General features: G+C 42.8%; 1 protein-coding gene and 1 long non-coding RNA gene across 14 annotated transcripts; one reads left to right on the plus strand and one right to left on the minus strand.

Moving 5' to 3' along the window:
- Positions 1–9850: 9850 nt before the first annotated feature.
- On the minus strand, positions 9851–46729 carry Gata6 (GATA binding protein 6). 9 transcript variants are annotated; one of them, XR_013429652.1, is made up of 11 exons: positions 46589–46729; positions 44053–45218; positions 39292–39458; positions 35768–35893; positions 34864–34951; positions 34665–34768; positions 17399–18184; positions 12346–12458; positions 12191–12235; positions 11796–11846; positions 9851–10013 (listed from the first exon to the last, which is right to left on the minus strand). XR_013429652.1 is itself a non-coding variant. In XM_005329034.4 (7 exons), exons 2-7 carry the CDS (start codon positions 45179–45181, stop codon positions 18017–18019), a joined length of 1782 nt encoding a protein of 593 aa, XP_005329091.1. In that variant the 5' UTR covers positions 45182–45218; positions 46589–46729; the 3' UTR covers positions 16826–18016. The 9 variants fall into 9 exon arrangements, 2 of the variants coding, with proteins under 2 accessions (XP_005329091.1, XP_077886408.1); XR_013429650.1 differs by having other exon boundaries at positions 12128–12235; XR_013429653.1 differs by lacking the exon at positions 12191–12235.
- LOC120886246 (uncharacterized) lies at positions 46721–57935 on the plus strand. 5 transcript variants are annotated; one of them, XR_005729070.2, is made up of 6 exons: positions 46721–46861; positions 48003–48091; positions 49100–49155; positions 51030–51303; positions 52752–52875; positions 57328–57935. It is a non-coding gene; the product is annotated as an uncharacterized LOC120886246 (long non-coding RNA). The 5 variants fall into 5 exon arrangements; XR_013429655.1 differs by lacking the exon at positions 46721–46861 and adding an exon at positions 47009–47331; XR_013429656.1 differs by lacking the exon at positions 46721–46861 and adding an exon at positions 47393–47686.
- Positions 57936–72089: the final 14154 nt, after the last annotated feature.

Raw genomic sequence — 72089 nt, forward strand, 5'->3', positions numbered from 1 at the left:
CCTGGCTCAAATCCCTCATTTTAATAAGAAAATTAAGGCCCAAGAAGATTCGATGATTTGCCCATTGTGATGGTGTGTCCTTGAGTTTACATCACTTTTGTTTTGCACATAATAAATTCATGTCCAAGAGAGAGTGGGAAAAATAATTCACAATAGCACATTGCTAAATAATGTGCAAATATAAAGGTAACCTTCTGAATTAGCGGTTCTCAGAGTCTGGGGTTTCACAGTTCAGGAAAAGAAAAAAGGGGGACAAGAAATATAATTCATAACATCATAGACTTAAAGATAAGAACCAAATGATTATAACAATTGATGCAGAAAAAGCATTTGACAAAATACAGCACCCCTTCATGTTCAAAAACACTAGGAAAACTAGGGATAAACAGGAAAATATCTCAACGTCATAAATGCTAAGCCCCAGGTCAATATCATTCTAAACAGAGAAGAATTGAAGGCATTCCCTCTAAAAACTGGAACAAGACAGGGATGCCCTCTTTCACCACTTCTATTTAACATAGTTCTTGAAACACTGGCCAGAGCAATTAGACAGACAAAAGAAATTAAAGGGAAACAGATAGGAAAAGAAGAACTCAAATTAGCAGTATTTGCTGACAATATGATTCTACACCTAGAAGTCCCAAAAAATTCCACCAGAAAGCTTCTAGAACTAGTAAATGAATTCATCAAAGTAGCAGGATACAAAATCAACACCCATAAATCAAAGGCATTTCTGTATATCAGTGACAAACCCTCTGAGAAGGAAATAAAGAAAACTACCCCATTTACAATAGCCTCAAAAAATAAAATAAAATACTTGGGAATCAACTTAATGAAAGAGGTGAAATATCTACACAATGAAAACTACAGAACCCTAAAGAAAGAAATCAAAGAAGACCTTAGAAGATGGAAAGATCTACTTTGCTCTTGGATAGGCAGAATTAATATTATCAAAATGGCCATATTACCCAAAGCACTATACAGATTTAATGCAATTCTAATCAAAATCCCAATGACATTCTTCATAGAAATAGAAAAGGCAGTCACAAAATTTATCTGGAAAAATAAGAAACCCCAGAATAGCTAAAGAAACCTTAGCAAGAAGAGTGAAACATCACTATACCAGACCTTAAACTACACTGGAGAAAAGATAGCCTCTTCAACAAATGGTGCTAGGAAAACTGGAAATCCACATGTAACAAAATGAAAATAAACCCCTATCTCTCACCATGCACAAAATTCAACTCAAAGTGGATCAAGGACCTAGGAATTAAACCAGAGACACTGCACCTATTAGAAGAAAAAGTAGGCCCAAATCTTCATCATGTCAAATTAGGCCCCAAATTCCTTAATAAGATTCCTATAGCACAAGAAGTAAAATCAAGAATCAATAAATGGATGGATTCAAACTAAAAAGCTTCTTCTCAGCAAAAGAAACAATCAGTGAGGTGAATAGAGAGCCTACATATTGGGAGCAAATTTTTACCACTCACACATCAGATAGAGCACTAATCTCTAGGGTATATAAAGAATTCAAAAAGCTATACACCAAAAAAAAAATAGCCTAATCAATAAATGGGCCAAGGAACTGAACAGACACCTCTCAGAAGATGATATACAATCAATCAACAAATATATGAGAAAATATTCAACATGTCTGGCAATTAGAGAAATACAAATCAGAGTTATGAAAATTGTGCTATATATGTGTAATATGAATTGTAATATATTCTGGTATCATATATAACAAACTAGAATAAAAAAAAGAAGAAATTGTAATTAAAGATGGAACCATCTTTTTCTAAATGTTATTTTTTAGATGTAGTTGGACACAATACCTTTATTTTATTTATTTATTTTTATGTGGTGCTGAGGATCCAACCCAGGGCCTCACTTGTGCTAGGCAAGCGCTCTATCCTTAAGCCACAACCCCAGCCCCTGGAACTGTCTTCTGACTTGGTCAAGAGAAAGCCTTAGCCAGGGGCAGTGGCACCCATCTGTCACTGCAGCTACTCAGGAGGCTGAGGCAGGAGGATCACAAGTTCACGGCTACCCATGTCAACTTAGGGAGACCCTGTCTCAAGAATAAATAAATAAAATGAAATAAAAAAGGGCTGAGAATGTAGCTCAGTAGTAGGTAGAGAACCCTGTGTTCAACCCCCAGTATGGACAGAGAGAGAGAGAGAGAGAGAGAGAGAGAACCTTTCTTAAAATTACCGTTCATTAGCTCCATTATCCCATAAAAGGAAAGAATATTTTAATACCAAAATAAGAGACAATCCCAAAATTAAGGGCATTCTTATAATTTTAGGCTTATTTAAAAAAAAAAAACAGCATATCCTTATTTTCTCATTTTATTACAAACTAGCAATCAGAAGTGATTTACTGGTTCTTACCTACTTTGGGTTACAAGTGGCTTTGAGAATCTAATGAAATCAATGGAGTTTTCCCCAGAAAAATGCATAGACCTGTACACAGACAAAATTCCACCAATAAGTCCAAACAAGTGCAGGCCCCAGGTCAAGGTCACCTGCTGCTACCTGATGATTTCACTTCCACCAGACTGATCAGTGACTTCATCCTCTGGGCCTTGTTAATAGCTCTGAGATCCTCTACCAGCTCTAGGGGACTCAGGACCAGGTCCTCTGCTCGGGCCCTAGACTAGTTGGCAGGACCCATAGCCCTAAAGCAACTGGCATTTCCATAAAGAGAAACAGAAGCAGCTTCTCTTCTTCCCAGATACTGTCTATCAATAATAACGAAATACAAAAAGGTTATATAGAAGAAGGAGGAAGAGGAGGAGGAGAAGGAGAAGGGAAAGAAAAATCATTTTTGGCAACCTACCCATCCCCTCCCACCCCAACCCCTAAACTAGATTCATCTTATCTGCACTGTTGGGGGTTGAGGGTAGGGGGAGTTGCTCAGCCTTAAGCCCATAAAGATTCCTGGCCCTAGTCTCCACAGAAATTAAGAATGGGGGAGCTAAACATGTTATTAACAGGAAGAGGTCTCCCTGTGTGCACTTTCGATCCTTTTTTGTAGTCAAAACTGGGGAAAGTCCTCAGCGGTGGCCAGGATTGTGGGGAAGCTACTGGGAAGGTTTTGGGGAGGGAAGAAAATCCTTCAAATCACCAAGACCCATTGTTATCTGGAGGATGCCAAAGAGGTGATAGTTGGACATGTTTAAATGTAAAGGTGTGGTGGATTCAGACATTTGGCAATACATTAAATAGACATGGGCACCTGAAAACTGACCCCAGCCCCACGAAGAGTTCAAGGACTCTGATGCTACTCTACTCTGAAGCTGCATGGTGGGACCTGGGTATTTGTATTGTTATTATCTTTAAGCTGTGCCTACGGACGATGTGTATCGTTTTGTTTGTGTATCTCATTAAAATGAAAACATTCAATTAAGAAAACTCCTCCATTCCCACGGCCTCCTCTACACGGAGTCAGCAGGATGAGCCTGTTGGATCTGATTTGAAAGTACCTCGCTCTTTCCTTGTCCCGCTCTCTCTTGGTCTCTTCCTCTGTGCTTCTGTCCTTTGTTTGGCTTCCTGTTTCCTGACCCTGCTGGAATGTGAGCACAAACCTCCAAGAACAGAATCTGTGAACAGCTCATGTCTGCTAAAGGACTCCACCTTGGTGTGTTCAGGAGTGACGCCGGCCCAGAGACCCTTTCCCTGAACTGCCCCAAGGAGAGAGAGATCCCTCTCTGGGTCCACCTTAGAGGCCAGAGACAAGAAGTGGCTTTGCTCAGCGTAAAGAACCCATGGACAGGCAGCAAGTGACAGTCCCTTTTAGTCCCATCCCTCACTAAAGAGTCACCCAGGGAACAGATTGAGTTCTCTTTTGTGTTTTTTTTTCTCTCCCTCTCTCATCTCCTTCCCTCGTCACATAAATGTCTGTCTTAAAGAAGTTGCTTAGGCCTCAAGAGTGGGAAAGCATTCAGTACAGGGAGAGAACCAGAGGGAAGAGGAAGCTGGCCTTCCCACTCTGGAAAACAAAGAGTACGGAGCCCAAGTCCACAGGCCCTTGGATGAAATCAGCCCTATTGAAACAGCTTTGCTTACTCCGCACAAAAGGGGAGTTGAACCCAGTGGCCATGTTAGCTTGGCTGATTTGCAGCAGTAACCAACTCAGAAAAGAGGAACCAAGGGCATCTTGACTCCCAACTTCAGGCATTTGGAGAGTGCCAGTTAAACAACATGCAGAGACTGAGTGGGGTGGAACACAGGTATAATCCCAATGGCTCTGGAGGCTGAGACAAGAGGATAGCAATTTCAAAGACAGCCTCAGCAACTTAGCAAGAACTTGTCTCAAAAATAAAAAAATTAAAAAACAGGCTAGGAATGTGGCTCAGTGGGTAAGTGTCTCTGGGTTCAATCCCTGGTACCCCCAAAATAAAAAATAACAGAGAGCTAGAGGTGTGGCCCAGAGGTACAGTGCTAGTGTAGCATGCATGAGGCTCTGAGTTTGAACCCCAACACTGCAATAAATAAATAAACAGCATGAAGACTATACTGAAGTGTCCTCCAACAGTTTCAAAGGAAGGAAAAAGAGAGAGCCTAGCTCTTTAAAGAATAAAATAATTGAAAGAAACTAATGAATGGTAATTTACAGCCACTTGGGAAAATTGGTTAATGGTTACTAACAGCCATTTGGGGTCTGAAAGAAACCAATGAAGAGAAGGGATTAATACATTCTGGCCCAACCCAAATGATTCTCTAGAAAAAGGAGGAAAAAATTCTCAGGCTCAGTCCTACAGAGAGCAGTATGGACCAGCCTCAGCCTCCCAAGCAGCCCAGCCAATTCTTATACTTTTTTTCAATATGCAATTGACAAAGATTGAACATATTCAAGGTGTATAACATGATGATTTGATATATCTATACACCATGTAATGATTACTACAAGTAAATCAACACGTCCATTATCACCTGTACCAGTCTGTCTTTGGAAATTGAAAGGATTTTTCTTTTATGTTTTTAGTTAGTTTTGGAGAGAAAATTATTCACTGTGATCCGAATACATTATTGATAGTATTTCAAGTCTAAAAGTATTATGCAGGGGAGGGGCAGATATTTTGTTTTGTTTGGATTAATATTTTGTTTTTGTAGTGTTGGAATTAAACCCAGGGCCTGGTACATGCTATAAACTTGCATTTTAATTAATGTTTTTCAATATACTATGCAAGTCTTTTGAGGTCTTGGAGAGACTCTGACAGGGATTAAAGCCTGGAATTGACACTTTCAAAACTGGTGACTTCAACCCTAGTAAACCCACCTCTACTCTGGCTCCTCCCAAAATTGTTCTCAACGGAAGGTTCTATTTTTAATGACTTGCATTGGTAACATACTTGAGGGAAAAAAACAATATTTCCTGTAATGATTCATCATTTCTTCCTAGAAAGGAAGAACGGCTGATTTCCTAGAGTACAGACTGTCTGTTTTAAAAGTTAAGTAAAGCACTTTAGGGCTTGACCCTCCCTTTCAGATGTGACATGCTCCACTGGTGACCACACCCTGGTGTGGTTTAAAAAAAAAAGAGTCAGATAAGTTCCTTGACACTTGGGCACCTGGGAAAGTGAGTCTCTTTTATTTACTTTTTTTTCTTTTTAGTTGTAGACAGACACAATATCTTTATTTAGTTAGTTAGTTAATGAAATGGCATAGCTTATTCTCTCGCTTATTTATTTTATTTTATTGTGGTGCTGGGAATTGAAAATATAGCATTTATTTTTATGTGATGCTGAGGATCAAACCCAGTGCCTCTCACATGCTAGGCAAGTGCTCCACCACTGAGCCATGACCCCAACACAAGCCCCTTTTCTTGAACTTCCTACTGGCACCACAGTGCTCTAGGACTCCAGAAACTACCCAAGAGGAGAGAAAGGAACTCATTTTTATTTTGAGTTAACTCTGTGTCAAGGATTATGCTTGGCAGTTGACAGATAGCATTTCATTTAACTTCACAGCCACTCTGTGAGACATCCTATTACTTCCATTTGCAGATGAGTAAATTGAAACTCAGAGGAATTAAAAATTCTGGCCAAGTTCACAGAGCTGATAAGTAGAAGAGCCACAATGGAAGTCCAGATCTATCTCATTGAAGAGCTTTGGTTCTTTCCAAATGCTATAGTTTGGATCTTCAATGTTGCCCAAAGGTTGCTGTGTTGAAGGCTTAGTCTCCAGCCTGGGGCACTACTGAGAGGTGGTGGACTCTTTAGGAGGTAACAGCCAGTGGGAGGAAATTATGTCATTTGGAGCATGACCTGGAAGTACATTGGCACAAACCCCTTCCTGTCCCTGGATTTGTTTCCTGGCCACTGTGAGGTGAACAGGCCTCCTCTGTCACATGCTCCTACCATAATGTACTGGGCTGCCACAGGCCCAAACCAACAGGAACAAATGACCAGGAATTGAAATCTCTGAACCATGAGCCAAAATAAGCCTTTTCTACTATTAATTTGATTATCTCAAGCATTTCATAATAAGGACTCAAAGTTAACACACCAATATACTCAGGGGTTCCCTAAACCACAAGACAGCTGATGCAGAGAAAGGGTCAATCTACCATTGTCCAGGAGCTTCTGCTATGAATATAAATAATGAGATACACATTAAAAAAAATTTTAATCCAAAAAAACATGTATCAAGCACTACTAGATGAATGATAGCATCACATCACTGATAAAAAAAGGTATCACTTTTCCTCTCAATAAACATGTGATGTCAATTCTTAATGTTGCTTAAAAATATGGAGCTATTTCCAAAAAAGTGAAGCAATCACAAGCCAGAAATTCCTAACAAGTCTCTGCAAACCTGGTATTAAAAGAGGATCAGAGAAAAGAAGTGTTAAAAGGGGAAAAGAGAAAATGCACCGAGTCTTAAATGTTCCCCTTTATAGATGGATTAGTTGAGGTCCAGAAGAACCTAGTAACTTGCCCAGGGTCACACAAGGCAGAACTAAACCCAGACCTAAGCCAAAGGAAGCTCCTGGGCCTCAGGATGGCACCCCTCTACCTAACTTCCCCTAAGTAAGCACCCCAAGGGAGGCTTCAAGAAATATCACAGAACTCTGATCCCGAGAGAATTCTAACAGAGATTCCTAAGCCCCCCCCATGTTGTATCACCTCAGCGTCCTTTAACTTTGAACTGGAGCCCAGTTGCTAAGGATCAGTGACCCAGCTTATGGAGTGTGATAGTTAATTTTAGGTAGCAATTTGGCGAGACTACGGTGCCAGTTGTTTAGTCCAACACCACCAATCTAAAAGCTTCAGTGAAGGTATTTTTTAGAAGAGATTAATATTTCTATTATAGACTTAGAGCAAAGAAGATTACCCTCCATAGTGATGGTGAGCCCCATCAGTCAGTGGAAGGTCATCAGAGCAAAGACCGGTTTCCCAAAGAAGAAATTCTCCAGACCGCAAGATGGAAATTCTCCCTGATCCCCCAAACTATTGCCCTGAAGAATTTGGACTTAAGACTCCAACATCAGCTCTTAGCTGAGTCACCAGATTCGTGCTGGCCTGAATGACAGATTTCAGACTTACCAACCTCCACAATTACATAAGCCAATTCCTCAAAATATATGTGTCTATCTACATATTTGTAAACATATATGCGTGCGTGCGTGCGTGCGTGCGTGTGTGTGTGTGTGTGTGTGTGTTTCCCCTTGGTTTTGTCTCCCTAGAGAACACTCATACTTTGTACATGAATAAATGATGTCATGGCAGGTGCACATGACGTCATTTATTCAGTGAATGTCTATCCTAGCATCATGCCCAGGATTTCAACCCCTGCTCCAACATTCACAAAGCTGAAGCTGGATAGAGCATCAAGGCTGATGACCAGGATGTGAGATGGGCAATGTTGCCCTCTTTTTGAGGCGAGAACCCTGTGAGCTGGGTGCAGTGGTGCACACCCGCAATCCCAGAGACTGGGAAGGCTGAGGCAGGAGGATTGCATAAAGGAAAGGAGGGATGAAAAAAGGGAAGGAGGGAACCCTGTACCCTGGGGAGATTGAGTAACTTGTTCAAGCCTCAGGATTGGTGTATAGAATCAAGATCCCAACCCACATTTTCATGACCGCAAATTCATGGTCTTCCCACCTCCCCATACTCCTGATATATCTATAGCATCCTGAAAGTCAAATGGAGAAAGGGTTTAAGGAAAGACAGAGTGGGCCACAGTGTCAAACGTCCCACAAAGCGATCAAGGAAAAACAAATTTGAACTGGGGGGCAGCAGATCCATCAGATGACCTCATTCAAGATATAAACACTGGCCAAAGACTTCTCATGGTCACTTCTAAAATAAAAGTATCTTTAACCCATTTATAAAGGAAAGGAGGTATTTCCTGGAAGGACCCAAATAGAAATTATACCACTGAATTGAGTAGTATCAAAAAGTAAGAAATTTTTGTTGGAGATTCAAACTACCAACAAAACTTAAATGGAAGAATAAAGCAAACAAAGCCACAAAAAGGAAGTCCTGGTATAAAAACAAAGAGTACAAGAAAGAACTGCAGATGAGATCCTAGGTTCAATCTTAGCACCACCAAATTAAAAAAGAAAAAAAAAAGAGTACCAAAAAAAGCATATATAAATAATGAATGAGAAATGTTAAATACATAGCAATCTATACCAATATACCACAGGTAACATGAAGGTGCTTCCAACATGGTTTTCCATGAATAACATGCCTTGTGTTTTCAACATCTAGGGTCCTCTGAATAAAGTATAGTGGACTGACCAAGCTTATTCAAATGAAGTCACCACTCTCTCCCAGGTGGCCCAGCTACTGGTCATCCCCGCTGATTGGAGCCAGAGGTCCTCCCTCTGCCAGCTTCAAACAAAAGGGGAGCATGAGGAATGCACCCTCTTATTTATAAGCTGTGAAGCCTGTAAGAACTTTGCAGAGCAGATCTGTCCATTTGGTGACAAATGATCTCCAGGGACTCAGAAAGGGAAGCTGTTTGATTTAGCAAGTGTAGGTGTTTGTCCTGATTTCCTGCTCTCAAAGTGGGTTCATTCATTCCAGCAAATGCAGCCTGATGATTCATTGGAGACCAATGGTCATTTGCGCTACTCCCTTGAGGAAACTTGGAGCTAGTGTTTGGAGACATTGCAATCTCTGAAAATCGACTCTGGCCCAAGTTTCAGGATTGTGTTAATTCCTAAACCGATTAATAAAGAAGCATAGCTCAAGTAGTGAGAAGCTACCAGTCTTTGTCAAAGTCGAAGCTTTTGCTCATGGTGTTTGGTTCTTGAGTTTTATACACTGACCTCTTAGCCTAGCCCAGAGCCCAAGCTATTGAGCCACAAAGTCTAGAAACCCAGGTTCTACACTGATCATCTGGGACTTAACTCTCTGAGGTTCAATTTTCTCATCTGGACCTCAGAAAGTATGAAAGGGTCAATCTCTAAAGTTATATAAGTCCATAATTTAATTGAGTAATTACAGTATACGGTGTGAATTTATTTCCTTAATCAAACATCAAGAGCACAGTTTCCACCAACATCTGAACCACCAGCCATACAAATAAACTGCCAATTCCCTCAGAAAACACAAGAGAATTGGCTGAAGAAAGATATGGGAATTCAGAATGTTTCTGAGGAAGAAGCTTAATAATAGTCTTAATGGACACAACAATGAGTTAGAAGTTATACTGACATCAAACACCTAGAAAAAAACTTTATAAAAACTTTATAAAACCAGAAACATGCAGAAGACATGTATGAAAAAAATATTTAAAATATTAGTGGACACAGGAAAAGATTTAAACAAATGAAAAGACATACTTTATCTTGGACAGGAAGAATTAACAAAATAAAGATACTAATCCTCCATGAGCTAATCTAAAACTTTAATATTATTCCAATGAAAATACCAACAGGACTTTTTAAAAATTAACAAGATGATTCTGAAGTTCATGCGGAGGGCTGGGGGCGTAGCTCAGTGGTAGAGCCCTTGTCTGTCATGAATAAGGTCCCTGGTTCAATCCCCAGCACTGTGAAAAGAAAAGAAAATTTGTATTAAAAAATAAATAAGAATAATGACCAAAAATTTGTAAGTAAGATTAATGAGAAATGACAAACCCTCTAAATATTAAGATTCATTATAAAATATAATAAAGAAACATGGTACTGAAGCATTAAATAAATGGATCATTGGTACAGAATAGACTATCCAAAAATAGTGAATATAGTTGTAGTAAATATATATTCACATGGGCTGGGAATGTGGCTTAAGCGGTAGCGTGCTCGCGTGGCATGCGTGCGGCCCAGATTCGATCCTCATACAAACAAAGATGTTGTGTCTGCCGAAAACTAAAAAATAAATATTAAAAAAAAATTTTCTCTCTCTCTCTCTTAAAAAAAAAAAATATATATATATATATATATTCACATAAGAAGTTACATAAGAATACATATTCATGAGATTTTTCATATTTTTATTCCCTTTTTTTAATTAATAGAAGGGAAATGCATTATTCAGGAAATAATGCTGAGATAATTAGGTGGCCATTTGCAAAAATGTAAGATTGAATATATAGTTTACACATCATAACAACCAACAACAAAAATTCCATATGGAAAAAAAAACACCTCCAAAATAAAACCATAAAAATACTAAAAGAAAACAGATCTTTAAAAGTAATCTGAAGAGTGGGAAAGGCCTTCATAAATATTTCACAGAAGTTTGAAGCCATAAAGACTGACAAATTGAATTTCCTTAAAAAAAAAAAAGAACATATTTTTTAAGTATAAAGTCAAATGGAAAACCATGAAAAAACATATTTTTAAAATACATTTGAAACAAAAGTCTACTTTCCTTAACATGCAAAAAACTTCACAAGTCAATAAGGCCAATAACCCAATCAAAAAAAAAAAAGAGGCAGAAGATATAAACAGAGATGGGCAAAGAGTTCACCAAAAGGAACAGGAACTACCCCTGGCTCTTAGTCACAGGAAAAGTTGTTCACTCTCACTCACAATAAGATAAATGCAAAACAAAAATCAGAGATACAAGATTGACAAAGATCTGTTTGATAACAAATTCATTTGACTAAGAGAAAACAGACAGTGTCACATTGCCAGGGGGAGTCCAAAGGAGACAATCTCTGAAGAGCTATTTAACAATAACTATCTAAATGGAAAGGAGATCCCCTTGACCCAGTAATGAATGCCACTTCTAAAAATTCACCTTTTAGATATGTTACATATGTGCAAAATGACACAGACACCGCATATTAATTGCAGCATCACTTGAACAGATTAGCACAGGCTCTGATCTAAATAAGGAACACAGGTGTACTGAGAGAAAGAAAAGCAAACTGCAAAGCAATGTTTATAACATGCTACCACACATGTACAAATAGAGTGAAATATTGATAAGTGTATACACTTATGTGTGCACTGCCAGTTAACAACTATAACCTATGCAAGAAGTCGAAGTTCCATCTGAGAGAGGAACTGAATGGCTGGAGAACCGGGGTGGAAAAGACAATTATTTTCCACTGCATTCCAATTTTTGACTTTTGAATTTTGTACTAGCCAAGAAATTTGATGAATGCGAAAGCCAAAATGTGCAATTTCATCACCATGACACAGAGCCTATAAAACCAGATTCTCTGGGGAAGGACTGAAGGACCGTGCAATTTTAAATAAGCACTGTGTGTGATTCTCGTGCACACAGGAGTTGGTGAACCCCTGGCGCAGAGCATCACTGGTAATGCACACTTATCAAAGTAATAATAGCAACAATGATGTAAGCAGTAATGAACACTCACCAAAGAAGATAAAGCCAAAGACACCACTGCCAAAATCTTACGCAAGTTTTCCTGAAAAAAAAAAAAAAATTCTTTGGCACAGCTGAGCACAGAAAGATTTTACACCAGCATGAGGTATTCCTCGTGCTCTCTGATGCTCTGTTTTAGCCACTATTAATAATTCCTCCATTTTTCTATATTTTGCAAAATGCTCTCCCCTAATTTTTTAAGCTAGATAAGATTACAAGCCTTACTTGAAGTTACATGAAAAAGAGAAGGGAATTGCTCCAGAGATAGAGAAAACCTCCAGACTCATTATCCAGTTAACAACCAGGCACTCAGAAAGCAAATACCTAGGCCAGAGATGGAAACACACATCTGTAGTCCCAGCTACTCAGGAGAGGCAGGAAGATTACCTGGGCCCAGGAATTTGAGGCCAGCTTGGACAATATAGCAACACCCTGTCTCGAATACAAACAAACAAACAAATAAAAATAAAACAGCGGTTAAACATTATAGCTAACTGGAGGAAATAATACATGTGTCCTAATTTTCTTCAATCTGGGCATACCTGTGTCAGTAAATCACCACTGTGCATTTCTGAGATGTTAGAAGAGAGAACCGTAGCCTCAAATCCCAAGCAGGGCTAGCTTTCTCTCTGTGTTCTTTCTTCCATTTCATCATCTTTCAATAAAAATGAAAAGACAATATTCTGTAGTGATTAAGAGTAGCTCAGGAGCCAGACTTCAAGGTTCCAATTGCAGCTCTGCCACTGTAGAACCTTGGACAAGTTACTTTACTTCTCTGTGCTCAGTAGATACATCTGTAAAATGGGGAGAGTGCTGCCTTGTTTACTCAGTGTAAAAATTAGATCAGTTGGTATATGTGAAACATTTTGTATGGAAACCAGCCCATGGGAAGTACTATGTCAATATTTGCTACTATTATCTCAGACCAGTCTTTGGAGCATTAAAGGAATAGAATTCACCAAAAAAATATTGGTTAAAACCAATGGAAGCAGGTGGAGTACCCTGTATAGAAACTGGCTCATCGGAAGTGCTATCTAAATATTTACCATTATTGTCTCAGTCTTGGAGTGTTAAACGACAAGAATTCACAAAAATATATGAGTAAAGTCTGCGGAAGTGGGAGGAAATAGAGAGGAAAATTTTGGAATAGCTAAAGAGAAGGCAAAGAAAGCAAACAACAAAAAGTTGGTGTTTCCAAGAAATAAAAAAAACCCACCACAAGATATTGAAGCAATGGGCCAAGCAAAGCAAAACTGTTTTTTCCTTGTTCTACGGACTGTGGTGCTACTAGACTTTTCCATTTTCCGGTCTGGGTTAGTATCGCTGTATGTTTTATATCAGGAGCCTCAGACCCAACAGGCTGGGTGTTGGGGCAATGGCACTTCTTACCGCCCCCTGCGTTCATGAATATGACCAGGACTCTCATCCTCTGTGGCCTTGGTCTCCACAGACCATCCCTTGAGGAGGTGAGGCAGCAAGAAGAGAGATAGGAGACTCCAGTTACCCCCTACTCATGAGGCACCTCAAACTCAGACCACATCACAGACGCACCATCCCTAAACACAGAACCATGGGATGCAAAGGAAGGTAGAGGGAACTTCTGAGACAACACTGCTGGATGTCTGGAGGTCCAGAGAGAGGAAACACTTTGTCCAAAAGTCACTAGATAGCTAGATAATTATCTTAACAGAGGGGACCACTGATAACTGAAATGCAAACACTCCTACTAAGCACACATTATTTCATTTGTAATTGTTATAATTTAACCATTTTTAAAATGTTCATTCTTTAAAAAGAAAAAAAAAAAAAAAAGTACTAGGCATGGAGGTACACACCTGTAATCCTAGCAACCTGCGAGAATGAGGCAGGAGGACCGAAAGTTTGAGGCCAGTCTGGGCAACTTAGCAAAACCCTGTCTCAAAATAAAAAGGACTATGGATGTGGCAGCTCAGTGGTAAAGGGACCCTGGTTTCATTCTCCAGTACCAAAAAAAAAAAAAAAAAACAAAGCAAGCCACCAAGCCAAATACATCTCTCTTTAACTAAAATAGCAATATCACCTATGTAACTTCCCTATGACAGCTGCTGAGAAAAGTATAGTACCAGCTGTCATCTGGCTCCTGCAGATGTGGGAGATGCTGTAGGATACTTGGGGGAACATGGATGCTCACTCAGATGTGAGTTTCAGAGGTTCAACATGCATCTGCAACATGCTAACAACTGTCCTTTAGGATCTGTTTGAGAAGACTAGAAATGATATATACCAGGTCCCTATGCACTTACGTAGGCCTTCAGCCTACCTATATCTTGTAGCTGAACCAACGAAAACATCCCATTTCCTCTCTTCCGTGTCTTACAATGTCTATCATCTTCTTGCAGGTCACAGTCAAAGGCGGCCTGCTCAGAGCCCAGCTGCTGAATGCTCAGCCACACAGGATCCAGGGCAAGGCCTCAGGTAGCCACAGCCAGAGGTACCAGATGTTGACCCACAGATCCTATTTCAAAAAAATTTTGTCTAACCAATTATTCTATATTTGTTTCCCACTTAAATAATCAAACTCTGCTGGGCATAGTGGTGCACTCCTGTGATCTTAGCGATTCAGGAAGCTGAGACAGCAGGATCAAAAGTTTGAGGACAGCCTCAACAACTTATTGAGACTCTGTCTCAAAATAAAAAATTTTAAAAAAAAGGGACCTGGGATTAGCTCAGGGGTAAAGGGCCCCTGGTTTCAATCATCGGTATCAAAAAAATAAAATAATCAAATTCCTGACTGCTAATTAGGGCCTCCAAGCAACAAGAGATAACTAATATTGCCAGACTGATTTATTATTTCAATCCAGAAACAAATATTAGCCAGAGCTGCCTGATTGTGAATGATAGTCTGCTCTCTGCCTCCTCTTTCCCTCACACTCAGCCCCTCATATTTTCTTCTGAGTCACTGGGATGCAAGAACCCGTACACAATGTGGGCCCGTAAAACTTAATACTCCAAAGCCACCATAAGGCCCCAAACTGGAATCTAGCAGAGCCACCACTGAGTTGCCCTCCCAGCAGCTAATTTATCTATGATCTGAAATTACATCAAATTTCCAAGGCCTCGGAAAACATTTCCCATGAGCAAGAAGTTAATTTATTTGCAGGGGGAAATGAATGGCTCCCTTTGCTTTCCTGACCCTCCCATAGGAACCAGGAAGCAACAGTAAGTGGCCCTGAAGAGAGAGACTCCAGACAGAGCCTTCACTTATGTAAGATGGCCTAACATCAGCCCAAGGGTGACAGAGGACATAAATTCTATAACCCATGCTAATGGGTCTAAGGATCTCTTAAGCTAAGGAGCACCCATGAGAGATCATTGGTTTTTATTTCTGTGTGACATACTTTAAGGGAGACGTGTGGAGATTGTGTATTTGGAATCAATTATGGAACTTTTGCTTTATGCAACCACAGGTAAGAAAATCGTCATTTAAAACGCCCAGATTAGGAGAGTTTGTTGTATTAGGACAGACAACAAAAAGAGCCCCTTCCCTTTCTTCTGCCTCATGTAATTTATTTCATGACAACTAGAATTTTCCTCGCTTTGTATTCTAAAAGAAAGGGGACTTAGCAATTGAATGACATCTTAGGATTGGAAAAGAGCAATGTTTAAGACCACCCCCCAGCCCCCCCCCAAAAAAAAAGGATTATTTGGAAGCCACAATCAGAAAAATTCATTTTTCAGTCAAAGCATATTCATTTTATCAAAGCACATTAACTTTAACAACTCCCAACCCACCCGAAAGCACTCAAAGTAATAAGAACCGTAAGAGAAAAGAAAAAAAAAATCAGTTCATGAGGGTAATAATTTTCTCTTGCTGTCAGAGCAGCCCTGTTCTATAAAACTATCAGCCCCAGGCAGACTGGAGTCTCTCAGGCATCCTCCCTCCAACTCTGCCAACGCCCTGGGTTGAGAGAATCCTTCATTTCTCTCTCTTCAGCCTTATTCAAGAAGTGCGGGTGACCTAAGGGACACTAGACCATAAACTTCTGAGACTAAGATATTATTCAAAGCACCCTCATTGTGAGAGCTCTTGCCACTGCCTTCCAAAGTCAAGTTAACACTTCATGCTTACTATGTACCAGGCACTGTGTACTTTATATGGATTATCTCAGGTTAGCCCGTGAGTTATACTCCATTGGCCTTATTCTACATTAGAAAAATGAAAGTTGGACAACTGGCCCAAGTTCACAGAGCTGGTTCATTGCCCTGAAGAGATTTGAAGGTCTAATTCCATTCTCAGCACTATGAACCACTGTTCTAGTCCTTGGGGTTAGAGCAGGGTGTCTGTGGATTTCCGTGAAATCCCCAGATCCACACACAAGCACATACACTAGCCCAAGTCTGGCCACCAGCATCACCTACCATTTCCTAACAGTGAGGCATCTCCCACTAAGGAAGATTCCCTTAAAGATTCAGACTGAACCCCACAGAATGAAATACATGGAAAAAAAAGTTCAAAATGCCTCACATTCAAAAGAGCCCAAGTTAAATACCACCATTTCATATTATGGAACTGACTTCTGATTTCCTGAAATCCACCCAACAATAAAAAAAAAACAGGCCGTTCAGACCCTTTGTGAGCTTAGATGAGCTTTGAGACTTCATGGCTCTCTACAAAACAGCGGAACCATAAAGGAACCCATTCTGTTCTTGGGCCATGGAAGCCTATTTCATTCACAAGGAAAAAACACCCCGGACTTGGGAAAATGTTTTTCAAGCATTGATCCTGAACAAAACGCTGATATCTCAGACAATGTCATTCAACAGTGGGTCCTCTTTCACCTGTAAAATTGTCTCCAGTACAACTGGAAAGTGACAACTAACTCCATGCACCAACTTCAAGTAAGCCAAAGTACACAATAGTTTCCAAAGGACAATTTTTGAAAAAAAAAAAGACAGCTTGCAGACACCATGTGCCTTTGTTTTATATGAAGCTCTATAACCACATGCAGCATCCAAATGAAGTAAAAGGGAAAGTACTCGCTGTACAGGACAAAAACAATACCCTTTTATTTTTTTAAAACTCTGGTGAAATAGTTTTCAATATGACATCCCATTTTTTTAAAAAAATTAATGTAAACCAACCTGTGGGTTAGTCACACTATACAGACTTCATCAGAGTGTTTACAGATGCCTAGAATATTTACAAATGCTATTTGTTAGGTAGTAAAGTTTTGTTGCAATTTTTTCCAGCATGTATTCCACAGTAAAAGAAAGGGTGTATGTGGGTGTTCTTGTATAAAAATTCTTAACAAATGGAGAAAGGCAAATTTTCCTGAGAGAAGATTTGTTCTTGAAATAGTTTTTCTATTGGGAATATAGAAATGGGATGTGGATGTACAAGAAGCATAAGAATGTCTAAGTTAACATTTTTTCTTTTAAATTATTTTAAGTACCATTAAGTTAAAATGTTTACATTCATTATAAAAATGCTGTTAAATCTTATGCAAATGATTTAACACTGATTGCTGCAACGCAAATTGCACTTTTTTAAAAAATTATTGTATACATGGAAGAAAAATATCTTGTTTGCTACCCTGTTTACAAATTTCGACTGACCTCAGATCAGTCACACAAGATGAACTTCGAGAAATGTCAGTCACAGTGTACATTTAGAGTTTACTATGCAGTCTTGCAAATTGAGGAATTTTGACAAAAGAGTTCCAGGAACCCACTCAGCCTCCAGGATGTGTACCAAATGGCCTCCAATGATCTTCTCCATGAACATTTGTGAAATCTGCATGTGGAACGGGTATGAATAAATTCTGGAATAACCAAAATCGATTAGAAGAAACACATGGGGGACAATGCACGTAAAACCTTGTTTTCAAGATTCTTTGTCCATCTTCCTTAGCAGGCAAGGCCCTGGCCCAAGTCCCAGTTTTTGCAAGCCATGCAGGAGCTGACCCAAAGAAAGGCTGGCTGGAGGTGGCCCTGGCTAGATGAAGCAGGCCACATTCCTGCTTCACCAGCCCTTCCCCGGAAGAGTCGCATCTTCTATTCTTTTAACAAGCTTCATGGGGAAATATATCTCTTTCAAAACAAAGGCACAGAAATCACACATTGGAGGAATGTTCTGTCTGCATCGTTGCCACCATCTGGGCTGCTGGACAAAAATCAGACATAAGAGATGCAAGGACTTGGGTGGAGCCCTCCCTGCCTCTTGGCAGGAGGGGCTCAGGCCAGGGCCAGAGCACACCAGGAATCCTGTCGCACTGAGGATGTGACTTCGGCCGGCGAGGCCAGACTGACGCCTATGTAGAGCCCATCTTGACCTGAATACTTGAGCTCGCTGTTCTCAGGGTTGGTGCCCTCTCCTGCACCAGACATCACTGGGGCACCCGCCTGGCAAAACAGGAGGACAGAGAGAAGGAGAAATGGTTATTATTGCATCACTTTGTCGGCTGGCCCAATCCTGCTAGTTCAACACGAGAAATCCAATGAGCAGGGTAATTCCAGGGAGGCTGAGGCAGGAGGATCCAGGCCAGCCTCAGCAACTTGGTGAGGCCCTGTCTCAAAAATAAAAAATTAAAAGGGGTAGGGATGTGGCTCAGTGGTTAAGCACGCTGGGTTCAATTTATACCCCCACCCCCACCCCAAAAAAAAATGAGAGGTCATTGCAGCCAGGATGAGGGCTACTCCCAGGAGCATCCCAGGACAAAGAAAGAAAGTCTGCCTCGCTCATCCCTACACGGTACAAGCAGGAGCTTGCCACCATGTCACAAGATGCTTCACAGTGCCATTGACCTGACCCTGGCAACTTAAGCTCTGATCCTGTTCACTTCAGAGCGCTCAGTAACTAACCACTCAGCAAGGAAAAGGGGGACTGAAGGAATCCTATTTATAAATGTGCCAAACTCAAAGATCTCTGACAGTGAAACAAACCAAACCACACAGGTAAACACTGCATGGCCTAAATGATGCTCACACAATCTAATCACTTTGAAAGACAAAATGCAGAGCACTGCAGATACACACACATACACACACACAGATTATGTCAAAGTCTAAAAAGGAAAGCTACACAGCTCAACATTCCCTGATACATGAAATTTTTGTGCACTGACTTCATGGAAATAAACCCATGCATAGACAGATTTTTAATATCGACCTCATTTACCTTAAGTCTTTACAAGAACAGGCCATGTTTGCAGCAGACCATGTCGTAAAAGAAAATGCTAACATCCTCTATCTGTCATGAGTATGGCCATTATTTCTTGAGGCAAAAGTTCACCTTTCTCTTTTCATTCGTTCCTCCCATCCAATCGAGAAGAGCCAAATATTAAACATTCCATAATTGAGTAGAATCAAACCAAAATAACTAGAATCGGTTTAGACTGTTTGAGGAACAGTTGCATTTGAAAGTGTTTCTCAAAAATCTAGCTATAACTATGTACTTTTTAATCACATATTTTTCCTTCTAAGTGCTCAGAAGCTCCTAATTGCTTCCAAGTTTTTAGGGTTCCATTTCATACCTTATTGAATGTTTCATTCACTTTTCAAACTTTTTTTACATTTTTGCATACATAATCCAATTAAATCCTGCAAACACATTTCTCTGCTACCTGATTGTTACCACTTCAGAGAAACCCAGACCATCAGACACGAGAGCTGAATAATGCACTTTGGATGAGCCTTCGTGCCTAAGAAGCAAATGTAGTCCTACTGGACTCCTTTTTCCAAGCAAGATCTGGTTGGCTTTATGCTTCTCACAACACCTTCATGAAGCAGAGGCACAGCGTAGGAGAGAAGCCTGGCAGTTCTAGTCCCCCAACTCGCTCTATGCCCACCCAAATGTCCTCCACAGGTACCAATTGATCCTCCCCTTTCCTAGCAAAACTAGGGTTTATGAAAATTAAGAACAATGGTACCCCATATCCAAACTTTTGTTTAAATAACACAAATGTAGAAACAAAAACTGAGCAAGGACTTTGGATTCATGAAAAAAGGGGATTTTCACCAAGTTATTGAGATGTCTGAAATTTAAAATAGATTCTTGCAAAAACTTTGAAATAACTGCAAAATCCTATCAAATAAACAGAACACACAGGATTTGGTTATACTTATAAACATGATTAATGTTAGCTCTTAATTCCAGAATCTCCCACTATAAGCAAATCCAATGCAGGACCAGATTTAACCCCCAAATAAATAAACCAAAGGATGATATTCAATTACAAAAGAATGCTTTGTTTTAAAAAGGAACTATCAAGCCGGGCACCGTGGTGCATGCCTGTAATCCCAGCAACATGGGAGAGTGATGCAGGAGAATAGCAAATTTGAGGTCATCCTGGGCAATTTAGAGAGACTCTGTCTCAAAATAGAAAAAAAAAATGAAAAGAAAAACAAAAGAAAGGAGCTGAGGATGTAGTTTGTCTGGAGAGCACTTTTCCTGGGTTGGTACTAGTACTATTTAAAAAAAAAAAAAAAAAAGGAACTATGGATTAAAAGAAAGCAAATTCCCTTATTGTGATTGATGTCAGACCCAGCTTTGCATAGATCTACCTCTTCTATAAAAGCACATCTGCAAGTCTCTGACTAAATGACTGCAAGTGCTATTTTAGAAGTAGCCCACCTGAAACAGCCAGAAGTACTAAGACAGTAGAGGGCTGACTTCACCACACAGCCAGCAACCGGGAACACTGTTAGCAAAGCCCTCACTGAGAGCCCTGCACTTGAACTAGGAGCTCCTGGCTTCGTGGAGAGCCAGGACACTTCCACACTAGACAGAGCAAGACCACTCAGTGGCCTATCGTGGCCAGTGAGTCACCAAGACAAGAAAGTAGTAGCACAAGAGTCTGCAGGAACTGCAGAGGCTTCCTCCGTGATGGGTGGAAGCAATGAACTTGAGGTCCAAAGTCATGCCCTGGATAGGTCACCTGCTGAGTGCAGTCACCTCCTGCAGCAGCCTCCTCTACATGTGGGTCCTCGCGTTACCTGCCACAGGTATGACTGCAGCAATTAACTGAGCTCATGTTTGTGACATCCTCAGCAGGATGCCCTATTGTGCTGAACAAGCCAAAGAGGAGGTTAATGTGACTGGTGAGAAGTAAGATTATGGTCCTGCCATAGAGCTTAACTTTTAATCTGAAGAAAGAAAACAGTAGTTTTCTAATAAGAGGACATGCAGGATGTGGGGCAGCGGGCACCTGGCCTGTTCAGCAGAGAAGCCCGCTGGAACAGAAGGGTTCAAGGGCATGGAAAGTGATCAGGTGGGAGAGGTAACTGAGCAGGACTGGCATCAAGCACTCTGTGCCTCAGTGCCCTCACAAAATGGAAATAAGAGGCCCTACATTATAAGAATGAGCTAAATACCTGACGTAAAGCCCTTATTAACATGGGACATTATTCTTTCACCTAAGCAACTATCCCAAAAGCTACCTGTTGAAATAACTACTGTTTTCTTTCTTCAGATTAAAAGTTAAGCTCTATGGCAGGACCAAAATCAGACATATGGTCAATGGGCCAACAAACCACAAATTATGTGAGTGATCTCTGGGGCTATAGCTCAGTGGTAGAGAGTTTTTCTAGCATGCTCAAGGCCCTGGGTTGGATGCCCAGAATTGGGGAGGAAAAAAATGGAACTTGTGTCCATAGCTTGATAACCTTAAAATGATGATATAATAATATTATTTGTAATATTTCACATTTAAATATTTAAATATAAATATAATATTTAAATATAATAATATTTAAATGTGAAATATTACTATAAGGCGAGTACCCCAGTCCCCTTGTCCATAGCTAGTGGTGCTATAGAGTCTGGTACAAACCTTACAGAGTGTGGCAGTTAGCAGTAGTGCCCAGGGCCATCAAGAAGTTAAACACGGCTTAACCCTGTAACTTCACTTATGGAAATCCTTTATAAAGAAATCATTTAAGAGAAAGGAAAATCTCCACAAAGGAAGCCAGCCACTGCCAGGCTTCTCCCGGTAGTGGAAACCATGGACACAAGCTAATGGCTAATAACATGGAAATGATTTGGAAAAGCAGGGTACACTCTCAATGAACGATTATGCAATTATTAAAAATAATAAGATCATGTAATAAGATGGAAAAATCCAATCATAGAATGTTAAATGAAAAACAGCAGGATATGAATTTTTTGTCCCATGCACAAGCTGTTAAGTACAAGGGAATCCATGAGCAGCAGTGCTATGAGCCTGTAATCCCAGGGGCTCCAGAGGCTGAGCAGCGGGAGGCACAACAACTAGGGGGCCAAATCTACAGCTTACCTTATCTTGGAGGTTTTTTTGTTGTTGTTTTTGTTTTTGTTTTGCTTGTTTGTTTGTTTGAGTTTTTTTTTTTTTGTACCAAGGCACTGAGCTACATCCCTAGTACTTTTTATTTTCTTTATTCTAAGACAGGAGTCTCACTAAATTGCTTCAGGCTTTGCTAAATTGCTGAGGCTGGCCTCAAACTTGCAATCCTCCTGCCTCAGCCTTCTGACTTGCTGGGATTTAGGCATGTACCACCACATGCAGCTAAGACAATCTAACTTCAGGGAAGATTAAATGATATTCATACCAGAAATATGCATAAACACTTAAGGGTCAACCCAGCCAGGGCAGGGTCATAAACTAATTTGAAAAACTAGAGAGGAATCAGAGTGAGGGGACTCACAGAGGGAATGGAGTGCCAGAAGCTGCCCCAGGAACCCCTGAAATCTCTCCATGTGGGAACTGGCTAAGTATGCACATGTGAAACACACTGCAGCCAAGTCAAAACATGGAAAACACTACATCCATGCATCAGAGGAAAATGGGATCAGAACTGGTCTATGTTACTGCAGCAACTCTCCTGAAGAAACCTGGCTCCTAATGCTCTGCAGCCAGTACGCGTACACACAAATGCACGCCCGCACGCACGCGTGCGCGCGCACACACACACACACATACACACACAGTAAAAAAAAACAAAGTAAGAATTTCAGTTGGTCAGTGTTTTCCCACATCTAATTAAACCCTTCAAAGGACTTCAGATGGCGGACATCTCAACATAGCAAAAGCAGACATGCCACAAACCTAATCAAACCTAAACAAATGTTCCTGAACAAAAGTAGAGAAGAGCTCTTCGGAATGCCCAGCAGCTGACCCATCCTTCCTCCCGAGGCTGGGCAGGCAGCTCGGGCCAGGCAGAGGTCCTTGCTCCCTCCTGATCAAAGTGCAATATGAGGGTGGAGCAGAAATCTGTTCTGTGTTTCCATTCACAGCTTATCTGCCCTCCACCCTCCCACAGACAACTGAAAATGGAGGCACTTCCTGTTGAAAGAATGTGTTATCAGCACCAGACCCAGCCTGGGCTTAGCACTGCATGCAGGCCAGGGTAGGTGGGAGACAGGCAGCGCCACTGGGCTGGAAAAGCAGCTGGAAAACTCCCTCCCAAAGGAAGGAGTGACTCCAGGGAGAAGCTGAGCTGCTATAGATTGGGAAAATATGCCCCAGCCTGTGAAGCAGGCACAGTTATCTGTAGATCACCCAGATTGTCTCCTATGAGAATAAGCCTTCACTGACTTTGGATACTTCTCTAAAAAGCAGACTTCTGATTTGATACACATGCAGTTAAAAGTCCAACAGAAGTTTCTGGCTGGGCTGGGGATGTGGCTCAGAGGTAGAGTGCTTGCCTAGCATGCGTGAGGCCCTGGGTTCAATCCTCAGCACCACATAAATATAAAATAAAGATATTGTGTCCACCTATAAATATTAAAAAAGTTTCTAGCTCCTGCCTGTAATCCAAGCGGCTCCAGAGGCTGAGGCAAGGAGGATTGTGAGTTCAAAGCCAGCCTCAGTCTCTAAATACAAAATAGAGCTGGGGATGTGGCTCAGTGGTTGAGTACCCCCGAGTTCAATCCCTGGTACCCCCAAAAAATGTTTCTAACAGGCTACTCAACAATATTATTCCTCTTTTCCTTGACTTCACATCTCCCTGAAAGATGGACTAAAGTTCGGCCTCTGTGGGGATTCATAGAGACAGCAATGGAAGGGAAATACATCCAAGAAAAGGGAAACTGTAGGCCTTCTTTTCTTTTTTTACAGGCATATCCTTTCCAGGAGGATAAAGTGGGTTCTCCGACTTGTGTGCAGGTAAGTGTGTGGTCATTCTCAGGGCTAAGACCCTGATGGAGATCACACTGCCCCCAGAGCTCCCAGCAGGCTATGGCCACTAAATGGCTCTTCTTACACGGATCTAAGTGAGTTGGAGGTTCTAGCTCTTTCTTTGTGCTGGGAATCAAGCCCTGGGCCTTGTGCGTGCTGGGCGAAGCACCCGTCCACTAAGCTACACCCCCAGCCCACAGGTTTTTTTGGGGGGAGGGGAAGCTAGTCATCCCTGCCTGCCAGACAAATCTCCTCTGCTTTTGTAACCTCTAGGTTAGACTCCTGCGGCGCTTCATAGCTGCCTTCCTCAAAATAAAAGCTGCGTATGCATTCCAGCAGAGGGGAACACTTCCGTGGAAATCTTCACTTCCACTACAAAAATGAGGCTCACTTCAGTTTGGATGGATGGGGGGAAAACAGGTCCAGACGCAGACGTGACAGGAAAGATACAGGAACAAGGACTTGTAAAAATCGTCAATCACAACAAAATCCTCGGATTCTCCCATTACCGTTGAATAAAGGAAGAGAACTCGAGCACCTTCTCTCGCCACAGAATCTGTCACCTTGAGCTGATGATGTGACTCAGTTTTCAGCAGAACAGTTTCATGATGGTTTTGTAGTTTAGCAGATTCCTCACTGGGGATTTTCTCTGGCTGCCCTTCACCCCCCGGGGGCCAAGTTATATCTTTGGCCACAGGATGGTGCCCCTTTTCAAGGAGTGGGGCTCGATGTTTTACCCACAAGTCCTTCTGGGCAAAGCAACAGTGTTTTATGCACGTGTGCACACTCAGACAGCAAGGATGACCAGGCACTGTGTTGCACACCTGTAATCCCAGTGGCTTGGGAGGCTGAGACAGGAGGATTGCAAGTTACAAGCCAGCTGCAGCAACTTAGAGAGGCCCCAAGCAACTTATTCTGACCCTGACACTAAATAAAATACAGTAAATAAAATGTTTTTAAAAGGGCTAGGGATGTTAGGCTCCTGCCGTGCTTAATAGCTGCCTTCCTCAAAAGCTGCCTCTGAATTCCAGCACAGGGACAAGGCTTTCTTGGAAATCTTCACTTCCACTTCAAAAATGAGGCTCATTTCAGTTTGGATAGAGGGAAAATAGGTCCAATGGTTAAGCACCCAGTACCAAAAAAAAAAAAAAAGATAGCGAGCATTAGGGGTGCAGTAGGCACTCCAAATTTACCAGTCCACTGCAATTATCAGCAAAATGCTGATGTTCAAATATAGATAGATGGCCAGGGGGAGGGTCTGTCCTGTGACTCAAGTCAATGGGGGCACTAAAGAAAAGGCTTATCTTCTGAAATGACCAGAATGGAGTACTCTTATTTCAGTCCTCAAATGAAGTGGTCAAGAATCCTGAGGCAACCTGGTGAATTAGGATCTTAAGTTTTGTAACAAAGCTGGCTTTTCAGAAGATTGGCTGAGTATTTTCATCTTTTCCCATTACAATGACAGAAAACACAACCGTGGATGGTCAAAGGACCAAGTAGTACTCACAAAGCACTCTCTCACCACAGAAAGCATTGGGAGAGGAACGAGCATGAGAGAAATAAGCTTTAAAATATGGTTCCTTCTTAACACAGTAACTCTACATCTCTAATTTTCTCCTTTAGGAAGGTAAGGATTTATTTCTAATGTCTTGAGATGACAAAAAAAAGCCATACAAATAAAACGCATCACTATTAATTCATGATTAATTCACTATTAATTCATGATCAAATTTAAGTAGTGCTATTCTTTTTGCTCTTCAAAGAGGTCTGCAGGCACCTCCTGATTATACCACACACTACTCCTAAGGGCCAGAGAACAGGAATTACTCACCCCCCACCCCCTCCTCACCCCCACTGCCATAGAAGGAAAACAGAGGCTTCAAAAAACCTTGGCAGTTCGCTATCATGGTATATCATGGCACGGACCGAGCCGGAGCTATCTCCTGGCTGCCTGAATCTGTTTCCTTTCAGCAACTAATCCACGAACCCCGGATTGAACTTCAGGCCACAGACAGGCCTCACTACAAATCGAGCAACTAAGTTTATTGAGTGTTTTAAACGTAAAGTCTTTGTGTTCAATAAAAGAAAAATAAGATTCTGGAGCGTGTGGCCCAGCTCTGGTAAAACCCTGTGATGCCAGCAACCCAAGCAGACTGCAAGCCACCAAGCCACTGGTGATCAGTGAAACCTCAGCAGTTACTCACCTGTGGTTCTGTTTACCCCCACCACGACATGGATATCGAGGCCTGATTGTTTATTTGCTCAAATGGTTCTTAAAATTCTGAGGTCAAAATAACCTTTGGGTGCTCGTTCTCAAAAATTCTTGAGAACTGGGCCTTGATAAAGCCCCATGTGGTAAGCAGCTGAACTACGTGTTGTCTATGGATAACACCTGTCTTTGGAGGTGCCTTTCTAAATGATTGACGTTTCAGAGAAAATTAACAGGTAGCTCCAAACGTAAAAAGAGAGTTACCAGTTTGTACTTAATTCATATCCATTAGATCTTCATATTGCTAGTAACTCTTTTGGCAGACACCCATGAAATGCATAATAAATTACTTTGGTTCCAGTAAGGGAATTCATTTTCTTCGAAGATTCATTTAGCAATAACATTTCAGAGCATCCTAAGCCAGATTTCTTAAATTTGGTCATGTTTTCCCGTAACATTATTTCATGTTTTGTGACAATTTTGTATATTTTTACAGAGGCAGGGGCAAACTGCAAAAAAAATAAAATAAAAATAAAAATCTGTAATTTGCAAAGAAAAGAATATCAGAGATGAAGCCAAATGAAAAGGCAAATAACTTCTGCTTACACTTACTCCTTACCTAGTACTGACTTCCAAATTGTAATAATGAGTCACTTATTAAATAAACCATAGTTCTGTGTTACATCTGGGGAGCGTATATATTATATTACAAGCTAAAGAGCAATATAGTTTTACTGTTTCCTAACATATAGACCAAGCCATTAGCTATTAATATGGTACAATGTATTACTACTTCTTATCATTCTCCTTAGTACATGTGCGTACACACACATACACACACACACACACACACACAAACACACACACACACACAAATGTCCAAAAAAAGCCTTGAGATCAAAATGAAAAATGAAAGTACACAAAGTCTGCATGCTGAAACGTTCCTTGCCAGGGTGACGTGTGACTTTCACGTGAAGGCCAATGTGTTCAAACAGGAATGTGAGTTTTTAGAAGGGGCTGTGAATGGAGAGAGAAAGGGAGCCTGGCACAAAAGGAGCATGAAGATAAAATGCCAAAAAAATATTTATGTTCATGGCTTGTAGCATGTGGCAAGTGGGATATTAATAACTGTGATGACTGGTCAACTCCCTGGGAAGGGTAACAGCCCTAGACGGGGACTGGGAGGCAGGAGACGTCGGTTCCAGTCCCGGCTTCAACACGGGCTTGTTTTGTGACCTTATGGAGTCACTCGGGATCCTGGTTTATAAATGAGGCAATAATAATACCTAACCGCAACTCTTTCTCAGACCCTTGTCAGAGATTAATGATTTTTTGACTCTTTTTTAAAAATTATTATTCACTTAGAAAAGAGTGGTTTGGACCATAAAATTCTGGAAAGGGTGGCGGGGGGGTCGGGGGGGACTTGCCTATTAAGGAATACTTGTTTAATGAGTCCACAAAAACTAAATGAAGGCAATTCAAACATTTCCGAAAAGTTACAAAACTTAGCCCTCACTATGTCTGAATTTAAATCACACCACTAGGAGAATGTTATTATTGCAATCTTGTATTTTAAAAGAACCTTGTTATAACCATATCAGGTACATCGACAACAGAATTTTTACTATTTAGTAATACTAATAATTTTACTAATTTTACTAATAATAAACAGCATTTTTCCACCTATCATCTACCTGCCATATTCTTAGTCCTACACTACATTTTATTTCTAAGTATAATATCGATAAGAAAATTTGTATTAAGGGCTTTACATACTTGGTCACTGTTTTCCCATCTGCTTTACTGGGAGGATATTTGATCCTGAAGTTAGTAATCAAAATTAGTCAAACTTTTTTAGGAAAACATTATTTCTTGTTATGTTTCTTGTTATGTTAGGAAAACATTATTTCAAAGAGATGCACTGAGATCACAGTAATCTCTATGTTCTAGTGGGAACAATGCTAACTCTGCATCAGTCTGACCTGGGTCCAAATGGAAGCCTTGTCTCTTAATTTGACACAGTCCTTGGGCCTGATCAGTACCTTACTCAGAAGAAAGGTTAAAAGAGAAAAATGCACCTAAAGCACTTGGCACATAAAAGGTACTTGATAGAAACTAATTTCCCACCTCCCTACTATCTTATAAGTGAGTCGATGATAAAGGACTAATCCAGGAGTGGTTGGCTCCTCCAAAGAGTTTTGCAGAATATTCAAATGAAGAGTGAAACAGAAGCATCTTAGTGGCACACACCTATAATCCCAGGATTCTGGAGACTGAGGCAGGAAATTCAAAGACCCCTCAGCAATTTAGCAAAGCCCTAGGCAACTTAGCAAGACCCTGTCTCTAAATATAAAAAAGGGTTAGGGATGTGGCTCAGTGGTTAAGCACCCCTGATTTCAATTCCCAGTATCAATTAAATAACAACAAAAAAAGAGTAAAGCAGGGCTGGGAGAGTAGTTCAGTCTTAAAGCCCTTGCCTAGCATGTGTGAGGCCCTGGATTCAATACCCAGCACTGCAAAAGAACAAAGAGTAAAACAGTAATTTTCCAACCCAGCCCAGGAAAAGCAACTCACACTATCAGTGCAACCTAAGTCCTTTCTGAATTTACCTTTCAGCTTTTTAATGGTCTTTATCTTGTGACCAACCGTAATGCCATGGTAAATCTAGGATGATCCCAAAGCTTAAGAAAGAAAGTGAAATAAAAATTTGCTAAGAAAAAAAAAAACTTCCTAATTTTGATTACTAATTGAATGCATTTTTTAATTTATTTTTTAGTTATAGTTGGACACAATACCTTATTTTATTTTTATGTGGTGCTGAAGATTGAACCCAGGGCCTTGCACGTGCTAGGCAAGGGCTCTACCACTGAGCCACAATCCCAGCCCAAATTGAATGCATTTTTTTTTTTTTCAGGAAGAAATGAGTAGTAAGCTACAGGACCAAAGTGGATATTTTCTAATTTCCTCCTTGGGATGCAAATGTTCATACAGAAAATAAAATCTAAAAAGCAATTTTCCTAATTAGCCTACAAAGTGCCTAAGCTTTCTTCATAAGACCTTATAAAGCACCTGTAATCCCAATTGTTAACAATAAAAAACACAAAAGTGAGGAAACCTATTTCTTCTCACCAACACACCAGGCCTTATGTTTCCAGTAGAAGAAGTGACCCAGGAAGCCACCCAAGCCATTCTACCCATGGAGAGAAAAATTTCTGCGTGAGGTCAGTGCATATAATCAGCACTGGGGAAACATTTTTCTCCACTGACGTGAAAAGAAAACTTCTTTGTGAAAGGGACAAGCAGGAGCTTACTAGCACTGTTTATGTCAATTATCAAAATACTCTCAATTAAGCCAGGCACAGTGGCACACACCTGTAATCCCAGTAACTCAGGAGGCTGAGCAGGACGATTGCAAGTTCAAGGTTAGCCCCAGCAATTTAGTGAAACCCTGTCTCAAAAAAATAAAAGGGGATATATCTCAGTGGTAGAGAGCCCCTGGGTACAATTAAGGATGTTTTCATTGTTGAATTCCAACAGACAGAAAAAGCATTTATCACCAAAGTTGGGGTTAGATAAAGCCCATCAACTTGATATGAGCAGAGTCTGGGTCCTGCTTTCAGGAGACTTGAATGGAATTGAAATATTGCCATATATCTTCTTTCCACCTGTTTCACTGAGCAGACTCATGTCCTGCCTTTGGCTTCTTACACCCTGCATTCCAGCCACCCTGAACCTACCCCTTTAGTACCATGGATTCCTACACCTACTGTGCTGCACACTCTATCCTCACTTTTTCCCTGAACAAGTCCCACCCAACTAATTCAGATACCTTCTACTCCTGTTAAGGCATTTCCACCTCTGTAGTCAAGGGCCAGAGATGTGGCTCAGAGGTAGAGCACTTGCCTAACATACATGAAGCCCTAGGTTCATCCCAGCACTCCACAACGAGAATTCACTGCCTCCTCCGTATTTTAGCATATCCAAATCTGACCAGCAGTGAGATCTGTCTACACCTGCCCCCACCTATGACCAATCTCAGGTATGGGACCTATGGGACCTGTTTCCTCATTTGTAGACAGTGCCTCCCAGCCAGGGGCACACCTATGATCCTAGCCACTCCAGAGGCTGAGGCAGGAGGGTCACAAAGCCAGTCTCAGCAATTTGGCAAAACCCTGAACAAGTTAGTGAGATCCTGTCTCAAAATAAAGTATTAAAAAGAGGATTAGGGATGTGGCTCAGTGGCTGAGTGCCCCTAGGTCCAATTCCTGGTATCCCTCTCCCCCAAAAGAACTGCTTTCCATAGAGTAATGCTTAACAACTACAAGCAAAGGCTAGTCACATATTTTTCATCTCCAAATTTATTTCAGTATTACACATTATGATGACTTCAATTATATTTGCAGTTTTAACATCAACCTAAGTAGGTTTTATTTTTTTAAAGTAATTATTTATATAAACTATTTTTAGGCAGACAAAGCATGTTCAGTGATTACCTATTCTGCTATTAAGTCTTAGGGATAATCTCATCCCTAAATTAATCTCTCTTATCCCAAAGGAAATGAAGAAAGACATATTTAATCTATAAAATCTGGGGAATGCCGGGTGCTATAGTATACTCCTTTAAGTCCTAACTATTTAGGAGGCTGAGGCAGAAGGATCACAAGTTTGAGGCCAGGCTTAGTAACTTAGAGACGTCCTGTCTCAAAATAAAAAAAAAATAAAGAGGGCTAGGGATATTGTAAAATGCCTCAGGATTCATTACTCAATACCTCAAGAAAATGGGATGGTAGGAAAACACCTCACACACACAGTATAAAGTTTACATAAAATATCCTACAGTTTTAGAGTTTTAAGCCTTAGATGGATGAGAAAACTTATGGCATGCTTATTAAATCTCATTTTGAGAATGGCTAACATAGAATACATTATCAAGTTTTTCTCCTAAATAACAGTAATCAAAACAAAAGGGAATTCAAAATACTTTAATATCCTTATATGCCATGGTGAATAAATGCCAGAGGAAATCTGATGTCTATTTATGTCAATAAATTATGTTTTTCAGTAAATCCATATCAATATGAAAATTTTAGCCAGAAAAAAAGACTAGATTTTTTTCCACAAAATTAATCAGCCATCTATCAAAAATTAAGTTTAACACATTTAAGGAACAAAAAGAGCAATATTTTAATACCAGGCTACCTGGCAGTGAGTCTTCCTGATCCCAAGCAGAAAATAAAATTGTTCTCTCTCTACCTCGAATACATACACACCATACACTCACAGCAACAAGGAGAAACTGAGTCAATGTGACCAGGTCATCAACCAGGTGACTTATCAGAAGGAATGTCTCCGTTTCTCCCAAGCAGAGTTCTGTTGAAGCACAAATAAGCAGCAAGTACATAAAGCCAAGACCCAAAAATTAGTCAAAGAAATAGTGTCAGAGATGGGCAAAATGATTTCTAGGACACTTCAATGTTTACCTGCCCTGTGCTAGGAATCCTGCCCACACCTCCATTCCTACCTTCTCTCAATGCCAATGGCTCATGGCAACAGACAATTAGAACAGATTTCCCTCAGGACACTCAGCTGCTGGGGCCCCTTTTACCTGGGCCAACAGACCCCACGAACCTGTGCCTGCATGTTAAATGGCCCACAAGCAAGAAGCCTGCTGAGAATGCCAACTAGGGATCTCCTGCAACTTGTTTCTCAAAGTGGGATTTACGTGAACACGGGGTTTGACATGGGCCTCGGGAACTATTTTCTTCAACTTCCTTACAGTAACTCACAGTCACCTAGGAAAGGCAGTTGTATTGCCGTGTACATCCTTCAGTGGTGAGGTACGTGGTCCCTGGTCCCCATCTTCTACTGACCGTGTGCCTGAGACTGTCCTTTGTTGGCAGCCTCGTAGACCCATTAGACTACTATTTCTACCACATCCGTCACACAGAGCACGGAAAGTCAGTGGGATGGACCCAGGGTTTAAACTCTAAGCCAATGAAGGCGCTGTATGATGCACTCACTTTCTAAACCCCAGATTCAACCTTGCTGTAGGGTTCTATAGTGTTTTACACAATTATAGGTGACCAGTCAAACCCAGCTGCCCTTTGACATCAGATACAGGCGCACTCAGGCATTCTGGCAAAACCACTCCACCCGCTGCAATTCTTTGTAGAGGGGGACAGAATTTCCAAATGAAGCCAGTAGATGGGCATCTGCCAAATAGGCCTGGTCCTGCCCCCCACCCCCCAACAGCCAAGTCAGGTAATAACCTGGAGACATCCACGATAAGACCATCAGAGGAAAACCTGCAAGCCCGGGTGTCAGCCCTGTGCCTTCTGAATGAGGAGAAGAGAAGTCCAAGGGCATGGGCAGGTGGGAGGGCAACCCCATCCCTACCCTGGGAAATGCTGCCAGGAAATTCTACAGCCCAGCTTCATCTTCAGGCACTGCCCCCCAGCCTGCAGCCTACACCAGCCACCACTAGCTTCCAGAGTCCCGTGGAGGCTGCCTGGGCTGTGGGAGGAATGAAGATTACAGTAAAAGACCTTGTGTGAAACTACTCTCAAAACTCCCCCAACCTGAAAAATCCAATTGCTTTGCCTCCTGGTCTCTAGTGAGGAGTTAATCTTTCATCTGGGAGGGCACTGACCTGCAAGCTACCTCTAGGAATTCAGTCCCAGGTTAGAGTCCTGGACACCAAAGGGACTAGGGCTCCTTTGGGTGCCTCTCACCCTCCTTTCCCTGGGGGGCAACTGATTGAACTTGCTGAAAGCCAATTTTGAAATTCTGCATCACAAAACCACAAGAACAAACCAGACTCCACCTACAAAGTCATCCATTACCCAAAGCCCATTCTTGGTCAAAGTTTCCTTGCCATTTATCATTTAAATTAGGCTCTTTCTACACTCTCAGAGATTTGGAGACCCAGCATGCTCATGTCTTCTAGGAGACAGGACACAGACACTGAGGCCAACAACCTAGCCTCCTCCCTCAATACCTTGGTTTCTGAAACACCATTTTGCCTCATTCAGTTGTGCAATTGCTTCCAAGGATTAAATAATTTTAACCTTTTAGTTTCCCACAAGTAACTAATTCTATTTACCCCTTAGATCCTCAAAGTGACATCTAATCCTCCTGCTTAAAAAAAAAAAATACACTTTATCAAGTCTATAAAGGTTCTTTAACATGTGTCTGTGACAAATGGAAAGTTTTTTCCCTTGTGAAATTAATTAGATATTTTATTTCATTAAAGAAAAAGCTCAAGAGAATTTGTATTGGTGAACAAAAAGAAATAGCAAATATAATTTTAAGCATCATTTTTGTTTGTTAAAGTCAGCTAAAAATATGACAGGGGAGGGGAGAGTGGGGGAGGCTGACAGGTCCTTAGATTCATAGTTCCAAGGACTCCAGGGTAGCAGTTTCAATTTCACCTGGGGCGCTTGTTCAAAGACACAAATTTCCAAGCCCCACCCCTAGAGACTTAAGATTCAAAAATCCAGGGCAGGGCCCAGGAATCTGTAGTATTTTTAAGTGCCCCAACAATTTTAGAAGAAAACTAAAAGTAGAAAACGATTAAACTAATCTTAGAGTAAACCTAAGAATCATCACTAGGGCACATTTTAAAGTCCTGTGGGAGAACTGGAAATATAGCTTAGTGGAAGAGCACTTCCCTGGCACGCACTAGGCCCTGGGTTCATTCCTGAGATCACAGAAAGTAAAAAAAAAAAAAAGTTCTGCTTGTCTGAGTTCTTGCCCTTGACCTCACTGAGGTCTCAGGTAAAGCCAGGTGGTTTTCCCAGGTGAATCTGGGAAACATTAAGGTGGGACAATGCTCTTTACTTATGGATGGCAATTTTGATCATAGCTCCACAGAAACTAACTCTGTGATATTCACAAAGACCCCTCCATCTCCTGTCCCAGGCAGCCCTCACCGCTGCTGCTGCTGCTGCCACCGCAGCCAGTGACTTAATTAGGCCTGTGTACAATGAAGGCAGAAAGGTCTCCCAGCAAGAAGGTTGGGGGAAGTAAGATCCCTGAATGCAGAAGCCCAGAACACATTAAGAAGAGTTTCACTTTGGGTAGAAACAAAAAGAAAGACAGCCAGAGTTGACATAAGCAAAAGCAACTTCAACGTCATGGGCCCAAGACCTGTGGAACCACAGGCAATTTTCCTGATCTATATTAGAAATACACATACCGAGCGAAGCAACTCTGATTAGGAAAAAAAAAAAAAAAACCTAGAAATAAAACAGTTTAAAGCTCTTCAAAAGTTCTTGCTTTTCTTTGGGTTAATTTAACCATAAAAAAAATGATAGAGATCTTAATTAAGAGGTTTGTAAAGTACTTAAGTTTGTCATTTTGTTGACATTTAAATGTAACTTCCTCTAAAAACTATTCTTAGGTATCAACTAACTAAACTGTTGGTTTAGGTTATTGTACTGCCAGATAAGATAAAGTTTGAGATAATTTACTAGAGAGCAACCCACTAAGTTGAAGGAGTCTATTCTGTTTTAACACTTACCCCTGAGGCTGTTGGTTGTGTTGGAGGGGAAGTATTTTTGCTGCAATCATCTGAGTTAGAAGAGGTGGAAGTTGGAGTCATAGGAACAGAATTATTACTATTACCTGCAAGAGTCAAAATGAACTTTATAAACACACACATACCTACTGTGACAGTAGGCAAATACTTTACAATCAAAGGGCATTTTTATTATATTTACCAGAGCAAGTCTTTGACTTATTTATGTTTTTAGGTTTTCGTTTCCTGGTTTGAATCCCCTCTTTTTTCATAGCAAGTGGTCGAGGCACCTAAAAAATGTCCACATAGGCCTTAATAAGTATTATATGGAAGGAAAATCAAACTAAACACCCAACATCGGTACTACAAGCCTTCATGCAAAAGAACTTGGTACACAAGACTACACTTTCCCCAAATGTAAAGAGGCCTTAGAGAAAAGGGGGTAACTGGGCTAAGGGATGAAGCCCACTGGTAGACAGCTCAGTGACAGAGTGCCTGCCTACATCCTGGCACAAGGGTTTGATCCCCAGCTTCGAAAAATGCTGGAAGGGGGGGGATACCAAGGAGAATTTAATTGTTTCAACTTAATGATTATTGTTTGAAATGACATTGTTAATTATACAATAAAAATTTATTGGGTTTTTTATTTAAAAAAGAGAGCATGTACTCTTCCTCCTACAAGGTAAGTCATTTTTCTTTGTGTGATTGAGGTAATATTTTGTGTAGTCTTTGAAAATGAAGGACAGAGTCATTCTAACTAAAATATCAAGTGTACTCCTCCTTTGTACAAATGTCTCTGGTTGCATTCAAAAAATTTAAGATATAAACTACTTATTGTACATTTCTCATTGGCTTTCTCGATCACAAGCTTAAACAGTTACTAACACGTCACATTTCACATTTTCATATTTCTAAAATTGGAATGTTCGTGATTAACAGGCAGCAATTTGTTTTTTACTGGTACATATTGTAATTGAAAGCCTCTTAGATTCAATGAGGTACATCTATCTATACATTCAAATTTCTCACTTTGGTACCTTTCATTTGCTGATTATGTTTTGTAATGGAAACCAGACTAAAAGGTATATACAGAATAAAGGGCGTACCCCATGGAGTTTCATGTAGAGTCCACAAGCGTTGCACACAGGTTCACCCTCAGCATTTCTGCGCCATAAGGTGGTGGTTGTGGTGTGACAGTTGGCACAGGACAGCCCCAACCGCCGTGATGAAGGCTATAAAAGAACAAAAGAAAGTAAGTGGAAATATATACATGACATTGAGGAATTTTCACTGTAATGTGTGTCCCATATATACACTTGTGTATCATGCCCATCTTTGCTATGCATGTTCCTAATTTATTAATGAATATTTATAATGATATTTATAAATGAAATATCACTTGAGAAAAAATTTTGAAATATAATTAGGTTGAGTTCACTGAACCAAGAAACTAGGTTTGCACAGGGTGCTAGATGCCATACCTTCAATTTGCTCTTCTAGCCTGTCCTTGTAAACTACAGAATAACTGGGAAGCAGTCACACAATTACTACATGCAAAGCTCTCTCCCCAGCATCACACACAGAGAGTTTCAACAGTAGTTGCCTCTCCAAGAATTTAGTTTTCCACTTACTGCTGTTTTTTAAAGGGAAACTAGAAGACTTTCTAAAAGTTGCCAAGTAAGAGTTATATTCTGAAATGCGCCAAAAGTATCAATACAACTGGACATTAAGGTGGGAGTCCCCCCCAACCATGGAGAGTCATGTTCTACTATCATAGGTTGAGACATCAGTCATGAAATACAATCACAAAGCAGCTACACATACTAAATAGCTTTGGGTAGTGTCCACCTGAAAAACTGAGATAAACAAGTCAATTTTTCATTCAGGTGTAGGGAAATCAACCAGAAACTTTAAAAAGGCCTGCATAGATGAACAGAAGCAGATCTTAGCAAAAAAAATTCTAAAACGTTTGGAAAGAAATATGCTCCATTTCCTCTAAATTACTACAAATGAATTATAAAGGAGAATTTAAACTTAATATAATCTCCTCCCCAGAATGACAAAACATAACATTTGTTTTTCAATTATCAAATTTAAAATGCCTTTAAAACTTGTTTTAAATTACTCTTAAAGCTTAACAAGATTTGGGGAGCTAGCAATACTGGGTAACTTCTTTTTTTAATCTTCTTTTAAACAATGGACAACAAAAATATTAATTGAGCTTGTATCAAATATTCCCAGATTAGAAAACAGAGATGTCTAAATCTCTGCTGGAAAATTTAAATAATGACATTTAATTTAGCATTTGCATTTTGCATCCTGTTGTATTACTTTAGTAACATTCTTTACAGTCATTTTGTAAAAACAGATACTAGTGGGACTTTTAGCACTATAAAAATTAGCACTGATAGCACTGACTCCTTAGAATAAGGTTGAAATGATCATGTTTGTTGGATAGGAAAATTATAGGGGAATTGCTTTGTTTGAACGTTGAGAACATTACAAAACCTTACACATTGGAGCTGCTTTATGGTTAAAAGAAAACCATTTTCTAGGCAAGCACTATTTTTTTCTCCATAAATGTGAATCAGTAAACGAAGGATGGCAAGATTCATTTTACAAACAGGCCATTTATGACAGTTTCCAGTGGAATTTGGAGCCAATGTGAAGCAAACTTGTTATCAGAATTTGCCATTATAACAAAGAACTTTATGACTGTCAACTGCAGATCATAAGTGAAGCCAGTCCTCATAAACATGTGAAATGAAGGTGAATGGGTTATAAAAGTTCCTTGTAACAAGTGATCTCAGTTATATTCCTCACTGACAAGGAATTCAAGTTACACCATAAATCTCTTATTTTGCAATGTATTGCAAGTTCAAATTCACAGTGATTGGTTCTGTATTGCTGGCTAAACAAACTTGGGTTCAACATTCTGTTTCTGAGAATGAAGTCAGATCCATCAAAACCATATATAAGAAGCCCATAAGGAGAACTAATTGATAATGACACACCCTACAATTGGTATCATTTATAACTCATTTACAAAGCATACAGGCTGACCTTGGTTACCATCAAGACACCTGCCACAAAGCAAGAAAACCGATTCAGAAATGTTAAAAACGGGTTTCTTGCTAGTAACAGTTATTTTTACTGCTACATGTGCAAAAATAAATGGCACTATCTACATCGGGATGTCACTAGATCAAATTCATACTTCAACTAGAACCCAAATTGGCTACTCCTAAGTTTTTTTTTCTCAATCTTGACAAAATGTTACCCTTCAGAGCTCAACTAGTGCTTAGCTCAATGTAGCTTTACAGAATTAATAATAGTTTCATTGTTCATGTGTTGTCTAATGTGAAAACAAGGAACTTCCTTGGAATATTTTCCAGTGACTACATTTTAAATAGGATGCATATAAGAAAAATAACCTTAGAGAGTCACACACTAAAAGGGACCCCTTAAAATTCTAAGCTGTGGGAGGCTTTAAAAAGTTAAAGGCACATACACTCATTAAATTAATGCCAGCCACTTTATTTTAAATGCATTAAAAACAAACCAACCGTAAAGCTAATTACTTCTCTTTAAGGTGTCAGACTTACATTGTGATGTAATTTCGCTCTAATCTATTTAACACAAACAACATGTGTAGCATTTGTTCTGCTAATTAGAGTATAACAATTAAATAAATTACTTGGATACTTCAGATGACTGACATCTAACTGTAAAATATTTTAAAGGCATTTATACTATTGAGCATTTGGGCTAAACAAATGTTAGCCTTAAAGTGGGGTTCCAGGAAGATTTAATTTATTTTCTCTGATCATTATAATAATGCATACCCTCTCTTACTACGCACGCATAACAATGACAATGCGAGATTAATGCCTGAAGAAAATCAAGCATCGCCATACTTTAAAAGAGGATTAAAACGTGATCACATTTGGTGAAAATTCCTAATTTGAGAACATACATATTCTCAAGTACTATGTATGGGTGTTTAAAAAAAATTACTAAGGATTGGGTAAATCAATTTTCACTGGAGTACACAGCAATCCAAAGACATCAGGAACCTAGAGGGATAAACCTTTCTCCCAGGATGAGCGGCAGAAGGGTAAAGAGTTGTAGAAAGAACAAAGTAAAAGGGACCCAGAGCGCTCTGTAAGGAGCAGAGGGAAGCGGGTAGTGGCGGAAGGGGTGTTGGAAGAGAGCATGGTCTCCCCAGAATAAAATCCAAACCAGATCCAAGCTTCCTTCTCCTAGCCTGGGTAGGTCTACTCCGTTTTCCACTCCCTATGTTCGCCATTCCCAATGTCTTATGTATCCCTCGAGAATTAATTCGCTGCTTTGGCAAGGATGTCTAGAGATATGTAAATACATTGTGCATTAAAAAAAAAAAACTAGCAGCACCTTCCTTTCTTGCCATTTAGGAATGCCATTTTCAATAGGCAAAGGGGGAAAGGCTGTCTTGGCTTCCCTAGCTCGGCTTCGGGGTAACCTCCGCGGGGGCGCCGGCGGGCGAGGGTTGGAGGCCGGGGAGTGACTGGTACCGCTGAGACCCTGCGCAAAGCTCGCGCCGCGGCGTCCGCACCTGTCCCCGCGGGGCGCGCCCGGCGCGCACACTCACCACGCGCTTCTGCGGCTTGATGAGGGGCCGGCTGAGGCCGTTCATCTTGCTGTAGAGGCCGCAGGCGTTGCACAGGTAGTGGCCGGTGCCGTCCCGCCGCCACAGCGGCGTCTGGATGGAGCCGCAGTTCACGCACTCGCGGCTATCGGGCAGGTCCTCCAGCAGGTCTGCGGCGAGAGCGGGGACAAGAAGCATCGTGAGGCCGCGCGGGGCCCGCGCCTCCCCAAACACCCGATCGCCCCCCAGGACCCCACATCCAGCGCGGGAGGTGCGCTGCCGCGATCCCCTCCCGCGCCCTTGGGGATCGCGCTTTTCCCCTCGGCGGCCAAGCCGGGAACTTGATCGTGTCTCCATGGATTTGCTGACCATTAGTCCCTTACTTCTGTACCATCGCGGTGCTCCGGGTAGAAATTCCCGGGAAAGTCGTGGGCAGTGATGAACTACGGGAAGGTCAGCCTGACCCCTAACTCTCTGGCTGTCCCCTCGGTTTTTAAAACTAAAATTCATCATAATTACAATTTCCCGCTTGCCAAACCGAGCAAGCCGCACACTGTTAACCATGATTACTCACCCCTGCTGCAACCCACCAATGCCCCAGGACACGCTGCCTTATTTATATTTATCAAGTAATTTTTAAAGTATTTTCTAAATCTACAACCTTTCCTTCTTATATGGCTTTTCCCCAATTAAAAAAAAAATAGATGAGTTAAAGTACAAGTACCGTTCTGAAGACACTTAACGTCAATGAGAAAGTTACTCACGTCTTCTCAAGGGGAAAAGGCGCTGAGATGGAAGTTTTATTTACGTGCCACAAAGATCAAACGCTAAAATATTTTTATTCCATTCTGAAATTTTTTTACAAAAGGCCAATACTTTACTGGTTGAGAAACTACTAAGAACTTCTCAGCGATAATTAAAACCACCTTTTTTCCTACACTAAAATTTTAATTTATGCCATCTATTCTAAATGTGATTATTTCACATTAATTAATCATTTGATTGGATTTTGGAATTTGCAGTACCCTAGATCTGCTAATTAAAAACAAATCTGAATTAAGGGTAAATGGTTGTACATTTATTACTCCCCTTTGAGAAGGTTAAATATGAAATAATAAATATCCTCTAAAATTAGATTAGTATTACTAAATAAACTCTTGAAAAACAAATGTTTCCTACTGTTTAGGGCTCTTTATATTATAGAGGGTTCAAATGTTCTAATTTTGCATTCTTGAAGCATATTTCTGAATTACTGTTTAAAGTAAATAAACATTACACTTGAGGTTTTATTTGAAGATGAAGTGTGCTAGCAAACCTTTCTATTCCTTCTCATTCTCCTGCAGCTGATAGTTTGCTTCTACCAGCGATTGTGCAGTAAAGACATTTGAGCATGACTTTAGCATTAAAATGCTTTAATCCATTAGTAATATTTACCCTACAAAACAAGTGGCCTTCCTCATTTCAAGTTATTTCTTAGGTTTAAACTAGCATCCTACACCAGCCGAGTTCAAAGTTGTCATTGGGATACTGCAACTTACAACACATCACAAAGATTTATTCTTCTCCGCCCTAAAAGCCACTATTGACTGCGGTAATCAGTAAAATGCTCAGGACTTCAAGGACGCTGAAGTTAAACAAGGTATTTGTCTTTGTTGTTGACTTTAAAATGTTACCTATCAGAGCCCCTCTCCATAGAAGAGTGGGGCATTCCCTGGAAAACCCGACTTGCTAGGTGCCTGGCCTCTTCCCCTCTCCTGGGAACAATAAAAACAGATTCCCTGAAAAAAGAAGAGTGTGAACTCCCCAGGTAGACCTCTTTAGTTACCTGAAAATCCAAAAACAAAAATTTAAAGTCCTTTTTGGAAAAATAAAATCTAGGAAATTTGCTTTTTTAAAAATTAAATAAAATGTCTCTTTCCTTCCCTTTCTACCTCTTACTCACACCCAGGCAGCTAGACTTTTCTAACTCTAAATGGGAGGCGGGACACTGCCTAAATTTTGCAAAAATCTGATTGTGCTGGAAGCTTGTGTCTGCTCTCCTGAGATGGCTGTTTGAGATGCTCTTGGGAAGTGACAGATTCCATCACCCAGCAAATGGAGCACAGTTCTGGGGAATTGAGAACCAGGGAATGAGGGGCTGTGAGTACTAAGAGCTCATCCCAGAATGAGCCCTACCCATCCACCACCAATCAGGGAAAGGTGTAGGGGGAGTGGGTTTCCAAAAGCTTCTAAACTGTACAGCTTGATAAAACTCAGCACTCAGGTTTTAGCCCTGATGTTTGCTCAAGTCAATTAAAAAGAGCCTGCCTCCAAAAATGGTTTGTTTAAAAAAAAAATCAAGAGAAGAAACAGGAAATCTAGATAGAAGCTGGCATTAGAACACCTGTGAGGACAAGCAAAATTAGGGCCGCTCACCCTCTCACCTCAAATACTGACTTGGTCCCTGCCACTTCCTACTTTCTTAGAAGACTGCAAAATCTGGGTGTTTCAAATCCCTTCACCCCCAACCCTGATTTTTTTTTAAACATTCTGTCTGCAGATTTGTTTATAGTGTCAAGCCCAGAAGGTGTAAAAATTAGGAAAAGAATAAGCTAAGCTTAAAACCAAAAGAAACCTCTAACTTGCCTTCGACCACATTATACTCTAAAAATGATTTTTCAAACAGAATCAAGTTATTGTCAACATCTGAAGACTATAGAGTGTGTTCTCTCTCTCTCTCTCTCTCTCTCTCTCTCTCTCTCTCTCTCTCCCCCCCCCACCCCACCTTGACATGACCTGTTAGAAGCCTGGGGGAAAGGAATCTGGAGATCAAGTTAGGGTATGTCAATCAACAGGCAGAGTTGCAGGATCCTGCTCAAACTGCAGCTACCGCTTTCTCAACATACCACGTCAGATTCCCTACAGGACCGCAGACTGAAAAACGAAGCTTCACATCCTAACCATCACCCACTTCCCATTCTTTGATGAGTCCCTTACATGCAGGGTCTCTGTTTCTGGGAGCCAAACATGGGTTCCTATTTGGATGGAAGGGTGACAATCTTTGGATCTCTCAAGTCCTAACCCAACAGGGCAAATCTCAGCAGAGTCCTCTGCCTCTGCTCCAAATACTGTTGGTAAAGATGGTCTCTAGGGCCATCATTGCAGGACTAGAGAAGTTAGGTCAGTCTTTGAAAGAAGTGAAAAGAGTGGCTGGTGATGTGCAGTGGTACAGCACTAGCCTAGCACACGCCAGGCTCTGGGTTCAATCCCAGTACCTGGCAAATTAATTAAATTAAAATGAAAAGCCTATGTGTGAAAAAAAAAAAAGGCTGGGGATGCGGTTTAGAGGAGAGCAGTGCTTGCCTGGCATGTTTGAGGCTGCGGGTTCAATCTCCAGCACCTCAAGGAAAAGAGAACTTGTTACCAAAAGTCTTGCCCAGTCCCTAATGTTACAAGGGGGAGCTGTTCAAATCCCTTCTTTCACTTTCAGACCCCTTTTAACCTAATTAGAATCCCTAAAAGTCCTCCATATCCCTAAATGGAAGCTTCTAGGAGAAGCCCAGACTTGGGGCACAAAAGACACCAAGATACGACACTTTGGACTGATATGCCTCCTTTCTTGCCACTTCTGTTGCCAAGTTCTCCCCACAACTCACCTCCAACAGTAAAAGTTCTGCTTTTTTTTAAAGAAACAACAGGTGAAATCAAAAAGAATGCACCAAGGACTCAGAATGCTGGGACTGAGAAAAGCAAACAATCTGACTCAGACCTTCTCCTGCTAGGGCAGAACCAAACACTTTCCAAAATAAGGTATTTCCCCCTTGATTTGACAATTTTGTTTTCCCACTTTATCCTAAAATGGTCCCCAGACACAGAAATGAGAATATGAATGGAACAACTGCAAAAATGGTGGGCCAAACTCTGGAGGAAGAATAAAATAGGTGGCCCTGCTCCTGGATCCCTGGATCCCAGCCTGGCCACGTGGAAGCAGCAGCCCCAGACCCCCACCCACCCTAACACATATCCACCAGCGGACCATCAGTATAAAGTCACAAGGCTGTCTATCTAATCTAGGTGTCCTCTCATCTTTTTCCTCTCACTTGAGGGGGCAGGAATGTCCACTGGATCCCCGGTTCCTTTACTCTCCTGGAACTTGTTTAAATACCTTCTTCCCTAGACTCATAGTGTAGGCCTGTAATCCCAGCCACTTGGGAGGCTTAGGCAGGAGAGTAGCCAAGTTTGAGGCCAGGCTCAGCAACTAAGCAATGTTATTTTTAAATAATATTTTTAAGCGGGCTGGGAGTGTAGCTTAGTGGTAAAGCGCCCCTGGATTCAATCCCCATTTCCAAGAGGAAAATATACCACACGAGTGCTTGTACATAAATACGTGTGTATTTGGGGAGGAGAGAGTAAATCAAGCACCTAACATTTCCTCCAAACTTACCCCAGAGCAGAATCTCACTATTCCGTTTGTCCAAACTGGGGTATGCGGTAAAACTCAAGGCAAGGCTCTGGCAGTTCCCTCCCAACTTCAATTTTTCCCAATTGCCCACTCAGTATTCAAAGACCCCCCAACTTCTGCAAGGCTCAGAGATACAGAAGTGCAAGTTAGTCTTTTTCCTAGAAAGAAACTGAGATAGTTCGCACAATAAAAACACTAGTATCTGGTCATTCTGCCACAGTCTTGCAAATCCATTCCGGGACTCCAGTCAAGTAGCTGCTCCAGACCCCCCTTGTGTTCCAGCATCTCGGTCACGCACCCTCACACTGCGGCGCGACCCTTACCTGTACTGGGGCCCCGAGGCACCGGGAGCGGAGCTCCGGCGCGGCTCTGCAGGCTGTGCAGCACCGGAGTCTCAAAGGGTCCAGCCGGCCAGGCAGGCGTCAATGGCGCTCCCATGTAGGGCGAGTAAGGACTTGGATGGTGGTGGTGGTGATGGTGGTACGTCCCGTTCAGCGGCCGCGCCGCCGTCAGCGAGCTGTACTGGTGCTCCCGGCCTCCCATGGCCGCCAGGCTGCCCCCGCCGCCGCCGCTCACGCTGCCCGCGCCCCCGCTGCCCGCTGCAGTGTAGCCCCCAGGCTCCCGCGCTGCGCCGTTGGCCATGGGAGGGCTCGGCGAGTAGGGGAAGCGCGCAGAGGCATGCGCCGAGGCGGAGCCGGCGCTGCCAGGGCCCCCGGCCCCACCGCCGGCCGCGCCGCCTCCGCTGCCGTATGGGGGACTGTCGGCTGATGCCTGTGGCCAGCCAGGGTGCGCCCCCGCGCTACCCGCATGGTTGGAGGGCCCGCTGCCCGCCCCTTGCAGGTACGGCAGGCCTGGCAGCATAGAACCCACGCGGGTGGTGGGCACGTAGACTGGGGAACTGGCTGCCGCCGCGGCTGCAGCTGCAGCTGCTGCAGAATGTACGAAGCCCCCGGGCGCGCCATCGTAAGCGGCCGGTCCCTGGCTGGAGAGGGCGGCGAGGGTCTGGTACATCTCCTCGGGCTGCTCGGGTGTAAAGGGGCTCAGCTTGGCGCCACGGCTGGACCACAGCAACTTGCTGGCGGTCGCGGCCTGGTCGAGGTCAGTGAAGAGCAACAGGTCCTCCCAGCTCGACAAGGCACTCCCGGGGCCAGCGACCCCGGGAGCCGAAGGTCCGTGGGGAGCCCCGAAAGGGTGCGAGGCGTAGGGGCTGAGCAGCAACGAGCGGGCCGCAGGTCCCGCCACCGCCTGTGTGTCGAGTTGTGGCGTCCTGCAGTTGCTGGCGCCGCCGGGGCCACGATCCCCGCCCCGGGAGCAGGAGGACGAGGACGAGGAAGAGATGGGGGAAGGCGGCGTGGAGAGGTCCCGCGATGGAAAGGCCCCGGAGTCGCCCGCGTCCGCAGTCGCGGCTCCAAAGCGCTTCGGCAGACACCAGCCGCCGTCAGTCAAGGCCATCCACGGTCCGGCGCTGCTTCTAGCTAGCTTTTAGCTCCTGAGGCGGGGTTGGGAGGGCAGGGACGGTAAAAGAGATAAAGAGGCCTTACTAAAGGTTTAGGCAGTGCACCACCTCACCTCCACTCCCTCTTCTAGCTCAAGAGATCCCTCAAAGGTCCCTTTCTACCTTGGGCCCCGGCGTCGAGGAGGAAGGAGAATGGAGCCTGCGCAGCAGCCACAGGGTCCTCCAAGGATACCCTCCTTCTTTCACCACGTGAAAGAAGGAGGCTTTGGTCCCCCTAGCCCTCTCTGCCCACCCTCTCCGCAGCATCCTTCCTCCGCACGCGCGCCAGATGCTAGGAGTGACGGCCAAACTGGCCGAGGTTTTCCTTCCGCCCCAGAGTGGCTCCCTCCGGGCTGATGACACACAAAAGAATAGTAGCTTTGCGTATCGGGCGGCGTGGTCTCATCCCGCCTCACTCAAGGTGCCCTTCTCCGGGAATGCCTCCCTGTTCTCCAAGTGGAAATCGCTAGCACAAGGAAGGCAACCTGCTCCTGAAAACGAAACCGCCGCTTGTCCCCAGAGCTTTCCGAACCGTGCCGACCAGACCCAACACAAACCCGGGAGAAATGCACTCAGCCTAGGGAAACCGGGGTGCCAGGGCTGGGGTGGCAGTTCAAGATCTTCCTGGCAGGAATAGTAAGGAAAAACTGTGGGGCAGGAGCCTCACGCCCCACAGGCGTCCCTGCGGGGCCGAACACCTTAGCCACAGCCCGCGTCTGCAGCCACCAGATCGCGATCTCACGCCGGCCGGGCCACCCGGGCCCACCCCGCGATTATCCCCAGCCAGGGAAAGGCCAGACCGTTCCGGAATAGGACGTAGCGGGGTGGAGCAGAGAGCCGAGAAAAGGAGGGGGAAACGCCAGGGAGGGGGCGGGAGACCGCCCCGCAGTCGAGGCCACCCCAAAGGGGAGAGCAGGAAGAATGACAGGGATACTTAGAGGGGGTGGGGAAGGAAGCAAAAAGCTGCCAGGCGGGCCTCCTCGAGGCTGCTTTTCCAAATCGCTTCGGCTCATCAGAGATAACCACACTAAAAATTATAATGCCCACACACAGACCCGGGCAAGATAGCCAGAAAGAAGTTTCTCCACCAGCCTGACTACCGGCTCCCGCCCCTTTGCACTGAGATAACTCGGAGATAAGGCTGCGCGCAGATAAGCACTTCGGGGAGAGGAAAAGACACCAGAAGTTGGTCCGTGGTGTCCCGGGAACCTGGGAGCCGCTGCAGCGCTCCCAGAGAGGAGGAGGGAGACACCCTCGGAGCCGACCGCGGGAGGGAGAGGGCCGGAGGCCGAGAGGCCCGCGACTGGTAGGGGTAGAAGGGAGGAAAGTAGGGAGACAACAAGCAAAGGAGAAAGCAGCCGAACCTCGGGCGAGCGCTGAGCATGGAGAACGGCCGCGGCGGAGGGTGCTCCTGGGCTCGGGGAGAGGCCGAGGGCGCCGGTGAAAGAGCACGAGTCCGGGGTCTGCGCGGCGCTGCTGGTGAATAAAAAGGAGAGAGGAGGCGCCTCTTACTGCTGTGCCGGAAAACTGCAGCCTGCGCTCCTGATTGGACTCACCGAGCCCTAAACAAACAGCGCTCGCCGAAGGGTGCCAGGCTGTGGGTCGGAACTGCGCTCTGGGAGCAGCTGGGCGCGGAGGTGAAGAGGAGGAGGAGGAGGAGGAGGGATCGAGGGGAGGAGAGAAAAGAGGGTGGGGAGGGGAGGGGGAGGGGAGCGCGCCGCCCCGGCAGACAATGAGCGCCGCGCAGCCTACGGGCGTGGGCAGAGTGGCTAGCACAGTCCCCGTAGCTGGGGAGATTCCACCCAGGGGGCGCCGAGCCTAGGGAGCCGGGGGAGGGGCGGAGGCGACAGAACGCCTGACCTGGCTGGCGACCCACACCCATCCTGCCACAGAGCACCCTCTCGCGCACCCAGTTACATACACACACACACACCCCGGAGTAGGGGAGGGAACCCTGGCACAGAACCTGTCTCGCGCCGCCACCGCTGAGAGAGGGGCGCGCCAGCTCCTGGGTCAGCGCGCCCCCAAAATGAGCCGGGAAAGTGCTTTGCTTCTCTGGCACTCCTCACTCCTCCCTCAACATTAAATAAGTTTTTGCTCCGCAGTTGTGAGTAACTGACCTTAAACTTTCCCCGACCCTATTTCGGGATGCTAGGGCTCAGGTCGTAGTGGCCGTTGGGGGGTCCGGGCTCCTAGGACTTGGGAAAGAAGGGGCCTGGGTGTCCAACTCCCTACCTCTCCCCAGTTCTTAAAATATATACTAAATTCCTGAGAAGTTTCAGGAAGTTTTCGACGACACTCTCTAGCCAACCTTAGAGAACTTTTAACTCTGGAGTTGTCAAGTACGGAAAGGTTAGGCTGTGCGATGCGCAGGATGGAAGAGGGGTTCCCTTCCAGTCCTGTCCTAGGGCGCACGTTCAGTTTCGTTGACGTGTTTACTCAGAGCTTTTCCTGGGCTTCAGGTAGGTTGCAAATATGTAGTTGGAAAGGGGGTGGGGTGGTACCTTCCCTGGACAGAGCGCAAAATATTGGTTCCCCACCCCCATCCTCACACACGCGCGCGCGCGCACACCCACACCTTCTTCTCTCCCTCCAAAAGATTATCACAACTGTGTACAAACTGATACGGTCCTCAGCCAAGGGACTGGAAATGAACATCGCGGGGTTATCAGTGCCGATCTGTCAGCAGCGAGTCGCGCGGCCGCAGGCTCGTCCGCGGCTGGAGCCGTGATATATGTCTCGCTCCCTTTCGCTCACAAAACGGATTTCTTCCGACAGGCGTGACCCCAGAAGGCTGCGGAGAGAGCCTTTAACTAAGCAGAAGGAGATGTCTTGTGGGATTGGATTTTTACACACACACCCCCGAGGTAAATCAAAATAAATGATTTTCCAAAGGTCAGTCTCCCTGAAAGCGTTTGGGCTGTGTTTTTTTGTTTTGTTTTGTTTTGGTTTGGTTTGGTTTTTCATTGGGGAAGGAAGAGGAACCTAATCACAGTTGAACAGGGATAGATAGGTGCATTGTAAAATATGGTTTCGATTGATTGTGAGATCTGGTTGCGAAGGGTAGGTTTCCTGGCAATATAACAGTGAGTGGTGAACCTGTGGATTCCTAGGGGACGGGGGAGGAGAAAAGAGTTTCGCGTTGACCCGGAGGGGGGGGCGCGGACTCTAGGAAGTTGGGTAAAATTCTCCATTTTTTAAATTCTTCGTTGTAAATTGTTGCTAAACACTTCTGAATTTTAAATTGCTACAGAGAAGGTCCATAAACCGTTCTCGTTCAATTTAGTCACTTTTATTACATTCCTCTTTGCCTCCCCCAATCACTACTTCGGCTCCCAGTTTCAGCGTGGCCGCATTTCGGAAACGCTGAAGGTAGAAAACTCTGGAATGGAGAGATTGGTGACTGGAGCAGGATCCAGGGCCTTTAAAGTTTAACCTGAGTTCGATCGAATGCAACTACCGGAGTAACGTTGGCCGGCCGCTCAATTCCCACCATGGCTTCAGATGTCTTGCACTCGGTTCTTTGCTGAGTTCCGACCAAATGGACTGGGTTTTGCAGAGTTCTTTTGTGAGCGGTTATTTTAATGTTCTGGACGTTTATTTTCCTTTGAGTCCAATTGTTTTTGAAATATTTCTCAGATTTACTATTAAAAGTGATTTTTTTTAAGTCCATGCTTGCTAAAAAATAAATGCTTTGGTTAGGTTTGCATCCAGGCTGTGAATGGCCTCCAAGCCTGAGCCCCGGAGGAGATCAAGCCCTGGCACGAGCTTGATTCCTACCTATCCTCTATGATTCTTTATATTTGCAAATATGATGATATTGGTGTGGATTTCCTGGGAGATAGCTAACCCCCACTGTCCTGCCTTTCTTGCAGCTCCCCCACAGCATTAGGAGGACGCACTGACCTCGGCGCCCGCCGATGCGACAGAGGTGAGCTTCTGGGCGGATATTGACCAATTCAACAATGTTCGGGCTGCTGTAAGGGTTCAAGAGAGAACCCAGCATTTTTACCTTAATATTCCCAATCACTTAAGAGTGTCCAAACCAAAGGGAAACATAAGTAATTGTTCCTTTTCAGGCCACAGGTTATACCTCTTTATAATAAAGATTGGCTTTCCAATCAAACGAGGGAATGGGTAAAGAAATGCTTTCCATATAAGTTAATTTTAAAATAAAACAAAACTATTAAACCTGAACAGTCGATTAAGACCAAAAAAAAAAAAAAAACAGGTTGTCTGGCCGCCCCAATTTGCCTTTTTCGGACGCAAAGACTTTGGCGCTGGGGACAAACCCCACCGACAGAGGCGGGTTTTCCAAGCCAGCCCCCATGGGCTCCAGGCCCCAGGCACTGAGATTCCTCTAATCCGGTCTGAAATGTCAGCAGAATCCGGGGTGCAGAGGAAAAAGGCACACCCCAAACTAAGGAGGAACCCAAGAACTGTATAAAACCCAATAGTGCCCACATAAACAGATAGTTCTCTTAAGAATTTCTCCCTTTTTTCTTTTTTCCCCTATTTTCTTTTTCTTTAAAAAAAATATTTTTCTTTTCGCTTCTCCTGTCTCCTCTTTAGGAACCTGCTAATATTGAACGAAACCTTTTATCTCAAGACTATTTAGACCCCAGAAGCGACCATTCCAAAAAACGAGCTGTAATCCTCACCCTTGGAGAGGGCTGGCCCTGGGGCGCGGCCTGTCCCCGAGGGCTGATTTATTTGGGCCGCGCCACGCCACTAGACGCGATTCGAATCCAACCAGAACACAACAGCCAATTGGGCAGGGGGCGGGGGCTCTGCTGCCAAAACGGAAGGGGTGTTTGGGGACTTTGTGGTGCGCTGCTTCCGGAGGAGCGGCGAGACCCAGGCAAAGACTTGCGTCACCTTTACCCCCGCAAAATCAAGCGCACTAGATTGTCGTTTCATTGTCGTTCCAGAGCCTTTTCAGAAAGAGGAAAAAAAAAGAAGAAGAAAAAGAAAACATGGTTCTAACTAAAGATTTATAAAAAAACCGGTTTTATGGGGCCTTTCGCTTATACCATAATCCGTTTTGTCCCTGGGACGCTTTTCGTCCAAAGACACAAGGTCACCTTGGCGCGCCCCCAACCCCCAGCGTCCGGCGCCAGTCGCCGGGTCCGGACGGCTTGTCCCCCTACTCTCAGCGACCTTCAGTCTAGCGCAGGCCAGAGTCCCCACAGGCAAAGAGTTCTTTTCCTTCTTTGCTCCCTTCTTACCTCCCTTCCTTCCTTCTGATCTTATTCTTTCTTCTCTCTCCCTCTCTTCCTTCCTTTTGTTTCTTTCCTCTTTTCCTTCCCTCCTTTTATTTTTAATTCTCAAAAAAAAAAATCCAACATATTCTAGAAATGTCAGGTGGTGGCGGAAGCGCGAAGGTCGCCCCAACTCCCTGTCCCGGCTCCCCGCCCCCCCCCCTTCGCCGCGTGTGGCTTGGGGTAAAGACCCCGCAGACCCAACGCCGAGGTCCCCAAGGCGGTGGGAATCAGGTCCCAGGGTGCGCGGGACCCGGCGGCCCCTCTCCCAGCGCTGCCCCGGGCCGACCCCGCGCGCCGCCGGCGGCCGCCAGCACGGCGCGGAGGTGGGCTCACTGCAGCGGCGCACGAAAGGTCACCGCGGTGGCATTCCTCTCCGCGCGCTGTTTACGTGACTTAATGTACTTCATACGCCGCGGGTAAGTTAGGGCCGCGATAAGGGGGCGACCGGGGGAGGGTCGCTATAAAAGCCCCACGCTGGGCGCCGCTCGCCCACCCCGCATCCATTAACCTTTTTACTTTCTTCTTCCCCTCTCCCTTAAAGCTTGTTATCTAGGCCACCCAATGACCGACGAAAGATCTTCCCTCCCTGCTTCTCCCGTGGCCGCTTTAAACCAAATAAATTTAGCTATTAAGGGCCAAGATGTCTGACAAAAGATCGAAAGGTGTCTTTCTGTGATCGCTTAAAGAAGCCAAGGAGAAGCTTGCAGCTCTCAAAGCCCGATAAAGAAATTCCACACCGGCGCCGGCCTCCCTCCCCGCGGCCTGCTTGAGTCCAGAGACCCTGCGATCCCGACTTCGGCGACCGCAGAGCTCGGGTAGGCCCAGGGGGACTGGTGGCCGCTGGAGGAGGGGGAGTGGAGACGCCCGGGCCACCTCGATCAGGAATGCCAGGACTTGGGGGGCGGGACGGACATTGGGGTCCCCTGGGAGCTGCGGATCCAGGTCCGAGCTGGGGGTGTTGATACAAACGTCCTCCCCTCCTGCATTTGGCTGAAAAACTAAAGCGAGGTTATCCGGCCCTAAATTACTGTCCTATTTTGATTATGTTCCAAAATTAAGTAAAGACAAAGCCAGGGCACCCCCTAAGTCCCCATCCCACTCCCTAGGGTTCTGTGTAGGAGCACTATGGTGGCCCGCATCTCACGGTAGTGGTGGTGAACAGATTGTCCTTTGAACCCCACGCAGGACCTTGTGGGTGGAACTGGGCAGTTGGATTCGACTGAGACTAACTAAGGGTGTGGACTCGCAGGCTAACAGCGTGCAGGTGGGAGGCAGAGGTCCAATCATTCAGTCATGCTCAGGTTGGGTTTGGTTATGAAGTGTGGTATTTATTATCATTATTAATTACCACTGGCATGGCTACATGAAGCCTGGGGCTGCCAGCTGGGTGGAGGCCCTGCTCCCGGAGCAATGGCTTTCCTCATCAAAGGAAGGGAATATCCAGTTAAGTTTCCTGATTCAGGACTCTGAAAGTGGGCTTGGGGAGTCAGATTCCAGTATTTTTGATATTTTTCTCCTCCCTTTCTGTAGATGGAGAATTCCCCCATACTCCAGGTCACAAAAAGCAGAAGCCTTTTCTGCCTCCTTGAAATAGGACAGACTGAGAAGTTAGGGGAGCATGGAGGAGCAGCTGAGACCCCTTGGGGTCCCTGCCTGTGACTCCTTCCCATTCCTCTGCTCTCCCAAACTGTTCTCTGGAAAATGTTGGAGATAGGACTCTTAATTCCAAAAGGCAATCCAGGATGTCTGTCACCTCATGCTGAGACAGAAAGTTAAAGATGCCCCCGTCTTCTCTCCAAATAAAATGAACTCCACAATCATCCCCTTTATCTAATCTGTATCCCTAATACAGCTTCTAGGGATGGTAACAATCAGGGCATCAGAAGAAAAAGTAACATTTCTATTCCTAAGAAGGTGAAAGAAACACAGAAATTCCCAACACCCTAGGCAGGTAGGAACTGGGCCCTTCTTGGAATTTGCTACAGTCATGCCAAGTCTAAGGTCAGGGTCCAGCTACCACTGCCCCAGAGCTCTTGGCTCAGAGATCTTCCTTGCCATTTGGTAGTGTTTTTGTTTTCATTTTTGTTTTCAAAGAAGCAGCAGTAATTGCTAAATGGAAGCAGAAAAGTGGAGGAAGTGAGCTTTTGGAGATTTGTTACATTGCAAATACCCCTCTTTGAGTTGATCTTAAAAGGAAAAAGTACCCAAGAAATTTTTAAAAGTTGCTACATTGGACACTCAGAAATATGACCTCTCTTTTCAGCTATGTTGCAAATATGCAGAGAATTAGGACGGAAGACTTGTCTACCATTATAAAGTCCCCCAGCTTCCTGCCACTTGCCTGACATTCACTGAGTATGCACTGCATGAAGAAAAAAAAATAAGAGGTAGGTCCTAGTTTTGAAGTGTTTACAGTCTAGAAGGTTGGCACCTCTATAAAGCCTATTAGGCAAAGTTCCACAGACAGCTTCCAAGATGGAAGGCTAGAAAAGCACTCGAGTACTGATTTTTTTTTTTCCTAGGCTTAATGGTGGTTTTGAAAAGATGGCATTCACTCTGGCTCATGTATTGATGAAATTTCTAGGTGCCACTGGATCAGCACAGGACTCTGGGCCAGTCTACCTGGGTCTGGTAACCCACTTGCTATGTGATCAATTCAAGTTGCCTAACTTCTTTGTACCACAGTTTCCTCCTCTGTAAAATGGGGATAAATTAAGTACCTCCTTCACAGGATTTTGGACAAGATTTTTAAAAAAAAATGTCTTCAATGGAAGGTGCTCACAGTACCTGGCACATAGTAAACACTGTATTAGTGGGATCTGTTATGACTAATAGACTTGCATGCTATGCCCAATGCAATGTCATGTATAACCTAACTATTCCCCGAGTTAAATTAGTTCCTGGGAAAGAACTTCTTTGAGTGCCTATTTAATTTGGGGACCCACCATCCAGGAGACTTTAAGCCTCCTCTGAGTAGCAGTAGTGAAGGTTTCATTTATTACGTTCTGGTAGGAAAGCACAGGGGTGGGGGCATAAGTCCTTTACTTGTTTTTGCTTCCTTTGAAGAGGAAACAAGGAAACATTCCTTGCTGTTACTCTGGCAAATGCCAGCAGCAGACTCCAGTGTCTTCCACAGGGACAAAGATAGTAATCTTGAGGCTTCTTCTTGCTCCAACCAAAGAATCCCAGCCCTCTGCAGTACCTTCACTGGGAGTAGATAGGAGGGAATTAACTGAAAGTCATTAAGGAGGGCAGCCTTGATGACTAGCATTTGACATTAGAGGGGAAAAAGAACTAAGTAAATTCATCTGATCCTAACTTATTTATTTAATTTATTGTTTGGTGCTGGTGATTGAACCCAGGGCCTTTTCCATACTAGGCAAATGTTCTACCACGAAGCTACACCCTCTGAACCAGAACACATTATTGATAAGGAAAAATCTAGACCACTTCAGATATTTTCCATCTTATTTTTCTTTCTGGTTTCTTCCTCCTCCTACGTTGTCTTCTAAAACAAGATCTAAACCTCAACAATGACTACTTTAAAAGAGAAATCTGTGAAACATAACAAAGAATACTGTTTCTCTAGATAAAACGACAGAGAAAGAGATTTGTTTTCCAGAAAGCAAAATCTGGAGGGAACATAAAAGTCTTCTCCTCCCTGTAGATTTCCAGCCGGGTTTGTGCACAGAGCCTGTTTTTCTCTCTTTGACAGTCTTGATCTTCTCTACGTTTGATTTACGGAGTGCTGTCATTTCTCTGCTCTTTACTTTCACAATCACACATTCAAACCTGATAAAGTTCAAGACCTTGAATACTTGCAGCTCTCCCAGAGTCACAGTCCTCCTGCCCCCCACCCTGGCCAGCAGGCCCCTGAGGCTGATTGAATCCTCATGGACAGAAGCCACTGGGGATCAGCAAAGAGCCAGCCGGTCCAGGAGGGTCATGCTCATGGGACAGGAAGCCTGAGCTCCTATTTGCTGTTCTCCACAGCAAACCTTGGTAGCTTCCTTCCCCTAGGCAGATTGTCAGCATCTAGTTTATAACCTACCTGTGGGCACATACAAGAACTGTAACTTGCAACATTTGCAAATGTTTAAAATCAAGTGCAAAATCAGGGCCTGCATGAGTGCTGGATTTTGCTGGATCTACCAAACAGCTTTGTGATCTAGGGCAAGGCACTTAACCTCTTTTGCCTCAGTTGCTCCATCCATAAAATGGCAGAAATATTACTTTCTGCAAACATTCATCACAAACTAATGACTCGGGTGCTCCTTCCCATACTCTGTCCTCTGTCAGGGTTTCAGGAAGACTATGTGCATCTGTCTGATCTGGCTCTTTGGTTTTTGTCAGGTTAAATACAAACTTAGTCATTAATCTAAATACTCCACCAGTGGGCCAAACAAATGGAATGATTCATCTCCAAAGGCCAAACAGTTAACTTGGACTCACATTTTCAAGCCACTGAAATATCTCCTGATGGAAAAATGCTTTCTAAATAATTTATCCTGTGCTTGTACATATAGAAATACACTAAATCACATTACACTGACCAAAAGCCACCACCAAGGATGGACAACTTTATTCTCAATATGGATCCCATATGAGAACTTCATAGTTACTAAGTAAGTCATTCTTTTGCATGAGTTGACATTTGCATTTATCTTGAAGTATTAGAATTTTCTAGTCTGGGACTGTAGCTCAGTGGTAGAATGCATGCTTAGCACATGCAAGGCCCTGAGTTCAATCCCCAGAACCACCAAAAGAAGGAGAAGAATTTTCTGATTAAGGTAGACACCTTAAGTAGTAGCATTTATCTGTGTGTGTGTGTGTGTGTGTGTGTGTGTGTGTGTGTGAGTGTGAGAGAGAGAGAGAGAGAGAGAGAGAGAGAGAGAGAGAGAGAGAGAGAGAGATATCACTGTTTCAAGTCTGTAAACTAAAAAAAATTATGATCTCCCCTTAAGATGTTAACTGTCATAATATCTAAGGGAACAAGTGTATTAATCAGGGAAGGAAGCAGTTGTCACCTGCTCCACAAGGCATTTTTTTTTTTAACCTGTCTGGTCAGGAGGTGCTCATTAGAATATATTACAAAGTTACCTTTTCCTGATCATAATATTATTCATTTCTACCTAAGCAAATAATATCCAATAACTTTTTCTGGCTACTTCTAAGCCAGATTACTACTCTGTTTATACTACCACAAATTAAAGGCATGCAATTATCCAACAAAAACAGTGTGAATATTACATCCTTTTAAAAGACTGACCACCTTGGAGCTTGGGCTCAGCAAAGTCCAGCCAAAAACCACAGTGTGGATACACTAATAAAGCTGTCCACCTTCCATTTCAAAGGCATCTTTCTGTCAGAGCTCAACATTCTGATTGGGGGCGTGGCTCAGTGGTGCTGGGTTCCATCCCCAGCACCACAAAAAACAAAACAAACAAACAAACAAAAAAACCCTCAACATTCTCTGGCGTCAATGAAATAGGCAGCCTGCAAGCATGAGTTCAAATCTCAGCCATGCACCTCCCTGTCTCTCTTTAGTTTATGCAACCTTATGCAAATCCTTAATCTCCCTACTTCTCATTTTCCTCATCTGTAAAAAAGAGGGTGGTAGTAACAGTAGCTGATTCATAGGATTGGCAGGCCATTTGAAATATTTGATAAGTAAAAACATAAATTTCTTTTCTTTTCTTGTTTTTGGTTTTGGGGTTTTTTTTTGGGGGGGTGGGGGGGGTTGTACCTGGGATTGAACCCAGAGGCACCTAACCACTGAGCCACATTCCTAGCCCTTTTCATTTTTTGAATTTTGAGACCAGGCCTCACTTAGTAGCTTAGGGCCTCTCTAAATTGCTGAGGCTGTGTTTGAACTTGAGATCCTCCTGCCTCAGCCTCCCAAACCACTGGGATTATAGGCATGTGACACCACACCCAGCAAAAACATGAACTTCTATTTCAGGCCATTTGTTAAGGAGAGGGAAGTAAGGAGACTAGGGAAGGCATCGAGGGTTCAAAACTGTGAGGTAGGAAGGTGATCCTGAGAATTGTCAATGAGGAAGGAAATTATCCCTGAGTATATTCACTAGAAGACGGGCCTCAAGGGTGAAAACCTTTTCCATCAAAGAGATCACTGTTGGGTAGTATGAGGGCCAAGTAATGACTGGATCTCTCAAAGCAAATTAAAGTGAGATTTCAGGCATTCAAGTGGACCCAAAACTAATAAAACTAGGACAGAATACTAGAGTGTAAGTTCTACAAAGATGGAATTTTTCTCTTCTTTTTGGTACTGAGTTTCTTAGGGCCACATTCAGGTATGTGAAGACTCATGCATGGCCCATGAGAGCTCATGGAACATTCTCCATAAACTTGCCCCTCACTTCTCTGACCTAGAGACGTACCATCCCCAGCCTCCTGGATGTGCCAGCAGCTATGGTTTGGGTGTGTCTCTAAATTTACGGGATGGAAACTTGAATATGTTGATGCGTTTCAGAGGTGGGGCTTTGAGAGGTGATTAGGATTCCATGAGCTCAAGCAGAAGAGGCCAGAGCTAGCGGCTGGCTCTGTCTGGGCCTGTAACGACCTTGTGTCAGATGTCATCTGCAGGGTCCCTCAGCAGTTGCAAGCCTGAGTTCTTAGACCTCCCAGTCTCCAGAACCCTGAGCCAGACACACTTGTATTCATTAAAAATTATTCCATCTCCAGCATTCAGTGACAGCCACAGAAAACAAAGGAAGACTGCAGCTAATAGTAATTCTCACCAACAGCCCTGCTCTGCACGCCCAGCCCATTGCCAAATCAATCCCAAGCCACTGTGGCTTACTTTTGTTTACCTGTAGCACCTTCTCTCCAGTCCCTGGCCATCTCTTCCCTGGACTACGCAGGCCTCCCAGAAAGCAGAGAGTTGAGTGCAGGACCCTGATGTTGGAGCAGCAAGTAAATCTACCTGGCATTTCAGACTTGACTGATGAGTCGTCACCTCTACTTTGGAAGTCCTTTCCTCTGTCTCCTGAGGCCTGAGCTACCTTCTGGGCCCTTCTTTTCTTTCGTTTTTTTTTTTTTTTCCCCTTATTTTATTTTGAGACAGATTCTCACTGAGTGGAGTTGCTGAAGCTGGCCTCCAATTTACAATCCTCCTACCTAAGCCTCCTGAGCTGCTGAGATTACAGGCGTGCACTACCATGCCTGACTCTGTTTCTCAAACTGTGGGATAGAATTTAGATGCGATGGCAGGTACTGAAGCAGTCATGTACTACGAGGGGACAGCAGCCACATGTTGCATCAAATGACAGCAGAATAGAGAGTTTCGGTCTCAGAGACCATGGAGCTTTAGAAGAGGATCACTTGGTCTCAGATCAAAATAATTGTCATCAAAACAAGTTGGAAGTCATTTCTTTCTCATGTAACAGCCTGAAACTATATTAATAAATATGAATATATATGAGTCTATCTGACTATGATGTGTGGTCTATAATACTGAAACAAAGTGTAACCATTATCCAATTTAAGAAATAAAATATTATCAATATTTTTGAAGCCTCTATGTGTGCACGTCTCTGATCATTTCCCTCTTGCTAACCCAACAGCCAGCAGTAATCGATACTTTGATTTCTTTGTTTTCTCCCTGATAGGCAGCTCAGGGGGTCTGGTGGGCAGCAGCTAGCACAAGGTCCTGTACATCCTGTACATGTGAGCATTTAATGTGTTTTTGATAATGGGGATGACATTACTGTGGTCTTTGGGGGTCTCTCTCTGTCATCCGCCCAGAACTCAACACCTCCCAGACACGCCAGAGAGTAGTACTCTTGCCACTCCTACATAGAATCCCTGGTTCCCTGCACCCCACTGACTCAGTCAATACTGAGACATTGTGTCTAAGGAAAGTACAGAGTTAATTCTTCAAGCCTCTGTCACTACATTTTCATCAACCTTGCTTCATTTTGGACACATAGCCAAAAAAACCCCCCAAAAACAAAAAACCCTGTAATGTATTCCTTTTTTTTTTTTTTTTTTTTTTTTTAGGTGCTGGGGATTCAACCCAGGCCTCATGCCTGCTGTGCATGATAGTCAAGTGCTCTACCACTGAACCACACCCCCAGCCCTGAAATCATTCCTGCATGAAGCTTCACAAATGCTTGAATTTTCTCCATAAGGCATATCCCAGGTTTCTTGCATTTTGGAAAGCTAGACAGCACTTCCATACTATACTCAGGAGCCATTTCAAACAGCAAAATCACAACAAAAAAGAACAAAAAAATGCAAGGAGTATGGCACTACAGAGACTTTGAAAACCACACCTGTTCACAGTAGGAGAGATGAAAGGAGAAGGTAGAGAGAGTCCTGGCAGCAACAAGCTGCTTCTTCTTTTTTTTTTTTTTTTTTTTTTTGAGAGAGAGAGAATTTTTTAATATTTATTTTTTAGTTATCAGCGGACACAACATCTTTGTTTGTATGTGGTGCTGAGGATCGAACCCAGGCCGCACGCATGCCAGGCGAGCATACACTTGAGCCACATCCCCAGCCCACAACAAGCTTCTTGGTCAACTCAAATTTTTACTGCTCTGCGCACATCTAAGAATGACCATGAAAGCACCTAAGTTTTGATTGCAGGTTACTGATAAATTTTGGCACATAGGAGAATTTGCAAATATAGAACTCAAAGAATGAGGATCACAAATATATATATATATATAGTCTCTTTGCCATCTTTAAATAATGGACGCTCACTGCAGAGCTGGATCTGCATTAGACAATAACTCCATGAAGCCTGACCTGATTCGAAAATGAAAACATTTTATCTTCCTTCCAATGTGCTGTCCTCACAATGGCAAGTGTGCCAATTATTTCAAATGTGGGATTTTTTTTTCTGAATACTTAAGAGATAGTAATACTAATAGTAGTAGTGACAGCAGCTAAAATTTCCCAGGTGTTTTCTATGAGCCAAGCTCTTCACATGGATTATTTCAATGTCATTCTCGTAATGTAATCTAAGGTAGGTACTACTGTTATCCTGAGGGTCCAAGGAAGAAATCGAAGCCTGAAGAATTCATCAGCTTGGCCAGAGAGCAAGTCACCTCAGTCATCTAACTCGGGTCTCTTCGTGACTAGCCTGAGGTTAACCCCTTTGCCATTTTATCTCTCTACTTTCATTTATTTACTTTTTTTGGTGTGTGCTGAGGCTGGCCTTCAACTTGTGATCCTCCTGCCTCAGCCTCCGGCATTGCTTGGCATTGCTCCAATTAGAGGCGTCCACAACCACACCCAGCCATTTACATCTTTCTTCATTGCAGTACTGGGTACTTGTTGCTGGGCATGATCGGTCATGCCTGCATTCCCAGCAACTAGGGAAGGAGGAAGATTGCAAGTTCAAGGCCAGCCTCAGCATTTTAGCAAGATCCTGTCTCAAAAAAGACTGGGGATATAACTTAGTGGTAAAGTTCCTCTGGGTTCAATACTCAGTCCCCCCTTGCCCAGCAAAAAAAAAAAAAAAAAAACCCCTTACTTGTCAATGACCATACAATAAGCAGTAACAAAGCGGAGAGTGGGAGTAGAAGAAGGTATGCTCCACCCGACTCAGGGCCTCACACATGCTAGGCAAGCACTCGATCACTAAGGTACATCTCCAAACCTTTAGTTTCAGACAAAGTGTCACTGGCCTCAAACTTGTAAGCCTCTTGACTATAACCTCCTGGGCAGCTAGGATTACAAACCTGCACCACCACACCTCGGTCTCCATCTCAGGGATGAGGATGCAGAAGTAGGAAACTACCAACTGCCTAAAACCAATCATAAACATGGGCAAATATGTCCATTTGCTACCCAAGTGTGTGAGATCTGAGGGGTGCCCAGCATATCTCATTCATCTTTGCATTCCCACCGACACAGTGTTTGGCACATGGAATTCACTAAATGCCAATGGAATAAATTGTTGACCATCTTAATGTTGACAGTTTCAGATAATGCTTCAAGTCCAAAGCCTAAATTCTGGAGTTATCCATAATGTACCATTCCATACTAAAGTCAATGATCTCTCTCTCTCTCTCTCTCTCTCTCTCTCTCTCTCTCTCTCTCTCTCTCTTCCTAGTGCTGCATTTAGGTGTTGAACCCAAGGGTGCTCTACCATTTAGCTACATCCCCAGCTTGTTTTTTTAGTTTTTGAGACAGGATCTCACTAAGGTGCTGAGGACCTAAGTTGTGTGGCTAGCCTTGAACTTGTGATCCTCTTGCCTCAACTTCCTGAAGTCACTGGGATTACAGGCGTAGGCCACAGCACCCAACTGACAATGATCTCTTTAAGTTTCAACTTCCTTCTTCCTCATCCTCCCAAATAAAATCCTAAAGTGGAAAGTTTGAACATCGGCTCTTGGAAGGAATCCATAGTGAGTAGAGCTTATTATCAAATGCTCTCTTACATGTCATTTTCAGATTTAATAATACTAGTGCAGACAAAATTATCTGTGGAAATTTCCTGGTCCCAGGCACTGTATGATGGATCTTTAAAGGAGCTATTATTGCAGAAGGGATTTTCCTTTACTCCTCAGGCTTCCACTGTGTGTGTGTGTGTGTGTGTGTGTGTGTGTGCTAGGGATCATACCCATGGCCTTGAGCATGCAAGACAAGCTAAATGAATTCACAAAGTAGTTGGATATAAAATCAACACCCATAAATCAAAGGCATTTCTGTACATCTGTGACAAAGCTGCTGAAAGTGAAACTAGGAAAACCATCCCATTTATAATATCCTCAAAAAATAAAATAAAATACCTGGGAATATATTTAACAAAAGAGCTCAAAGACCACAATGGGCTGGGAATGTGGCTCAAGCGGTAGCGCGCTCACCTGGCATGCATGCGGCCCAGGTTCAATCCTCAGCACCACATACAAAGATGTTGTATCCGCCAAAAACTGAAAAAATAAATATCAAAAAAAAAAAGACCTCCACAATGAAAGCTACAACACGCTAAAGAAAGAAATCAAAGAAGACCTTAGAAGATGGAAAGATCTACCTTGTTCTTGGATGGGCAGAATTAATATTGTCAAAATGACCATACTACCAAAAGCATTATACAGATTCATTGCAATCTCAATCAAGATCCCAATGACATTCCACATAGAAATAGAAAAAGTAATCATGAAATTCATCTGGAAAGGGGCTGGGGATGTGGCTCAAGTGGTAGAGCGCTCCCCTGGCATGCGTGCGGCCCAGGTTCGATCCTCAGCACCACATACCAACAAAGATGTTGTGTCCGCCGAGAACTAAAAATAAATATTAAAAATTCTCTCTCTCTCTCTCTCTCTCTCTCTCTCTCTCTCTCTCTCTCTCTCCCCTCTCTCACTCTCTCTTTAAAAAAAAAAAAGAAAAGAAATTCATCTGGAAAAATAAGAGACCCAGAATAGCTAAAGCAATCCTTAGCAAGAAGAATGAAACTGGTGGCATTACTATTCCAGACCTAGAACTATACTACAGAGCAATAGTAACTAAAACAGCATGGTATTGGCACCAAAATAGACCTGTAGACCAATGGTACAGAATAGAGGACACAGATTCTAACCCACATAACTTCAGTTATCTTATATTAGACAAAGGCGCCAAAAACATATATTGGAGAAAAGATAGCTTCTTCAACAAATGGTGCTGGGAAAACTGGAAATCCATGTGTAACAAAATGAAATTAAACCTCTATCTCTCACCATGCACAAAACTCAACTCAAAGTGGATCAAGGACTTACGAATTAAACCAGAGACCTTGAACCTAATGGAAGAAAAAGTAGGCCCAAATCTCCATCATGTCAGATTAGGCCCCAACTTTCTTAATAAAACTCCTGTAGTGCAAGAATTAAAACCAAGAATCAATAAATGGGATGGATTCAAACTAAAAAGTTTCTTCTCAGCAAAAGAAACAATCAGTGAAGTGAATAGAGAACCTACACAAGCACATCAGATAGAGCACTGATCTCTAGGATATATAAAGAACTCAAAAACCTTAGCAGCAAGAAAACAAATAACCCAATCAATAAACGGGCCAAAGAACTGAACAGACACTTCTCAGAAGAGGATATACAATAAAAAACAAACATATGAAAAAATTTTCAACATCTCTAACATTTAGAGAAATGCAAATCAAAACTACTCAAAAAGATATTATCTCACTCCAGTCAGAGTGACAGCTAATAAGAATACAAACAACAAGTGTTGGTGAAGATGTGGGGGAAAGACACACTCAAACATTGCTAGAGGGACTGCAAATTGGTACAGCCAATATGGAAAGCAGTATGGAGATTCCTTGGAAAACTGGGAATGGAACCATCCTTTGACCCAGCTATCCCACTCCTCAGTTTATACCCAGAGGATTTAAAATCAGCATACTACAGGGACACAGCCAAATCAATGTTTATAGCAGCACAATTCACAATAGCTAAACTGTGAAACCAACCTAGATGCCCTTCAGTAGATGACTGTATAAGGGATATGTGGCATATATATATATACAATGGAATAGTCTCAGCAATAAAAGAGAATAAAAGCATGGCATTTGCAGGTAAATGGAGTTGGAGAAATCATATTAAGTGAAGTTAGCCAATCCCAAAAAACCAAATGCCGAATATTTCTGATATAAGGAGGCTATTTCATAGTGAGGTTGGAAGGGGGAGCATGGGAGGATTAGACAAAGTCTAAATAGGGCAGAGGGGAGGGAGGGGAAGGGAGGGGGGAAAAGGGGTAGGAATGATGGTGGAATGAGTTAGACATCATTACCCTAAGTACATGTGTGAAAACACGAATGGTGTGAAAATAGTTTGTGTACAATCAGTGTCTTGAAAAATTGTGCTCTATATGTGTAATATAAAAGGAATTGAATTCTGCCATCATGTATAACAAATCAGAATAAATTTTTTAAAAAAAGAATATATGCTGCACATTTTTCTCTCCTTAATTCAGCCATTTTTTTAATATTACATTGTCTGTATTGAGCATTTTGTGTTACTCAATCATTTAGTAAGCCCATTAGAATGAGCACTTTAAAAGAAGAATTAAGGGCGGAATAGGACCAAGGAGTAAGAATTTAATCATCAAAAATATCGCCAGCACCATGTACATGCAGCACAGAGATAACATCTGTTTTCAGTGCTCGACACACACTCCTCATTTGCTCTCATCCTAATATTAAGGAGCAATTTTCAGTCCCAAGAGTGACTTCCTTTTGGCCATTAGTTATAGCATAAAAAAAATCGGATTATCGCTGGTACCTACCAAAAAATGAAAAAGGATGAGGTGACACCAAAAGAAGGAAAAGTACAAGAAAATCAAGGGTTGCTCTGAGGGGCTCATTCAAGTGAAAAGTCAAACTTCTTTCGTTTCTGCTGAACTCAGTTTAAGAATACCATCACTCAGCTGGGTGCAGTGGGGCACGCCTGTAATCCCAGCAACTCAGGAGGCTGAGGCAGGAGCACAAGTATGAGGTCAGCAACTTAGTGACTCTGTCTCAAAATAAAAATAAAAAGGGCTGGAGATATAGCTCAATGGAAGAGCACCCCTGGGTTCAATTCCTAGTATGAATAAAAAATTAAATAAATAGAATATGGTCACGTAGTCTGGGAGCAGTGGCACACATCTGTAATCTCAACAAGTCAGGAGGCTGAGACAGGAAGGAGATTCTGGAGTTTGAGGCCAGCCTGGGCAACTTAATGAGACCTTGTGTCAAAATAAAAGAGCCTGTGCAGTGGCACACTCCTATAATCCCAGCAGCTGGGGAGGCTGAGGCAGGAGGATCTCCAATTCAAAGCCAGCCTCAGCAAAAGCAAAGTGCTAAGCAAGTCAGTGAGACCCTGTCTCTAAATAGAATACAAAATAGGGCTGGGGATGTGGCTCAGAGGTCGAGTGCCCCTGAGTTCAATCCCAAGTACCAAAAAACTAAAGCTAAAAATAAATAAAAGAAGGACTGGGGGTATTATAGCTCAGTGAAAAGTACTAGCTTAGCATGCCCAACACTGGGTCTCTCCACAGCATTGCAGCCAAAATAAAGAAACAAACAAACCTATCACATTTTCCATTGTTTTGTTCGAGGCAATCCAGATTTCTTCTCATTTGTAGGGGAAGTATGCAGTCTGAGAACTGGTGACCTATATGAGGAAAATCATCCACACCCAAATACAGGGCCAGACAAACACACTCTCCTACAAGGTGAAATGTACAACACTGTAAGAATGGTGTGGGCAAAATTTCTGAACTACAGAGTTCTTTTTCTTCAACTGTCAGAACAAAATATTCAACCTACTAAGATGCACTCAGGTAGGGACCTAGCATGGGCCCAGACCCACCTGAGCTCACCTGTACTTCTGTTCCACAATGTCAAGAATAGTCTCTCACTTCTTTCCCGAGAATCCCCAAAAGTTCATTCTAAGTTGCTTATGAGCAGGAAAAAAAAGCAACTCTGAGTTCAATCCCCAGCACCAGTAAGTTGCTTATGTGAAACAGATTTTCCCAAAGACAGAAAGGGATAAATGATGGTTAGATCCCCAAATACTGTCCTTCCTGCCCTCCCTCTACAGTCTTCTAGGCCTGAACAGTATTGTTTCCTACTATCATCCACCGCAAGTGTGTCTGTCCTGTTTCATCTGCATTCTAGATGAATGTGCACCCTTGACTCCCATTCATAACATGGTGTCTGACGGAAGACGTGGCCCCTAGGGACGGATGTGGGAAGACACTTCCAATCTTCTGTTAAAGGTCAGAATATTTTTTTGGTTCCAAGACAGAGAAAATTCTCTCTAGTTAGGTTAAACAATAAGGACATTCATGTGGACATTCTTGTGACTGGCAGTTCAGAATGGCATAGCCTTACGTCAGCTTCTCTAAGAGCACCTGTTCCCATCTCTGCCCCTTCCATACACGTGCTTCTCCCATATTCTGACTTCCTCTTTAGGTTGCTTTTCCCCGGTAGCAAAAGGATCATGATTATTCCCGCACATCCTGGTATCCAGAGGAGGAGAGGGAAAAACCTTGGTCCTAGGATCCCAAGGAGGAATTCTGAGATTCACCTTGACTAGACCTTGTAAGTTGTATGTCCACCCTTGAGCCAATGACCTCAACTCAGAAATGGAATGGGCTGACTGATTTGAGGTCAGGTTGAGATCTCCTTCCGAATACAGGGGCAATGAAGTAAACTAAAATTAAAATGTTGGTTCATCAAGATGGCTGAAGGGGAACAATAGATAACCAACAAGGTCCACCAAACCAGCTTTCCTGGTTGTCTCCAGCCTTGACCATGCAAAAAGGTATTGTTTGACAAAGTTAAGAAAACTAGATTAGCAGGAGCAGCACACAGTATGGAGAGAAGAAGAAATGGAAAGAGTCTTCTTCTGCTCACCCAACCCAAGAGTACACTCTATCCTTATCACCTAGGAACCCCCGACCATAAACACCCCACTCCTTGTCTCAAATCCCAACCACATAAATTTGCAGTACAGGGCTGGAGATGTGGCTCAAGCGGTAGCGCGCTCGCCTGGCATGCGTGCGGCCCGGGTTTGATCCTCAGCACCACATACCAACAAAGATGTTATGTCCGCCGAGAACTAAGAAATAAATATTAAAAATTCTCTCTCTATCTCTCTCTCTCCTCTCTCACTCTTTCTTAAAAAAAAAAAAATTGCAGTACAGCTGAGAATTTCAGGATCTGCCACTAAAAGGAAAATGTCAATAGAAACATGTCTCTTTTCCTGGGTCATTTAGAAGTCTTCTACCTTCTTCTCAGCTCCACTTCCTTGTAGAAGAGCACAGGAAGCATGACTTATTCTTTGTTCCCTGTGAAAGGAGCTTTGGTGCCCATTGACTTCCCAGCATGCTTTGGGAGGAAACCATGGTTAATGATGAACCCACTTGTTAATGATGTCTTTTCAGTTAATTTGCATCAAGAACTTGCCAGGTTAGTCAGGTATAGTAGCACATACATGTAATCCCAGTGACTGGGGAGGATGAAGCAAGAGGATCACAAGTTCAAGGCCAGCCTCAGCAATTTTCTGAGACCCTGTCCCAAAACCAAATAAAAAGAGCAGGAAAAAAGTAACTCTGAGTTCAATCCCCAGTACCATACACAAACTTTTTACTTTAAAAAAAAATTTTTTTTAGCAAAGTTAACCATAAAACTATCAAAGAAATGTTTAAAGAAAGTGAAATCAACATTGCCTGACTATGACTATTCTCACATTAATAAAAGTAAGTTTGCCTAACTCTCTAGAGTGTTTCTCCTCTCTCTCTCTCTCTCTCTCTCTCTCTCTCTCTCTCTCTCTCTCTCTCTCTCTCTCTAAGCATATGTGTCATCACATATGCTAGGCAAAAGTTTGCCCACTGAGCTACACCCCTAGCCCTTCCTTCTCTTTTTAACTCATGGCGGTTACAGTGTTCACTCACCAGCCATTAAGCTGTAAGACATAATAAATGGCCTTGTGATTAGAAAATATGCTGGAGTTGGATGCTTGACAATCAATGACAACACAAAAGTAAAATAAAGAAAGGGCCAATTACTCAGGCTTCTCAGCAAAATTGTCCCCTGTGAAGGCTGCTTTCCATCTCACACATCCCATCCTCCCCAAGTCCCACTTTCTAATGTGGTGGTTTCCCACTGAGGGACTGGCTCAGAGCCCAGGGTTCTCTTTCCCCAGGGTGCCAAGTAATACAGCTAGCTCTTTGCTCAACTAAAAGCCTAGAAATAAATTGTCCTATTAATAGTTAAATTTCAAATAGTTAAGCTAGTCTACTGCAATAATACCACTTCAGATATTTGTAAAGGCTTGCAGTCATTTTAAATGCTGACTAAATAAGGAGATGTGTATCTGCTGTGTTTAGGGCTCAGGTGAAGCAGAGCACCTGCAATAGGATCTAATGAAGCTTCCGTTCTGACATCTATAGTTTGTCAGGCTCTGTAGCAGAATATAGAGGCAGAAAAAGACAAGTACCAGAATGAAGTTTTCCTTTCTCTCTCTGTCTCTCTCTGTGTCTCTCTCTGTCTCTCTCTGTCTCTCTGTCTCTCTCTCTCTCTCTCTCTCTCTCTCTCTCTCTCTCTCTCACTGCAGATTGAACCTAAGGGCATTTTACCACAGAGTACATCCCCAGCCCTTTTAATTTATTTTCATTTTGAGTCATTTTGAGACAGGATCTCGATAAATTGCCCAGGCTGGCCTCAACTTTGTGAACCTCCTGCCTCAGCCTCCTGAATTGCCAGGATTACAGGTGTGCACCATGGCACTGGAAAAAAAAAATAGGTTTTTGTTTTGTTTTATGAGAAAATAGGTTTTAATGTGGAGTCATACACTAAGTGACATCAACCTGCTTATAATGATATTACTTGTTTGTGTTATTAATAGTTCAGTTTGGGGAATCTGTTCTTAGGTCTATGAAGTTCTAGAGGTCTAGTTTGGCAAAGGTTCTTGGCTTTATCTCATGAGCTTTTTATATTTCAAATTTATTATTTCATTGATAACTGAAAGATTGCTCTAGGTGACTTGAAGCTAAAGTCCAATTTTTTTTTTAATCGGCGCACATTATTCATACAGAATGGTAGGTTTCATTGTGAATGCTTTCTTGGCTAATGCTCTGGTCTAAATTTAGGTTGAGGTTTCAAGGTAATCTTTCTGAATGATCTACTCACCTGTGATTTACCCTTCCCTGCACAAGCACCCAGAGTTAAGTCTGGAGGAAAAGGTTAGTTCACTCTTATCATACTAGAGGCTGCTTAAATAGAAGGGAGTGTTTCTAAAGCCTCATTTCTCAACTGTCAACATGTGTAATATATGGGCCACTAGAAAGTGTACTTGAATGGATATCACCTTTTTGCAAAGTAACTTGATAATCAGCTTTAATAGAGTGTTTTTGTGTAATGTTACAATCTGATTTTAGTGATAACAAATCAGAAAGAATTTACATATTCCGCAACATGAGGAATGGTTATATATAGCAAATTCATAGAACATCATTCTATTGATATTAAAAGCACGGTTTTGAAGAATATTTAGTGAACAGGGAAATGCTTGTCTTGTGTTTTGTTTTTTTTTAATATGTGATTTTTCTGTGTTTTTTTTTTAAATTTGTTTTAATCAGTTACACACAACAAACAGTAAAATGCATTTTGACACATCATACATAAATGGAGTATAACTTCTTATTTGTCTGTTGTACATGATGAGAGTTCCACAGGTCATGAACTCATATACGTGCCTAGGGTAATAATGTCCGCTTCATTCTACCATCATTCCTACCCATTTTCTGGCTTGTTTTTGTTTTTGTTTGAGGTTTTTTTTTTTTTTTTTTTTTTTTAAAGAGAGAGTGAGAGAGGAGAGAGAGAGAGAATTTTTAATATTTATTTTTTAAGTTCTCGGCGGACACAACATCTTTGTTGGTATGTGGTGCTGGGGATTGAACCCGGGCAGCACGCATGCCAGGCGAGCGCGCTACCGCTTGAGCCACATCCCCAGCCCCCGAGGTTTGTTGTTTTCATTGCTGGGTATCAAAGCCAGGGCATCATGCATGCTAGGCAGGCCCTCTACCACTGAGCCACATCCCCAGCCAGAGTTTGTTTTACAAGCAGATATTATTTTTTGAAATGAGAAAAACAACTTCCAGGAATTGAGGACAGCCCAGGCTGGGTCCTCATTTGGGGTGTGAAGTCAGTCTGGCTATCAGTGGGTCAGTGGATCAGCTGGCAAATATTTATCCCGTGCCTACTTGGTGCCAGGCCTGGGACACACACTGGGAGCAAAAAACTTAAAAGCAAAACAACATCAACCAGGAAGGGGTGTTGCACGGAGAACAGAGTTCAAAATGAGTCTGAATTGTGTGCCTGGGTGTGAAAGCCTGCTGTCCCCATTGGGCTGTTATGCTAAGGAAAAGGAGCTCATTTAACAATGGGTCTAATAGTAGCTTTTTAAAATCCAAGATTCCAATCACCAGAACTTCCAAATAACCTAATTTTTTTCTCCTCCATGCTATTTTAGGGAGAAGGGGATAAATGACAAGAAAACGAAGCAACATAAAAGATGAATTTACAAAGCTCAGCTCATTTGCATCTCTGTTAATGGGACTGTGCAATGATCGTTGCTGTTCATACTGATGTAAGATACTGTCCAATTTTAATGAAGTAAATGCTTCTCCTTCAGTTTTGTGTTTAGATTCTGTGAAGAGTTGTGATCCTATTATATATGACAACCTTCAGTTAACCAGAAGCTCATAACCATTCCAGAGGAATGCAAGATTTCATATTTAAGATTTGTCAAGCCAAGTTGTGGTGGATGTGGTGGCACACGCTGAAATCCCAATGGCTCAGGAGGCTGAGGCAGGAGGATCAGAAGTTTCAAGTCAGCCTCAGCAATTCAGCAAGGCTATAAGCAAATCAGTGAGATCCTATCTCTAAATAAAATACAAAAAAAGGGCTGGGGATGTGGCTCAGTGGTTAAGTGACCCTGGGTTCAATCCCCATTCAAAAGAGATTTGTTTTTTTGATTTTTGTACCAGGAATTGAACCCACGAGACACTTAACCACTGAGCTACCTGTCCCCAGCCCTTTTTATTTATTTTTTTTTTTGAGAGAGGGTCTCGCTAAGTTGCAAGGGCTGGTTTTGAACTGGTGATCCTCCTATCTCAGCCTCCTGAGTCATTAGGATTACAGGCATGTTCCCCTGTGCCTGGCTTAACCTGAGATAGAAATGCTTTTCATAATTTAAATCTGCCAGAAGCTTCGTTTGGGGTTGAGGATATAGCTCAATGGAAGAAGAATCCTTGTGTGGCCAGATCCCCAGCACCACGATCGATGGATCGATCAATCAATTAATAAAAACATCTTTTTACATATCATGTTAATGTAATGTAATTTTTAGAAAAGTCCCAGATAGGAAGTAAAATCTTTGGGCATTGAAAATTAGCCCCAGCTGTGCCTGTTCTGACCTGGGACAGTTATATTCATCTGTAGAGAGGAAGTGGCATTACCATTTCCATATCATTTTTTTTCCAGGCTGCGGATATAATCCAGGGCCTTGCACAAGCTATAAGCAAGTACACTACACCCTAGCCCTCCATATTGCTTTACAGTGATGATTAAGGATAAATGATATATTTAAAAAGAACCTCTGATTCTTTGGCAGAATGGTCTCTAATTGCTCAGGAAGACTCAGAACATTAAGAGTTAATACAGAGACCCAGATGAAGTGGCACAGGCCTGCGATCTCAGCTATTTAGGAGGCTAAGGCAGGAGGATCAGAGGTTTAAGACCAGCTTAAGTGAGACCCTCTCTCAAAATTTAGAAAATAAAAAGGGCTAGTGAGGTAGCTTAGTGGTAGAATGCTCACCCACCATGTGAAAACCAGGATTCACTCCTCAGTACTGCAAAAGAAAAGTAAGGCAGAGAGCTGGGGGTATAACTCAGTGGCGGAGTCTTGTCTAGTATGTATGAGGCCCTAGATTTGATGTCCAGCACTGCAAGAGAAGTTAATCAGAGACTCCTTCATTAACTTCATCTGGAAGTTAATCCAGACTCCGTGGATGCATTGTGTCTGGACATCTCATTTTTGAGGGTCCCTATGTGTTTTGATAACAGGAACCACACAGAATGAACAGTAGACTAATATTCTTTTCTTTTCAAGATATAGCACCCCTACTAAACATAGAACAGTGAAATTAGAAAACCACCATTCAGAAATCACTGTAATAATTGATCCAGGGAAGATTCACTGATGAAAGCAAAAATTAGTCCAAATGTGATGAGAAGTCAGTGGGGCCCAGTGGCATGTACCTGTAGTTTTAGCTTCTTGAGCGGCTGAGGCACAAGGTTCAGTTGCTCAGAAGTTTAAGACCAGCCTAGGAAACCACAAGACCCCCTAACAGGGGGTGTGGAGAAAGGAGAGAGAGAAATAATGATAAAAAACAAGATTTGCACATAGTTACAAAAAAAGGTCCTATAATACTTACTAAGGAAACAATAGTAGCTTTACAGTCCAGAAACCTGAAAGATAAGGACTTAACCAGATGATTAAAAATTAACATTAAACTGGGCACAGTGGTGCACTCCTGTAATCCCAGAAGCTTGGGAGGCTGAGCCAGGAGGATAGCAAATTCAAAGCCAGCCTCAGCAACATAGTAAGGCCCTAAGCAACTAAGTGAGACCCTATCACAAAATAAAGATATAAAAAGGGCTAGGGATGTGGCTGAGTCGTTAAGTGCCCCTGGGTTCAATACTGTACCAAAAATAAGTAAATAAATAATAAAATAAAATAATAAATAAAAATAAACATTACTTGTAATGAGATGAATCTATATCACCTACCGCCTGATACAGATGCTCTGGGAGAGATCCAACCTCACTGTGAGGGCATAAAAAAAAATATCCATGAGAAAATAGGAGACAACCCAAGTTGAAGGCCACTTTGTAAAATAGTTGACCTATACGTTTCCAAAGTGTCAAGGTTGTAAGAAACAAAGAAAGATTGAGTTACCTGTACTAGATTAAAGGAGAATAAGGACAGAGAATCTGACTGTGATTCCTTCATTAAATTCCAGAGCATCATGTACAACCACGAGACGAGGTCCTAATTAGAATAAGATACACTCCACGTTTGTACAA

The sequence above is a fragment of the Ictidomys tridecemlineatus genome, chromosome 13, assembly GCF_052094955.1.
Source record: "Ictidomys tridecemlineatus isolate mIctTri1 chromosome 13, mIctTri1.hap1, whole genome shotgun sequence".
In the NCBI taxonomy this organism is placed as follows: domain Eukaryota; kingdom Metazoa; phylum Chordata; class Mammalia; order Rodentia; family Sciuridae; genus Ictidomys; species Ictidomys tridecemlineatus.

Coding starts and splice junctions, on each gene's coding strand:
- Gata6 (XM_005329034.4), bottom strand. CDS start 45,181: ATGGCCTTGACTGACGGCGGCTGGTGTCTGCCGAAGCGCTTTGGAGCC. Junction 34,952..35,767: donor TCTACATGAAACTCCATGGG/GTACGCCCTTTA, acceptor GACATTTTTTAG/GTGCCTCGACCACTTGCTAT. Junction 34,769..34,863: donor TAAGTCAAAGACTTGCTCTG/GTAAATATAATA, acceptor TGACTCTTGCAG/GTAATAGTAATAATTCTGTT.